A 55568-nucleotide genomic window follows, 5' to 3' on the forward strand; every position below is an offset into this window, starting at 1 on the left:
TCATCAAGGAGGTTCCCATCATATCCTTAACTTTCAGTGGAAAAAGAAAAGTTGCAGTGAATCACTTGCAGATGTTTGCCATTTATTCCCATAGTCATACAAAAAAAGTGACGCTATCTCGGCCCCCTGTTTGTTGACTCTGTTGGTAAATGTAATTATAGTGTTTATGCCTTTCTGCTCATCTGTTTAAGTGGGGGGGTGTTGAAGACTTGTTGAACAAGGTCATTTTTTCATTATCAGCAGAAAAATACAATGCAGATTTCTGATATCTGGTAAATTAGTCTTTGTTCATTTTCTGTGTTGAGATAAACTAACTTACTAAGGCACCTTACAAACACTCTTGATGGCAGGGCTTGGATGAAATATTCCAGAGGTGAAGTGCTGTCACACAGGAGGATCATCTGTCTGTAAAACTGTAGGTAAGTCAGACTCCAAAGGATTGTGGGTTATTATTTACGGTTGCACTCAATCTACCAACTTGAGTTTGGTACAAACCTCAGCTTCATTTCTGCTGCAGTACGATTTTACAAGGTGGACAATGTTGTTCCATTCCTCTGAGGTTTCCTTAAGATTGAGAGACTGTTAGCGTGTTTGCTTGTTGTGGTCTGATTACATCTGAGACTCCAAGCACAACTTCCTGCAAAACACCACACGATCAATTTACCTTTTTTTATTTTTTTGTGGATTCATTTAGTCTTTTTTAGTGTTTTTCAGTAAAACGTGTTGCCATCAGTATTCTATGCCTGATTTTCAATGCCACATTCATCCAATAAACAATGTGTTTTTGTAAATCCAACTGATAACTAATATTGGCCTTAACATCCATGAATGGTACTGGGTTATGAAAGGATAAAATGGGTGATCGTATAAATGCACATTTATGTATTCTTAAAATTGTTTTAAGTTACAGTATCTTATTTAGGAACACGATTTGATTTACCTGAAACCAAAGGTGAGGTTTAGGAGATGGACAGAAATTTCATTGCTTCAACAACCTCTCCCAAAATTTATAAAAGGGCTCCTTTGATTCTTCCTGCAAGGGTTTCACAGTTATTCCACAGACTGCGTAACCTTTTCTTGAAGTTTTATCCTGTGAATCAACATGTGGTCGCTCCACTTCCTGTGTTCACATTTATGTTTTTCTTTGTCTTTCTAGCAGTAATTTCTAAACACTTGTACCTTTTTTGTTGTATTTTAATAATCATTTCAACAGTGTGACTGTTTGATGTTGTGGCTTAAAATGATGATATATTCTATTTTGGACCTCATTATGCCACATCAACAAACCTTCCATGAGTCATTCATCAATTAAAGTTTTCTTTCCCTAATCTATTTCTATCTATTTCTAATTAGGATATGAGCAATACATGAGCTGTTGATATGTTGCTAAGTCGTTAGCAGATTTGATCTTGACATAAAACTTTGATCTGTCTCTTGGTCATGCACTTTTTGCCAAAAAAAAAAAAAAAAGCAGAGACTCCATAAGCTTAGTGTCCATGTTCTCTGTTCATGCCCAAGTCTCAATGCTACATCTACTACATCATGCCAAACGGACATCATTGTCCTGAGGCAAACAGCCAATGAAAACCCACAGGGGAGAGTCAATCACGGGTCATTGCAGCTACCACAGCCAATCAGCACATGCAAAAAGCCCTGTAACCATGGAGATTAGTCTGGGTTCAAACATGTGTTCATGTGGCAGATGCCCCCTCTGTTAGTTCCATATGTACTTATGAACGTAGCTGTACAACACTATTTAAAAAAAAAAGAGTCTTAGGCAACACAACACTATCCTGACTTCTGTGATACAAACTTTTAGTCTTGGTACTAATAGAACAATCATTCCTCTCCTCTGAGTTTGATTTCGCTCTATGAACATTTGTTTTAATTCAGACCAGTCTATGGCTGCAGCTGTTAGTGGTGTTTTCTGAGAGGATGGATGAGGAGATGTGTGGGTGGAAGTGAAGGGTGAGGGGAGAGCAGGCAAGGACAGCAAGCAAAAGCTCTGCTGAGTAGGAGAAGCACAATGGGTTGTGAGTCAGACAAAGCAGAAGCGAAGGGAAAAAAAGGGAGGTATGATGTGAAAAGGGCTTGTTTTTTTTTATTATTATAAAATGCCAAAAGACTGACCGTGTTTAGGAATGCTGAGTGCAGCACTGCAGCTTTAATACTCACATGTGGCCCAAACCATAGCAGGTAACTGATGATGAACAGGAAGCAGGAGGCAGAGGTGTTACGAACATAAGGGGGAAACAAGAGACTGTTACAAAACAGGTGAATGTACCTTTCTATTTGTGAGGTATGTCAAAGCTGTTGTGGTGTGACGCACAGTTTACCAAAATAGATCAATCAAAAAAACAGTAAAGTCCCACTTTGATCTATGGTAAAAGTGTTCCCAGTGGTCTTTTGATTATGATGATGCCGTTTTTAGCCAAAATCAAAAACGTGTCATTTTCTAGCACATAGTTTCAGAGCAGCAGGGATTTTTTTTTTAATTCACCTCTGAATTGTGGGAGGGGACTGTTAGAGTATGGTAAGCCTTTGCTTACACTCTCTCCCACTAGCTTATAACCCCGCACAACCCCAAACTAACGATAGAGGTGCAACGAAAATGGTGAGCAATGTTGGATTTATCCAGCAGTACAGTTTTCCACCAAATGCCAGCTCAGATAAGGAAAATGAAGACACACATGGAGGAGCAGGCAGCTTGTAGCAGCTACATCACAGCTACAACCTTTTCCAATGGCATTTTTTCATCTACTGCCGTAACTCAACAATTTCGACACAGAAAAACTCAGAAATGCTATTTTAAGCTTAATTTTCTTTATATATGTCCACCATCGTCTGAAAAAAAAACAAAAGAACATGTTAAAAACAGCAAAAACACGATTTTCATTGGAGTTGGTCTTTAAAAAGTTCTCATTTGAAAGAATTGTTGTCTTGAGAAATATCTGACCTCTGACCTCTAACCATACACACTATTACATTCTTTTGAGACTGAATAACAAAACAACAAGCAGCACAACAGACACTAGAGTGGTGCTGTCCATTTACATCGCCCCTGCTTGACTGACCACCTTTAGACCTGACCTTATATTTACACAGTATATGTGAGTCAAAAAAAGAATAATTTTACCAGAGACAGGTGCTTTTCAAACATTTTGTAAATGCAAAAACAAAAATATGTTTGCTCATTGAGAAGAATTTCTTTTTTATTACTTTATTACTCTTTTTGTGATCCTTTTCATCTGATGGGAGTTTCGGTTTCAAGCACTTTGCCCTGCAAACTGTTGCACAAATGCTGTTTTCAGACCATGATTGAGGTTAAGCAGCTTTACATACAAAAGAACAAGGGCAAAGCATTAGTATGTGGTGCCTGACATCACATGATATTCTTGTACTTTTTTGTAATGTAGAGTAGATTTCAGACGTAATGACGCAATTCTTTCTTTTGTTGAATTGTTTTAGATTTTTGACAATAAAGAAATGAATAATTCATATTTTATGATAATATTCTCTTTGGAAGAGGTTTTGGGCTTGTCAGAACTGTTGTGATGCATTAGAAATATTCTGTCCATAGAAAGGACAAAAAGTTGGTGACCTTCTGTGACCAGATGATGGTTTTGCTGACATAACGCCTTGTACAGTTGCATCTTTTTTATACATAAAAACAGTTCCAATAGGAGACATTGCTAAAGGCAATCAGATGGAAAGAATTTCCAGTCCGAAGTGTAATTCTTTCCCTTGATTTGTCCATAAAACATAAATACACTTTTTTACTTTCAACTTTATTTTTTCAAATGTATTTAAAAGTCCATAAATTAAATGCCCTCATTTTCTATAGAATCTAAAAAGCAGATTATATACCACGGCATTTTGTCAATAAACAAAAGAGAACAACAGTGTAGCTCAGGTTGGCGGATGTTATTTACAGAGTAGCAAAATGGCAGTCAGCAATTCTGAGAGTTATCCCACTTAAAAAGATGAAATGTCTGTAATGGTGGTGTTGTGCTACAACGCTGTGTTCCAGGACTGTTTTATAGAGACAGAGAAGCTTGTAAAACCTTCTACCATGGTGTACATTTACCATTGAAGAAGGTTACAATTTATCTATCTTTAGTAAAATAAGATTTTCTTTTTAAACGGAAAATGCAGAAAAACAAACACGTATTTAAACTGGCAGAGGACTTTGATTGAATAAAAATAATGAATAAATATTTTCAAGTGTCCATGAAGGGTTGAGTTTAAAATCTTATTTCTTAAAAACCAAAACAGATTAACAGCGAAATAACCATAAAAAAACCATTCAATTATTACTACTCAAGAATGAGTTAAAAGGTCTTTTTGGCAAATCATGATGACTTTACCTCCAACTGTCCTGATCAAAGCTGTGGTACAAGTTAAAGTTTGTTTGATAAACTATATTCGTGTTTTTGAAGCTGTATGAAATACTTGTATTTAGAAACAGCAAGGAATACTGGTTACTCAGGATTTTTGGAATAAACAAAAAGTGTTCTGGTAGTTATTCAATCGAAACAGGCCTGGACATGAGATAAAATCTAAGTGCATCAGGTTCATGTTTATATTCATAAAACAATTCACATGAAAAAAAATGACAATTGTGCCTCTTAGTGGCAAAACTGGGGAAGTACAAAATATGATTTTTCCCCAAACTTTTTTGCCTGACATGGAACTTTGACTTTTTTCATATGAACAAAAAAATCATATTGATTTGCTTCTTTGCGGCTATGAGAATGTTTCCGTGTGGCACACAGAAGTGCACATTGATATAATGCTACTTTTATTATAAAGTCTGTATGCAACACATTTCTTCCACAGTTTTGACTCTAACGTTGCCTTTCAGTTTGTCTGTCTCTATATTTGGGCCTGTCTAGGATGTACCCTAAACTGCTCCCTAGAGAGCCTGACATATGATATCCATTTACCTATTTTGTAGTTTCATCCTTAACCGCACGGTGGCGCCAAACAACAAATAATAATTGAGAATGTGAACATCGTTTATTAGTTCTATGGATAAAGTGCTATAAATATTAAATAAATACTATAAATGCAAGAGAAACTTTAAAGAAAAGTCCCAGAAGAAAAAAATGGATTAAAACGTAATAATTAAAATTACACACATTACTACATACAAACAAACGCACAACTTAACTTGACCAAAGATGGAAAAAAATATATGTTTTAAAGTTTCTATTTTTAAGAGACATTTTTAAATCCACTTGCACCAATAATACAATAAACTAGTGAAATTTATGTGTTTTTGTTTAAAAGCTCCCATCGTGTTTTAATCTTTTCTTTTTTTTCATATTTTGCGCCTCATATCATGGTTCATGCCTAAAGGTAGCAGCAATTTCCCGAGTTAAGTCTGTAGATAAGTAGTTGCTATTCTCCTCCTCCTCGTCCTCTTCCTCCTCCTCCTCCTCTGGTCATAGAAACTCCACTGCGCGCTCCGCTGCGCACAGACGCGTAAAGTCAGCTGGAGTTCCCACGAGTCTCCAGTTGAACAGAAACTCAATTAACTTCAGATCGAGTTTTTAGTATATATTTGGATTAATCCCTTGTCTGGAAGAATTTATTCTGTGACCATTCTGGTACTGGAGGCGCAGATCTACAGTTTGAGGGTGAGTTGGACTTTACACTGCTGGAAACTAGTAGTTTCGTTCAAGAGCTGATCCAGTTCGCAGGTGCACGCCTCTCGCCTCTCTATGAGCTGCTTGTGTTAGAGATTAGCATTTTTAGACGTTTCAGCGTTTGGGCATCATAGAAAAGCAAAAAAAAAGTGCATATGTCTGTGGTGGTATCTCAGCTCACACTATCTGGAGAGTTTCATGTTTAATTGGGGCACTTCGCCACGATGAGCAAACACAAAAGGATTGTGGTCTGTCCTCTCTGCTTTGCTCTGTGCAGCTGATCTTGGTGTGTTTTGTGAAGCTTCACTATCTGAACGGAAACCACTGTTAATGAGTAAACCCTGTGAAAGTAGAACTGCCAGATACTGATCAACATTCTTCACTTTGTTTAGGCCGCGGGGTTCAGATCTACTGTCTTTAGGTGTTTCCTGATAGAGTGAAAAAAAAGCCACAAATGCAACAACCATGGATATTGGCAACGATGTCGATTTGTCCAACAACAACATCATGCCTCTGTGGAAACCGTACAGCACTAAACCTCCCCAGAACTTGAACCAAACCAGGCAGCGACCCATCAGTTACCACCAAAACGGCGGGATGACGTCTGACATCCACTTGGAGAACGTTGAATGTTCCTTCACTCCCAACCAGCCAGCTGAGAGTTTGAATAAAGTCACTCTAACCCATGTTCTCCACAAACCCTCCAAGAAAAACAGAATCGTCAGGAGCATAAGCAGTGTACGCCGTGGTAGAAAATGTGGAACCATGTCCAAATTGAGGACTGAGGACAACAGAAGAACCTCTGTTGGAGACTATGGTATGGAGAAAACTAAAAATGGACAAGCTGTGTGGTCTGAAAAGCGCCCTCAGGAAAAGCAGAGGAGTCCAATCGGTGATACCACCGACTCAGAAAAAGTCTCTTCTCTCGGCTCACCCTCAACAGCTGCATTTCCTCAGACACCTGAAAACCACCCTGATTTGTTCTCCGTTTCGTCCAGCTCTTCTGGGCTGTCGCAGCTCCCCCTCACGCCCTCCCACAGCTCCACCTCCAGCATCCCCTCGCTCCTGTCCCTGAACTCATCAGATCCTCCAACCTCACGCTCCCCGTCGCCAGCTGACAGAGCCCAGACACCAATCAGACAACCGCCAGCGTCCCCCTCACCCTCACGCAGCACAAAGCATACCTCTTCATCTTCTTCAGTCTCCTCGTCACCTTCCCCCTCAGCCTGTCCCGCTTCCCCTGTTGTCCTCAGCACCTACAGTCCTGCTGCTTTGAAGATGGGCACACAGCAGCTCATTCCCAAAGGTTTAGCCTCTGATATTCGGCACAGTAAGTCGTCCGGGACACAAAGTCAGGGTTTAGCAGGGCTGCTCAGCGTGGACCACTCCAAAAGATCAGTGAAAGCTCTCAGCATGGTGGAAACAGGGGCCTACTTTTCTACAGGCCACACAGAACGTGGAGATGACGAGAATGAGGGTCCAGGAACTTTAAAGAGAGGCTTGAGGAGCACTTCATACAGGAAGGCAGTCGTGAGTAGCATGGACATGGAAGAGTCATTGCTGATGAAGCCCTTCCAAATGCTGACATTGGAAAGTCCAGAGTTGAAGCAGAGCCCAACAAGTCCTGACCCTAGTGGTGCTGATTCGGTAAAGACTTTGAGTCCTGGGACTCCAAAATCTTTCACTCCCAGAACTTTGAAGCCCTCGAGTCCTGAGATGGAAAATCGGAAAGGCCGTGGCATAATCCAAGTGAGTGTTTTTCGTCTGAAATGCAATGAAATGATGTCTTGATGAGTGAACTCTGTAGTTACTCAGAAACTATACAGCATATATATTAAGGGGAGACACTGTGATTCTTTAGGAAACTGTTTTTAAAAAAACAATTTCAGTTAAAATTTTGTACTTTTTTTCTTCAATTGGAATTTCACCCTAAAAGTGCTGCTTAGACCGGCCTTTAGCAGAGAGGGTCAATTCTGAACTGTAAATCCTTGCTTTGGACTGACTGCTGTGGCTCTAGCACAACAACACCAGACGTTACGACAGAGTCTTACAATGAAACAGTTATTGTGATTGTTTGAAGACGTGATGTCATTTGATTCTGAGTACACATATAGGCTTGTAAATGCACAGAAGCCTCTGGAAGTAGGTCAGAGAAGGGGGTCATAGTCAGGCGACTGATGGGTCTGTTTCAGTTTTTTCTGCTTGCTTTGTCTCAGAATAACCTTTTAGGTTTTTCATTTTATTTTTAGAGTCCAGCTAGGAAGGCAGTCTTAGTCTCTCAGCCGACTTTTGACAGCGAAGGTGAGACACACTTATGGTTCTTGTCCCTCATCATCTTTCTCTACAGTACGCCCTTCTGTCTTTTGCAGAATGTATCATAAATAACCTGGCTTCTGTTTGATGGTTATTCTAGAAGAAGAGCTGTATCAGAACTACAAGGAGAAAGCTTTACATAACGACTCGGACGAGGATGCCGATGCCAGGGAAATCAAACCTGACGATTGCATCGTGGTGCAATACAGACCTTTACGTACCACCTGGAGCCAGCTCACCGTGGTTAGACTCACACAAAGTCACAAAAAGTTGTGTCATCTCAAATTGCCTTGCTTCCCTCCCTTTTACAAACACACAGTCTCTGCCAAAAGTAGTTGTGGAATTCTGGTACTCCAAAGAATGCTGTCATAACCAGTTTCACCACCCTCCATACCCTTCCTCCCTTTCCTCCTGCTTTCCTTTGCCCCTCTCTCATAATCAAGGCAGGGTCGTTCTTGCACCACTCGGGCGGGATGGGAGGCAGTCCGTCAGAGAGCCACAGGATGTCTTGGAAGTAATGCCAGTGTGTTGGCAAAGTGTGCATCATACTGCAAATATGCATAACATGTTGCCTGCAGAGAGCTTATGAGTGACAGTGGGATCTTTTGGAAGTAGATGAGCAAACTTTTTATTATTTTTTTTTATACTGAAGGATTCCTGTCTGTGTATTTACTTGTGCAAGTTGGGGACAAATATGGCTTATGTCATCCAAATGCAATTAGTTTAGCTTCCAAAGTTGCTGGGCGTATGCGCATGAACTGGAATCATAACAGGGATTACAACTAAAAAGCATTCTAATTTGATCTTATTGTCTGACTAAGAGTCTTTGTTTTGGTCAACCATGTCATTTATTTGTCAGCAATAAGGCAGAAAGATAGAAGGGAGAGAGGAGGCAAAGGAGGACAATTTAGTGCTCAAACCTGCCCTTTTCATTAATCCAATCTGAGACTTTTCCCCATCAAACCAAACTCATAAAGAAAGAAGAGACGTTTCTCCTGGAGAAACATAGCTTTTCACCATAACTTCACATAAACTTTGTGAAGCGTGTTGACCATGTTCCTGAATTTCAAGATTCCAAAATTCCTTTGAACTCACCTTCAAGCAAAACCTGCCATAGACACTTACATAATTTAAACAATGCACTATCAGTCAAATGACTCTTTTCAAAGTGAGTTCAAGAGCCTCCCTGTAATCTGCAGTGCTTTGTTGCTACGAGGAGTTCCCTCTGTCTGTATTTGTCAGGCTTTCAGCTCAAATCTCACTAATCCCATGGTGAGCTTCAACTTCAGCAGCTCCTTACTCAACCTGTCGTTTACTGTTTTGCTGTTGTTATGTGAGGAGACAGTGATCTAACTCATATGCTGCACACCCGTGGGACAACTCTGCAAGGCCCATGAACTTAAAAAAAAAAAAAAAAGGCACAAATCTTGTTTAATTTGAAATGTTTCAAGGGTTGTTTTCTGTTTAGGTGAAGAAAAGTGGTCTGTCTGAAAAGCTGAGCCAAGAGGAACGGAAAAGACAAGAGGTAAGATATGTCTCTCTTCTCCAACCCCACAGTCTAACTTTGAGTTTTCTAAGATTCTGTCTATGTACTTCCTTTATAATCTACCCTGGTTTTCAAGAAAAATATTTTAAAACCACAATAGGGACATTTTTGACTGTTTGTTATACTTTTGAAGAGAAAGATCCACATCGCAGATAGATTTGCAAGTCATCTGAAAACAGAAATGGTTCTTCAGTCTCTAGATTGGTTTTCCTTAGCATACCAGACATGACTAAAGCCTCCTGGTATGTAAGGCGGGTTGACGGTGGAGTTCTCTTCTCTGAGCGACCTGCTGAATCAGAAATCTCTTGCAATATGAGTCCCATTGTTTATTCATCCATCCATCTTCAAAACCCAATGAATCCCTTCTGGGGTCTCTGGGTCGCTGCAGCCATCACAGTTACTGTTTGGAAAAGGTGGGGTACACCCTGAACATGTTGCCGATTTGTTGCAGGGCCACACAACCACACACATACAAATCAAACTTTATTTATAAAATAGCGCTTCTCATGCACTTTGTGCAGCTCGAAGCGCTTTAACACTAAAAACAGTAAACACACAACATTACAATAAAAACCCCAACCCACCCTTCACCCTTCCCACTCCCCTCCATTAAACCACATGACCCATGGCTCCCACGTACAATGAAATATGACTATGTAACTGTAAAAGAATAAATAAATAAATAAACAAACAAACAAGTATGGCTTGGCTCTGCTGTGAGGAAACAGTATCTGGGAATCCTTTCATACCAGGAGCCAGCCTGGCCACCGGAACATCGCCACAGTGCCCACCCAGACCGGGACAACACCGGGGTCCCCCTCACAGCCAAAAGCTGTAAAATTAGACCCCAGCCGCCCCAGCAAGGGCAACAACTGCAGCAACAACCGCTGACCAAGCCGGCAATCCCTGGAGGAAAAGATCCCCTCAAGAAACACTGGGGCTAAAATCATAAGATGCTAAAATTAAAAACATAAAAAAGAAAGAAAAAAAAACATAAAATTGAAAATAAGATGCGTAAAATTAAAATAAATACATAAAATAGCCTATACTAAAACTAATAGAATAAATTAGCAGTTAGAATCAACTAAAAGCTAAATTAAAAAGGTGGGTCTTGAGCCTCTTCTTAAAAACCTCTACTGTCTCTGCGGCCCTGAGGCTCTCCGGAAGGCCGTTCCACAGGCGAGGACCATAATGGCAGAACGAAGCCTCACCATAAGTTTTGGTCCTCACTTTAGGAACAACTAAGAGGCCAGCACCGGAGGACCTCAAGGTCCGCGAGGGCTCATATTTTAAAAGAATATCATTTAAATAAGAAGGCCATAAAAAACATTTATAAACCATTAAAAGAATCTTAAAATCAATCCTGAAACGCACAGGGATCCAATGCAGCGATTATAAAAACCGGTGTAATGTGTTCTCGCCCTCTGGTCCTCGTCAGAACTCGTGCCGCTGAGTTCTGTAGAAGTTGTAAGTTTGAAAGAGACTTTTTGGGTAAACCAGAGAGCAGGGCATTACAATAATCTAAACGACTGAAAATAAAAGCATGCATTAGTACCTCTGTGCTGGCAAGAGAGAGGAACGGGCGGACTCTGGCAATGTTTTTGAGATGATAAAATCCTGTCTTAACGACATTTTTAATGTGTGGGATAAAATTTAGCTCAGAGTCAAAAAGTACGCCCAGGTTTCTCACACATTGAGAAGGTTACACCCAAGGCCAGATATAGACTGCCCCCCAAGATGCGATGGCTTGCAAAAATTCCAATTAACTAAAAAAAAATCTTCTTCTTCCTCCTTTGGCTTTTCCCATCAGGGGTTGCCACAGCGAACAAGTCGCATGGTAAACTTGGCAATGTTTTACGCCGGATGCCCTTCCTGACACAACCTTCTCAAACCGGGCTTGGGACCGGCACAGAAGTAGAGAAGGGAACAGGGAGCAGCCCGGAGTCGAACCCTGGTTTCACGGACGGAAGGCGCCACAAACCAGCACAAGCTAAACCGGCTCCCCTAACTAAAAAAAACAAAAAACAAAAAAAAAATGAAAATGGCAAAAAAGAAATCCCCAGAAACAAGAAATGAACAAAAAAAAACACACACACACACACAAAAAGTACAGAATAAATGCAAAAGAAATAAAATACAAAAAAAAGTTAAGAAAGATAAAAAGCACAAAAAAAAAATAGGTAAATGCAGCCTCAACAGGGCACACACCAATGTCCCACTTGTCCCTGTCCCAAGCCAGATAAATACAGAGACAAGTATCAGGAAGATCATTCCACATAAAACCTATTAAATGTATCAAAGGAGAAGATATGGGGCTGGCTAAATGTGGGGCTGCACCTAACTTTTCCTTCATGTAAGCTTTAACTTCTTTGTTGTTTTCTCCATCAGGCCATTTTTGAGCTCATCTCGTCGGAGCACTCTTACTTCCACAGCCTGGAGATCCTGATCCGTCTGTTCAAGGACTCAGCAGAGCTCAGGGAGACCATGTCCAAGATGCAGCACCACCACCTCTTCTCCAACATCTCAGACGTCTGCGAGGCGAGCAAAGAGTAGGTTTGAGGGGGGGTACTTTTTTCACTCCAACTCTTGACGTTTCTAGCGAGGGTGGCCTTGAACTTTCAGTGATCCCAGACTGATGAAAACACTTGTCCATCAGAAGCCTTTACAGCCGAGACTATACGGAAATCTGTGCTGCGTCAACAATGAAATAATCCGTCCTTCACACTATATCTGCAAATGATTGACAGGAGGGTTTGTAGTCCAGCTACTCTTTATTGAGTTTAGCATCACCTCTATGTTTATTTTAATACATGGGGCCTGCAAGCCTCAATATTTCAGTGTGTTTGAATATTATATGTGGTCTTAGCAACAATATTTTGCTTTATGCTCACCTCATTTTATTTTCCACTTTATTTCTGTATTTAAACGTTAAAAGAAACACATTGAAATGTTCGCAACAACAGAGAAACATTTTTAAAATGAAATTATACGATGACGGCCTCTCTTTTAGACTGCTGGAGGACTTGTGTATTGAGTTAATCTTTCTGTTTGTATTCTTGCAGAGCCTTCCATGCCTTTTATGGTTCATTTGTTTGTGACATTTCCGCTCATGCATTCCTTCAGCAGATTAGGAGTATTTATTTGTTTTGTGCTTAAAGTCATTATCACATAAGACAGACAATGAGGTTTGAGAATTCCAAAAATATTCCATGCGGGGTTCGGACGCGCTGCAGCCTGTCTCGCTCCTCTTTGCCATGGGTAGGACCACAAGCACTGCTACCAAACTTAAACCCCCAACTCCTACAAACACACAGGAGCAGCAGATCGTCAGACTCAATACTGGTTAAACAAGATCTCCTTTACTTGGAACCGGCATGCTTCGACTCACGCATCAAAACGACCTCATTCCTTGTCAGCCTCTGCGAGTTTTTCAAATGCAGTTGTGTTGGTACTTGTGTTGCAGTTTACGGTCTGAGTGTGTGACTTATTTCATAAAATTTTGACTAATCAAAAGTTGCACTAAAAGTGTAAACACATTTTAAAGCCATTTTAAAATGTCAAATACTACCTTGATGACACAAAAAAAATAAATAAAGACATGTAGTAGTTTTTTTGTCACATGGTCATCAGTGGCATTGTTCCTTTGTGTGTGTGGGATAGGTAGGAAGGCTCCAGCTTTTGCTTTTGCTATTGCAGATGAGCCCAAATCCCATAAAAAAAGGGACACCCTGTGTCTGTGCAGCAGTTTCCTGTTTGTCACTTTGGGTTGCGCTTACAAAAACAGGTTTTACCTTAAAGTCTGACAAGTGGAGGGTCGTTAAATTGACCATCTGGTTTGGTCAGGAAGAGAAAAAGCCTCTGTGTCATGGTTGACGGTAGGCTGTCTATTTAAAGTGCCAAAGCGTTCCTCTTTGGATCCTGAAGTGGGTTTCGAGGTGAGGTGTTTGTGGCTCTCCTCTGTCCTGTATATATATTTTTTTCCTTTTCTGGGAGCTGACTCATGATTTGACGATTGCTGCAGCCTTCCAAACCCCATCCGTGGTGACCGTATTTCTTTTCATCACCTTTTGTTTAGGTTTTTTAAGGAACTGGAGGAAAGACACGAAAAGAACATCGTCATCAGTGACATCAGTGACATTGTTTGCAAGCATGCTCAGTCCAACTTTGACCCTTTTATCACCTACTGCTCCAATGAGGTCTACCAGCAGAGAACTCTGCAGAAGTTGCTGTGAGTGACCGAGGAAATTCACAATGCTCTTCCCATGTTGACCTCATAGCTTTTTTTTGGCTAAAAACTCTTTTCCCATTAATCTCCTCTCGTTTCTGCTTCCTCAGATCCACAAATCCAACTTTTAAGGAGGTATTGACCAAGATAGAGGCCCACCCAGACTGCAGAAACCTCCCGATGATCTCTTTCCTCATCCTGCCCATGCAGCGGATCACCCGCCTGCCTCTGCTCATGGATGTGAGTGAACTTAGACACGCTCTGCAAACAAGCTGTGGAATTAGAGGACTTTGACAGTCATGCAACTGTTTTGTTTTGTTTTTTGCCTGCACCGCCCTGACGGATCTAACGTTTTGGGTGCGTTCTAACCTCCAGCATGTTTGCGTGACCTCACTCCATTCCACTGTAATCCCTGAAGGATTTGGCACTTTCCTTCTCTTGATGCTTCCTCACTTTCATGCTTCCTTTGCCACTTTATAATCGTTGACAGCGTGCTTCCCTTACTTTCTTTCCTTTTGCTTGCCCTGACTGCCCCGCCACATGTTGGTGTCTCCCATAGGGCACTTGTGTTCAAACTTGTTCTCTCAACGGTTTTTGGATCTTGAGAAAGTTTTGTGTGAGTTCCTTTATTCCCACAGTTGTAATATGTTATTATTCCTCTGATAAGAGTGCGGTTTGTGGTTCATGAATGGAATAAGTGGGTTTACAGCAAATGTTTCTATATATCTTTGTGTTCCAGACTATTTGTCAGAAAACACCCAAAACCTCCAGGCAGTATGAGGACTGCAAGACAGCTTTACAAGAAATCAGCAAGGTGAGTGGCTGACATAAACTTTTTAGGCATAATATTCTTGTTTGCTACAGAACTGGATAAGAAATTGTGGGACACATTTGTGAATGTTTGTTGATGTGACACAACCTCCTCTTCTTCCTTTGGCATTTGTGTCAGCTTTCACGCTGCTTTCCCTTTTTTCTTCCACTCCTTGAACAGAAGGCTTAACAGGTGTTCCCTTCGTCTGTTTGGCCAAACTGGCCCACGTTAAAGGTCACTCGTATTGCTATGCCCATTCAGAGGGTCTCTTTCTCTGTCCCTGAAGCAGAAAAGGACTTTTTGTTTTTGCACAGTTGGTTGATTTAAAACAGTTGCTTTGTTTTAAATCTTTGCTATTTGTTGAAGACCCACTCCAATCTTCTATTGAGAAATTCGAATGAATCTTTTGATTCTGTCCTTTGATTATGATAATGTTGTTTTTAGCCACAAAAAAAAAAACCTTGTTGTTTTCTAGGACATAGTTTCTGCAGAGCAGCAATAGTTCGTTAGAATTGCTTCTGATCTCTGGGCGGGACTGTTGGCTCAGAGTAACTCCACCCCCCTCTTCCACTGGCCCATCATGCATATTTTCTACATCACAAATAGGCTCTTTTTCAAACAACGGTTTTGATCTGCTTCTAATTCACAATGATTTGTTAAAGGGATTACTCAGAAATGCAATTTTGCGCTTAGTTTTCTTTATATGTGTCCATCATCATGAGAAAAATACCACAAGAACATCACAACATTATTTTCCTCGGAGTGGGTGTTTATGTCTGCGTGGCTCATTAAAGCAAAATAAAGTGAAGAAGAAAAACTCCAAATTATGAAAAAAAAACTTTTCGAAAACTATCTGCCTTGTCTGGAGCAACATTAAAAATGTACATTTTAGGATTGTGCTGCAATTGTTGTTAAATGCATTCTAGAATTTTACATTTTGGAGGGATGCATTAGGAATTTTTTGCACCTAAATGCATTTTGAAATTATTTCAATCTGTAAAGTTCATCTTTCTTTTCAAATTAAACTTGGGAAGTTGACCCATTAATAGAAATGTAGGTGCCATGAATTTAGTGTGGTCTTTCTTATGGTGAATGAATGTATATTTGTTTTGATTATAGGCCATTGAGTAGGTAATCAGCTGGTGGGTCACATGGTTGTGGGCGGTGACCTTAATTGACTTTATCTCACCTGTGGTGCTTTACCTGTGTAAGATGGAAGGGGGGGTGAGCTGGGTTGCCGTATTTTTTGTTGACCGCTTTATACGCTCTCTACGCTTTGAATATATTTATCATGTTACCTTTAATTACCCGTTTTTGTCCTGATTAAAAGTTCAGGAAACTAACTTCATTATATGCATGGTCCATTTTTTTGAGCTCGAGCGCGTCATTCAATAACCCAGACCCAGTATCAGCCTCTCAGCGACTGTTTGGTTTTGAAGTCGCTACAGAAATGTCTTATTTGAATTTGAATTTGTGAACAGCAGAGCGGTCCTGAGTGCTGTATTGTGAAGCATGCCTGTGTGTGTGAGCAGGTGGTGCGAAAGTGTAACGAAGGAGCCCGGACGATGGAGCGAACGGAAATGTTGTGCACCATCAACTCTCAGCTGGAGTTTAAGATCAAGGTACGGAGTGACGTGGAAGGAAATTTATTGATGAAATCCATTTGTAACGACAGTTTAAAAACAGGAAGGAGGAAGAAGAGCCTAAGAATTCCCTAAATTTAGGATAAACTAGATTAATATTCGTGCTCATGCAGGAACAAATCTGATTATTTAGGATAAATGATGTGTAAATCAGATTGTCTGATAAAAGATGTGAGCATATGCTTTTTACATGATTATTTTAATAATCCGATTTCTTAAGAAATCGGATGCTGTACAGATTTTTGGTAACAGCATCCTTCTTCTCTTCTGTTCATCCTGCAGCCATTCCCTTTGATCTCAAGCTCCAGATGGATGGTAAAGAGAGGGGAGGTGACTTCATTGGTGGAGGGCGTCTTCCTAAAGCGAACAACACGGCAGCACCTTTATCTCCTCCTCTTCAATGATGTTCTCATCATCACCCGGAAGAAGAGGTGAGTGGATGGGCTGGAACCGTATGTTCTGATACTGGGTCTGTGAACTTTCTCCATCACTAACTTCTGTTGGTTTTAAATGCCCTAGGACCCTGAGTGCAGGAGGCTTCACAGCTATAATCCTATTGTTTTTAGAAAGGAATGTTATTCTTGCAAAGGGAGTTAGTAAGGCTCTACTTTAGTTTCTATTTTCAAGAAACTGCTTTTTTTTCTTCTTTTTTATTGGTAGTGCACAGATTTTCCTAGATGTTTTACAACTGAGCTTTAAATACCTGGCATCAGAAATCTGCCATCAAATCTTTTCATGGTCCACATGTCTGCCTCCCCCTTTGTCTGCTGCTTCTGCATTACAAAAGCAAAGGCAGGGGTCCAGCCGTTTTTCTTTAAATGACGTGGTCAGAATTTGCGTGTGGGGGCACTAGCGTGCCAGAAAAATCTTTTTCTCTTGCATACCCTTATGTGTCTGGAACTTATTGGACCCGCCATTCGCCGAATAATAGTTTGCAAAAATCCTGAGGTGGGGGGGAACATTTTCTGGAAATCTCATCTGGGATCTCAGACGACAGGCTCCAGCAGTGCGCAGGTCTGTGTTTGAGGAAGAATTTCTGAAAAAGGAGGGATCTTCTGTTTGGAGCTGCATGTCAGGATGAATGTGAGAAACTGTTGGAATATCGGATTGTGCTGTGGAGCCGTGCTGTGGCACGCCACTCTCCTCTGCACTCCATCTGCAGTAATGAAAAGTCAAACATCAGAGGTTCATGAGGGAAACAGCAGGGCTTAAAGAGTCTGGAGGCCAACAATATAATGGCTCTTTACTTTGTCATTTCAAGCTTTACTTGCTGCTATCTTTATCATGGCTGACGCAGGTGTTGGAAATTCTTCAATTTATTAAATTTTTTTATAAAGTGCATAAATCTGTAGCAGCATTTCATTCACAAACAAGAGCTTTGTGACTAAGCTAAGCTTCTTCTTTTTGTTACAAAACACATTTTGGGGTTAAATAAAATCCAAAAGTATATTCTAGTTAGCATTAAATAAAAACTAGCTTCATGTAATCAGAGAAAAACGATTTGATGTACTGCCTGAAAAAAAACAAGTAAACATTTAGTTAGGTGCAGGAAAAGCTTGAACATTAACCCTTAAGGTGTTCAAGCGACACAAGTGAAGTTTTTTTTTTTTATTTGACTTGAGGTAAAAATAAATAAAAAGTTTGAACACTGCAACAATAAGTAGCCTAAGAATAGGGAAAAATATACTAATCTTGGAGGGAAAGAAATCATTCAAAAGTAGTAAAATAATCTGTTCATGCAGCAAGTCATTTTTACTTAATACATCTCCTAAGAAATAAGGAATTTGAAATAAGCATTCACTCAAATGAGAAAAATAAGGGAAAAAAAGTTAACTGTCAGATGGAATTACTTCAAATTGTATGTTATACAACCCAAAAAGAGTATTTTTTGCTAAAATACAAAAGGGTTTGCATTTTTGAGTTTTTATGTATCCAGTTGTAGTTAATTTTGATTACATTGACAAAAAAACTAGTCGAAAAAGTGGAAATGACTTGGTCTTTAAAACAACTTTGTTCAATGTTAAAAACAATTAGAGATTTCTTTTGGTCTTAAATCAAGTTTTTCTATTGTCAAGAGTATGGAGCAAGAGGATTTTTACTCGTATTAATGATCATTTCCATATCTTTAGATCCTAGCTCTTAATAAGACAAAAAACTTAAGCAAAGAAAAGCTAAAACAATGTAAAACATAGTAAAATATCACAAATGTCTAAAAGCAAGGCTTTAAATCTTTACAAGAATCAAGCATGCTTTTATTTATTTTATGTTTTAATTAAATAATCAAGGATTTGTAAAAAACTTTACAGACCCTTATTAGACTATGAATTATGCATGTAGATTTTATTTATTAGGCTACACTTGGGGAAAAAAATCTGAATTTAGATGAAAGCCACGTTTGCTCTCCTTCTAATGTATTTTAGTTTGAAATACCTGTTACTCAACTTTATTTATGTCTATATCAGTTCAATTTTGTGGTAAATTAGATATGAAGAGTGTTAGCACATGTGCTTTTGATCATGTGTTCAGTCTGGAAGCCCATTCCATGTCAGACTTCTGTCACGCTCCACGCTAGGGAACACTTACATAACATTCCAGCTGGTTCCTTTCTGCTCCTCACTTCCCTCCTTTTCCAGTTTGAACGCTCAGCATCATGTGTTGTTTCCATTTCCATCTTTTTTGTTTTCTGCATCATTTTTTTCCTTTTTAGTTTTGGTTTTCTTTTGCATGTTTGCTCCTTCCATCATGTCAACAGCGAGCGAGGGAAATCGGTCCCACGTGCACGTGCGCATGTCTGCCTGCGTGCTTGAGCTGGACTCCTATCTAAACATCTTTTCCAGGGATTAGTCAGCTCCGCATGTTTTCTGCAGATCTAGGTGAACATGAGAAAGTCGAGCAGCTGGCACAGCTGTGATAACATGTAGCAGATTCTTGGGTCCTTCTTTTTTCTTTTCCATCCTTCACACCTTACCGTCAAGACAGGATCCCAGACAAAAGCCACACCATCAGTAGTCTGATTTTTGGCAGCTTCTGGGAAACTGTTTAATTGCACATGTATGAAACTCAGCATACAAATATGCAGCTGCCTCACCCTCTCCAATCTGGGATCCACACTTGTGTAAAAAGCATTTCTGACATTTCCTCTGTACTGCTATCACCAGCCATTCGTGCCCGAAACATTGCCAACAGGTATCGATCCTAATCTGAGATTATGTCATGTCAGTGTCTGAACTTCTTTTGTTATTTAATGCTTGATCTTGTTGCATAAGGGTTGATGTGCTTGAAATACGTTCCGTACCACCTGGATATGGCAACCTTTCCAAAATCAAATCTGTGTTTTTAGGGAAAAAGAAAAACATTTTAGACCAAAGAGAGGAAGAAACTGTCCATTCTAAGACAATGTTGACCCGAAACTAAAATCTCAAAAGGTCCTAGTCTACCAAAGAAAAAGTATTTTTCTCTAATTTTTTCAGTCATTTTACTATAAAAAAAAAGAAATCCTAACAGGAACTTGTTTCCTGTTGCCACTCACATGATTGGATACAGTTTTGTTTCATAAATTCTTTTCTTTCTAAAACCAATTACATGCTGATCAGTTCCCCCAGACATCTGTATTGAAGTACGGTTGTTGTTTTTGATTCTCAGCTATTTTTGATCTTAAATTATCTTCTTTGTGTTTTCCAAACCGTAAAAAAATAAATAAAAAATGTTATCAGATTTAATGTTTGAAGTACCACAATAATTTGATTTTGACAAACTCTAAATGTTACTGACGAACGTAAGACACAATAGTCGTTTCTGGCTTAAAGTCAGAAAAAAATAAATGTTGGTGTTTATGGAAAACTCAAAGCCCCAACTAAATTTCTCTTCTATTTTTCTGTTTTGACAGCTGCTAATTTGACCTTTAGTTTGATATACAGTATATAAAAAAAACTTGATGTAAGAGATTTATTTTTATTTGTACCAAAGCAATCTTTAATAAAAAAAAAACAATATAAATGTATTTTTACTTGGCCATGTATTATTTTTTGGGTTATGGTTGAAATCAGTGCCTTTCTCTAATGCTTTCCATCAAATCCACAGTTAGTGTTTAGTAGATGATTAAAGAATATTTTTGTAAAATAAATTGATCATGTTTTAATGCAACTACTCTTGTTGGTTTTGATTTTTGCCAGTTTGCCTGACATGAGATTTAATAGTTAAAAAAGAAAACACACAATCAAAATTATTTCAAATTAGAAACTAGTTAAACGAACGGATATTTAGTCTGAGCTATATCAGGAAATTTGCTGACTCCGCCCTAGAGCTTAGGTAGTTCAACTGTCAAACTTATTCCACTTCAGCAAAGTTTCAATATTGTGCATTTGTATGTGGACTTGAACTTTTCTCTACGGTACTTATCTGCTCTCCAGTAGTTTTCCAGGTTACAGTGTGCTGGTGAATGATGGAAACTTTGTCTGACTCATCAGTCTTTGTCAATCAAAGTCAACCTGTTACCTTTCAGGATAAACTCCAGCCCCCTTTCTGCATGTCTTTATTTAGATATTTAGTGTTGGACACCTAGATTTAACAAATATGATCTGACTTTATGTAGCATTTATAAATACATTTTTCTGTCTTTCTCTGCCAGCGAGGACAGTTACACCGTGGTAGACTATGCTCTGAGGGATGAGATCTCCGTTAGCCTTTATCAGCCTGATGACCTCAAAACCATGCTGAGCCCACGGCCGTCCTCCAATCATCTCTTCCATCTTCACTTCGAACACAACCACTCTGGCGAAAAGATGCACAGGATCCTCGGGACTGAGTCTCTGTGAGTCACACTCTTCCTCTAACCTGCCGTTTTAACTTCTATTTCTGTGACTCATTTACTTGAAGTTGCATCAAGCAGTGTTGACAAGCCAGTTATGCTGTGACCTGACTTTTGCTATGACAGGGCCCATGATGTCATCTACCTGCAAATACAAAAACACTTTCAGTTTCTCCTCTGTTGTACACTAAATGCATGAATACATAAACACATTTTAATATACTTACATCTATTTTTAGATTCTTGTGCATCTTTTTTCTTTTGTTTTTATTTTTGTAAATACTGGCCAGCACCGGGCCCTGACATCATACATGCCTACTGGCAAAAGAAACTCTATGAACGCCTGGCAGCACAAACAAATCCGCTGCTAAGAGGTGGGACTCACCCCGACTGGCTAACGATCCTGATCCAGAAGGATCCCTCAAAGGGTGCAGTACCATCAGAGTCCTACCAATGGCTAGAAAGGGCTGGCCTACAGGACAGCACTGAAGCACTCATCCTAGCAGCTCAGGAACAAGCCCTGAGCACCAGAGCAATAAAGGCTCAGATCTACCACACCAGACAAGACCCAAGGTGTAGGCTGTGCAAAGAGGCACCTGAAACAATCCAGCACATAACTGCAGGATGTAAGATGCTGGCAGGGAAAGCATACATGGACCGCCACAATCAAGTGGCTGGAATAATATACAGGAACATGTGTGCAGAATATGAACTGGAAACCCCAAGGTCAAAATGGGAAACACCTTCGAAGGTGGTAGAGAATGAGAGAGCAAAGATCCTGTGGGATTTCCAGATCCAGACTGATAGGATGGTAATGGTGAACCAACTAGACAATTTAGTGGTGGATAAAGAACAGAGGAAAGCCGTTGTGGTGGATGTGGCAGTGCCAAGCAATGGGAACATCATGAAGAAGGAACATGAGAAACTGGAGAAATACCAGGGACTCAGAGAAAAACTGGAGAAAGCCTGGAAGGTGAAGGTGACAGTGGTGCCTGTGGTAATTAGAGCAAATGGTCGCCATTTTTGTCTTTTCTCTAATATGCTAATTGTAAAGAGGGGATCATAAGGCACATCTGTGGCAAATTTTGTGCTTTATATAAAAAAGTGAAATATCAACCTTACCAGCTCAGCTATATCTGAAATTGAATGTGCACTTATAAGAGAAGTTGTAGAAATAAATTTGGTCAAGGGTACAGGGGTGAGAATTTATAAGGCTTTTACTTCTTCTCACTCCATTTCAGATATTTCTGAAAATGTCTTTCTAAAACTGCAACATCCTACATTTCTTCAAATAGAAGTTCATGCAGTGTGAGCTTCCAGTCAGGCGTAAACCAGTCTGAGTTCCATAATATTGAAAAAATCTTGGCGTTTGTTCCTGTGGAAAAAATGTCTGCTGTTTCTACTCCACTGGCCTTTCTTCACCTGCCTCAGCACAGCTTTCCAATGACAAATCAAAAACAGAGCCAGTCCTCTTTATCCGTTGAAGCTGCTCCTTATTTAGTAGACCTGTGCTCACCCGGTCACAGGGATATTTTCTTACATCGGTTCTGAAATTGAAGCTCGATTGTTGTTTATGTGACATTGAAGGTGAAAGCTTTTTTTCCCACCCTTATAGTCCTGCTTTAAAACAAAGATCAATGATTTTCTGATTTTGCAGCCCAGAACTTACAAACTAAATCAACTTATAAAGTCAAAACTTTCAAATATTGCTGAAATGTTCACGCCCAGAAATGCAAAAGTGCCCTGACACTTGGGTAAACGTGTAATTATCTGGTTTTTGCCTCAAGTCCTTGTATTCTAAAAACAGCAACATTACTTTTTTTTCTTTCGTCAGACTGAAGGAAAGTCATTTCAAATTAAAAGAAAAAACATTTTTAAGATTTTAGAGCTAATGAATTACTGAAAAATTTGTTTAAAAATGTAGTGAATAAAAAAGCTGCAAATGAAAAAGAGATCCATACGTAAAAAAAACTGTGGATAAAATTTGAATCTATAGGCAAGCAGGTGAAGAAAAACTAGTGTAGCTTCAACTCACTTCAAGTTGATTTCATTCATATTCATTTAAATGACTGATTTCTAGTTTTTGCGTAACAAGCGTAGCAAAAGTTGCAGTTCCTTGTAAGACCACAGGAGGCAGGATTAAGAAATAACTCTCATTTAAAGTTCAACTTTATACCAAAATAAACGTATTTGTTGTGTGATTTTAAAGATGCTTTTCAAGTTTATAACTTTTTATTCATGAAAACTTTAGGGAAGGTTTTAATATTTTATAAAAGTGGAGCTTAAGTTTGTGAATTTTTAGGGGCGTGTCTATTATGATTGGCAGGTGGGTGAACCTATGGGCGTCTTAACAAACCAATCAGCCATGTTTGGCATGTATATGATGTGGCCGAAGCAAATTCTAGTCAGTGTGCTGGTTCCACTTCCACTTCCTTTTATTTTGCCATTAGAAACCCTGTGGAGGACATCAGAGAAAATAAGTGAAATATCTCATATAAACCAGAGATGTATTATGGGTATTTGGTTTTCTGAGATTAATTTGTGCTAACAATATTTGGCTTTTTCCAAATCCCTATTTAGATAATATATGGCTATACCTAATACAGTGGAGGTGTAAGTGCCTGAACACTGCTGAATATGCACTTTTTTAGCAAACAAACGTTAGTGGAGCCAATGTAGTTCACCCCATAAGTATAATTTCAATATAAACAGTCCGACTCAGCAACATGAATTCACATATTCATACATCAAAACATTTTTTTTCCTTACTTCTGTTGATAAGTATTATAATCTAAAGTGTTTTGTACTGGTTGTTATTTTAATATTAAGGTTCAAACTGGCATCCAACCTTTTACTTTTGTCAATGCACCTGCAAGGATCAGGTGCATTGACATCAGGTGGTGCTCCTGCTGTCTGCAGTCTTAGAGGTGGTGTTGTTGAATTTCTCTTTAACCATGGTGTTGTTGATGGAGGTCCGATGGATTGAGGGCTGGTAACTCAGTAACCTGTTGCATTCCAGCCTCTCCACTACTGAGCCAATGATGAGAAAGAGGGGCGGGGGCTGTGGCGTCCTCCTCCTGAAGTGGGTAAAAAATGCCGTTAGTCAGGCATTTTGGTGCAAACCCTGCTTTAAGCAGCCACACGTACACATTTGTGTGACTGCCGAATAATTTGTGTTTCTGGCTGAAGTTCTGGTTACACGCTGTGAACTTCCTGTCCAGCTTGTAGTGTTTGTTTGGAAACAGAGTGCTTCTCCTTTGATTGTGTTTGGGACCCTCAGATTTGTGAGTTTTGCGTGTGCGTTTGTGTAATGCAGCTCGCCACTTACTGACTGAGCTAAGGGTGACGGGGAAAACTGGCAACTTTCCAGTGGTTACTAAGCCTTGTTTAAGTAGTTGCCTAGCAACAGTTCATTGCTTAGTGAGATGTTTCCCACGACTATACCCTCCTTCTCCATCATCACAACCCCCCCCCCCCCCTTCCATCCTTCATGATGGCCCCCTGGCACATCCTTTAGAAAGCAGCCAGCGTCTGCTCTTTGTTTTTGGATGACTAGAAAATAACTTTTTGTTCCTCCTTCCATTCATCCCAGTTTAGAGACATAACTAAACGTGACAAAACACGGTGTTTGTTTGGTTCGCATCGTCTTAGCGAGTTCAGTCAAGCAAAAGTAGACAAAAGCCCCGTTCAGACACTTCTGTTTAAAAAAGGAATACAAGGAAATAAAACAACTGATAGTTTTTAAAACTTTCAACATTTTTATCTTTGCATTTTATATTTATAAATGTCTCCTAAATCCAATTTTTCTTTAAATTGATCTTCCAGCTCTGTTTTGGCACAAGTGGAAAGCGTCCTACAGAAACTGATGATGAGATAAATGTATCATCGTTTAATCTTCCTGTCAGTTATTTAATTCCAGGTTTTGCTCCTCTGTGACTGTGCAGGCTGAGCAAATTTCAAGTCATGTGATCTACAGGAAGTGCATCACCAGCTGTTCTTTTCCTCAGCGTTACATAATGGCTGGCAAAATGCTGTAGAACAGGCTAATCCTTAAATTGTTTGTTTGTCAGTCCAGAACTGAAAGAAAACAAATCTAAATGGATAAAAAAGACACATTTTGGATGACAGTAAAAGAAAATAAGTAGAGGTGAAGAAATTGAGCTGAAATGATAGAATTTGACAGCACAAGTTTAAGGTGGAGGCTCAGGGAGGCTGTGGAAAAAGTACCAAATGAGTGATAAGAAGGTGCAGGATGTACACCTGTTGACAAACGAAGGCAGACTTTGGGGGTTTCAGACTGGAAAACTCCTTTGTACCGGATCAAGTCTGCTTAATTGCTCTGGATCGAGTCCCGAACCTTGTGTTGTGTCTGTATTCAGACTGCTGCTTCTTTGGTCTGGTGGAGTCGTGCTGCATGGCTTTTACTGACAAGAAGATGGCCAAGAAGGTATGATAATAAGGGTTTATGACATGGATCTAGTTGTCCAGATCCATGGAACATCATAATGGAGCGAAGCAGGGAGCTCGTGGCTTGCCGTAGTAGCTTCTGCGTCACTACTGCAAGCTTTTTCAAACAACATTATTTCGTCTCCTCCTGATTCACAAAAATTTGCATAAAGAAATACTTTCAAATGCAATTTTAAGCTTAATTTTCTTCATATACATGGAAAAATTTAACAAGAACATGTTAAAAACAAAAATTTCATTGGAGTGCATCTCTAAGAGCACTTAAACGATGTTTATAGAAAAAAGACCGCAGAGTGGTTGGAAAATCTGCTGCAAAGAACACAGATTAGACTGAAGAGTCTACTCTCCTGCAAACCACAACAAAAGGGGGGAGACCTCAAATAAAACCTATACTTAAACATAAAAACAGCCTGGAGAGAGTTGAAGAGGACAAAACAGTACAGCAGTTGAAGATTCGCTGAGACTGTGAAGGCCTGTGTCCACTGAGCTGTCCTGTCAATGAGTTATCGTGTTTTTACTGTCAGGGGTCAGAAAGCGTGGATGACACAACTGCTGAGTTTTTCCGTAATAAAGTTAGGGCTAGAATTTGCAACCTTTTGACTCTGAAACCAAGATCTATGCCCTAAAAAACGTAGCTTTCCCTGACTGTAGCTCCTGCCGGCTCCTCGTGTGAGATTCCACACATTCTGACTGAAGGCGGGTCTGTTTTTGTGGAAATGATATCGTTCACATGGGCTTAGTTCTGCTTCTGTCCACGCAGCTGCTTCTGTTTTTCACCTCCTCACATCGCCGGCTTACCTGTTGCTCGTTCTGGTGGTCAGGGTCATGCTTTAGGTTGACCTTTGACCTCAACAATGATGCAGCCTGTCAGGAATCCATGCAAACATCTGGACTAGAGATGGCACAGTAGTTTCTTTATAGCAGGCTCTCCATGGAGTTGTGATTTTCCTTCTTTTTTTTGTTTTTCTTTAGTGTTTGGCCATCCAGATGACCTTGCTTATGTGTCCAGTGTCCAGACTGTGAGAATAGAGCCTCCCTCTATTAGATGAACAGAGCAGCTACAGAAATCTTCAGCCAAACAGAACGGCTGGTCAGATATGCAGCTATAAACACAAAGCAGAAAAAGTTACACAACATCCTCAAATAGATGAGGGAGTCTGCTTCTGTTCTCTTGTGTTTTGCAATAAAGTCACAGATGGGAGTTGCTGCTCCTGCCTGGGAATCTCCATAACGGATCTGTCATTTGGAGCAGGGATGTAAGTGAGGCAGGAATGGCGTCTGCAAAGCATCCTGCAGCAAAAATCCAAGCACAGGAAAGAAAATGAGAAGAAAGGAGGAGATGAAACAGAAGTGGGAGAGAAACCAGTGGCCTGCTGGTCTTTCGGTTGTCAGAGGAAGGAAGGAAGGTTAGGAGGCCGCTCTTTTTTTGCGCGAGTCAAAGGTTTCACCCACCAGCAGCAGGACTCTCCTGTTTCCGAATGAAATCTGAGCCTTCCATGATGGATTTGTGACTCTTTTGTTCTTTGGGATCAATGTTACAAAGCAGAGGAAGTTTTCTTTCTGCTTTACGGAGAAAAGGCTGATCCTGCAAAGGCCGTCTTTCATAGAAGAGCACCTGCTTTGAGTGCGCATGCCTAAATGCGCTCAAATATGTCTCGCACAAACGTTAACTACTGCATCTTGTGCTTGATATGTGGACTCTAGGCATCTGCAGCTAGTAATGATGGTGCATTTTGTGGAAACACATGCATCTCTGTTCCTGCCCGGCTGTCTGAAGCTGCAACCAGAGGCTGCTTACAGAAAAGCTCTCATAAATCCTGTTTGCCTACATATACTTGTGCAATTAAAAACTTTACCTGTGGAGGAAGGCAACATGATATCAGTATTATACGTCTACATGATTTTCTTTTAGAGCTACATATCTTAGATAAAAAAACAAAACAAAAAAAACTCAAGGACAAAGATTGGAAGCACAAGGACAAAGTGTGATGCAGCTAGAAGAAAAGATTTTGCTTGACAAGTGTGGAGACAAACAGGAGGTTGCTATCTGGATAACCCTTGTGCTATCCTAGGCACTTTAACATTGAGAGTTGGGTCATCTAGACCCACTAGACAGTGCTCTGAACCTTTTTTCTTCAATGATTTGTGATCTTCACTGGTGTCCATGGATTACATGAAATCTTTCCACCTTTGTCATGGTAGGGAGAACACGTCAATGCAAGGGTGGGGTCATCTAAGACAGCACGAGGGTTAAAAGGGCGGAGCATTTTGTGATTGCTTCAGAAGGAAGGACATTCTTATGCAGATATGAGTCATTCCTCTAATGAAAATAATAAAGAGGACATTTGTTTTACTTTGTAGACGGTTGTGAATCAGGACATGATAGTTTTTCACAGCTAAAAGTGTACGAGAACATTTAAAATGGGAATGCAGTAATGAGGTCTGACTCATGGTTCTCATCTCTGGAGGTCCAGTTAAGACCTTTTATGATGAGGATCCAAACAAACAGCTCTCTTGATTGGTGCTGAGTCACAGAGGGCCTCCAGAATCGCCCTCCCCTGGTTTATTTCCTGTACCCCTTTGATTCCGCCCTCTGTTGTTCTTTCTAAATCCACAAGGAACAGGTGAGATGAGATGCAGTTTCACTAAATCTGTTCTGTGCGTCTCCGCCCACCGCATTTGCTGTGCACACAAGGGAAGGCGAAAGCAAATCTGTCCTTTACGAAGAATTGGGCTTTGTGCTTGTTTTTCTGAGTTCCCTGAAATCTGGAAACACACCTCTTCGCCTCTCTGAATGATGACAGGGAGGAGGGGGTAGAACCACAAACTCGCTCGACGACTATATTTTCCATTTGCTTTGACAGTTTATGAAGCTGTTGACAAAAACTAAAGTATAAAAAAGATAAAAGTGGTTTAAAAAATGTTTGCATAATGATTGGGATTCTGTTGTTGGTTGTGGAGTTCTCACGGGTCATTTTATCTGCTTTAAGGAATGAGCGTGCCCGATGGATCAGTGCTCTGGGCCAGAACCCCAACAACAAGGATCAAGACAGAAGCAGTAAGTTTGAGCCTCTCTGGGTTTATCATATAGTGCCATCTTGTGGTTACTCAGTGAAACAGCTTTTTAAAAAGACAGTTTATGCAACTTTTTGTCTGGTTTCTGCTGTTTTTCATCTCAGATGCCATCCAGGTGGAGGTGATCAGGACTTACACAGCCAGACAGCCAGATGAGCTTTCACTGCAAGTGGCAGATGTGGTACTGGTGTCACAGACTGTAGATGGTACGTAAGCTTGTAAAAGTCAAAAAACAATGTTTTTTATTTATTTATTTTTTTATAGCGTGAAAACTAAAAGACTAAAAAATGCTCTTGATTTTACACTTTTGTATAGAAAATTAACTAATTTCACATCCGATGTTTTAAAAAAAAATGGCAATGGTTAAAAAATGAGAAACTAGTGAATCTAGTTTGTTGCTGATTAAGTCAATCCATTGGGTGTCTTTGAAAGGCAGGGACAGAAGTAAAGAAAGGCTCTCCAATCTGTAAAAGTGAGCATAAAATGATCTTGATATACTTTAAAAACGATGTTCCTCAATGTTCAATTTAATAGCATAATCTAAAGATTTAGAGGAACTAAACTGAAGAAATGTCCGTTTATAAGGAACAAGGGCAAACACTTATTTGATGCCAGGGGTCTCAGCACGATTCTCGACGTAGAATACTTTTAGAAACTACTGTGGGTAAACACAGCGCCATCTGCTGATGCCAACTGAAGCCCTGTCCAAGCCATGTCTGAATATGGTCCAGAAGCAGTCGTGTCCTGTGGGCCAAGACTCATTTGAAATGTTTCAAAGCGGGAAACAGTTCAATGGTCACACAAGTCTAAATTTGACATTCACGATGGTGATTATAGAAACTATGATGCCTGGAGTTAGAAAGAGGCCTTCTTAGCATTCAGTCTGCATCCAGCAGCTCTAATGTTGAGGGGCTGAATGAGTGTTTGGGCAGCCTTTGTGTTTTAAAATGAACTATGAAGGCAAACAAGTGTATAAAGGTCTTGGAGCAACATATTCTTTTCCAGAGAATGTTTTTAATTAGGAAAAGGCCTAATGGCACAATCCTTATGCATCCGCATGGCTTTGTTCTAGAAGTCCAAGTAAGGAACAGACATATGACTGTTGTAGATTTCTTTTTTTTCTGTAGATTTTTCCTATTTGAAGCATAACAAACTGAAAAGTACAGCATAAACCACCAAAAACTCTCCTGCTCCTAGTACATGGCTAAACTTCAACACCAAACTTCATAGCATATAACCTCCATAGCCAGTCATCTTCAAACTGGTGCTGAATCAGTGTAAAAGTACACCTATCTCAAATGTAACAGATGTTAAAATGAACTTAAATTTATATTGGACACTAAAGGCCCACTCCAATCATCTTTTGATTTATTTAAGTGATTCCAGTGGTCTTTTAATTACGATTATGCAGTTTTTAGCCAAAATCAAAAAAATCTTTTTTTTTTTTTTTCAGGACCTAGTTTCTGCAGAGCCGCAGTAGGTCATCAGAAATTCACCTTGGAGAGTTTTGGGTGGGACAGTTGGCAAGGAGCAACCCCACCCCTCAGCCCCTTCCCATTGCTGAGAGCTCAGAGCAGGGAGCTTGTGGCCCGTCCAGCGTATTTTTCAAATAGTAGTTTTTTATGTCTGATTCACCACAATTTGAATTAGAATCTAGAAATGCAATTTTAAGTTTAATTTATTTTTTTAAGAGTGGGCCTTTAAATCGTCTAAATAATTATTTTACATATGTGTTCTTTTGTGAATTAATCAGGTGTGATGCATTTTTCTTTTCATTTTGTTTCAAAAAACAAACGAGCAAAGAGTTTAAAGGTTTCAAAAATTCTTGTATTTTCCCCCAGATCCTCACCTGAACTCCATCTTTATTATTCTTCTCACCCTTCTTACCTTTGGTCACATACTTTGCCGCTCCTCCTGTTCTTTTCCCTTAATAGGCCAAACGTTCGTTTGAAGTTTCACATCTCTAAAGTGTGAAGGCCAGGGGTCATTTCAGTTTGGGTGGCTATAGCAACCAGCTTTGATGTTAAAGAGCAGTAACAAAAAAAAAAGCCTAAAACTCTGTAGAATGAAAAATGAGTTGTTTTTTTCATGAAACTCTTGTTCTTTCCTCAGGCTGGTATGAAGGTGAGCGTCTGCGTGATGGGGAGCGGGGATGGTTTCTGGCAGAGTGCGCCGTTCAAATCACGTGCCAGGTCACCATCGAACGCAACATGCAGCGGATGAATCGCCTGCAGGGGCTGGAAACGGATGTGTGATGGGATAACAAGGGGACGGCGTAAACTGCGTAACTGTGACGCCCCGACACGTCCATGACCCCGATCCTGAACCGCCGATTTCCGACAAGTCAGTTCAGCGGCTAAGCTGAGCTACGAGACAACTCTAATTTAACAGAATGACAAAGAGGAAGCCGTCACCCTGCTTAGCGCGCTCTTAACACCAGTTCTTCCAACCGTTCAGAGGACAGAAGGTTTTCTGAATCACTCATCAGTCTGTGCTGGTTTGATCTTTCGGGTCCATTAATTTGCCAGCCAGTCGGGAAACTTCACACTTATAGCCAAAGCTGCTGCTTTCAGCACCCTGCCATTAAAACAGTGTGAAATTGTAACAATTTTTTTAAACAAATGTGCGCTTAAACTAGTCCAGAACCATTGCAGGACATAAACCATGCCAATTAGAGCAGAAAAGAACATCAGCCATGTCCTAATGAGGCTCAGTTTGAGAGGAAGAGCTTTACTCCAACCAATATGTTAGACTTCCTGCTTCATATGAAATCAGAGGCATTGCAGCCGTCTGAGAGGAGCGATGGCTTTCGCCGTCCTTCGGGTTAAGCAGAGGGCCAAATGTCCGTCCTCTGCCTCGCTGTTTGTAATGGCACATCATGAATCACACTCCACATTTGTGTCACGGGTGCCATTATTCTCTCCATCACTTCAGTAAGGAGGATCGAGGAGAGAGAAAAAAAAAATACAACACTTGGCAGTGACCAGAGGTGGCTCTGTGCCTCTTTAGGATTTATATTTGCGATGCTCTAGAAATTAATGCCTGCGCTGATGGTGAGACCCGCGGAGACGGGCGACCCCGCCTGGCCCGCTTTTAATGTGATTGTCCGGAGTGAGTCATCTTTCAAGCGTTTCCCAGATATAAAGGAAATAAATGGCTTTGTCAGGGCATGGCGATAATGCCATCTATCAAACCCACTTCTCTGGAGCTGACCCAGATGATGAGCACAAGATTGGAAGAGGTGAGCAAAGCAGCCAGAGCCAGTGTGTGGACTCCGCATTTTTGCACTCAGGGAAAACCGTTTGATACCGCCCATCTAAGCGTGACATCGTCTTGTAAGAACTGTAAATCTTCCGTGTAGATATGTAAAACATGCATGTTTTTGTTAATACAGATTTATATCAGATCTTGTAAATAGAAAAACTGATGTTTGTTATTAAAAACCTCTGCCGTCTCAGATTCTAAAATTCTTGATTTCACTTGCTGGTAAACTTTGACCCATAGAAAATGGTGTTTCTGGGTCGGCCGTGGTGCAGAGGTATAGTGGTCGACCTGGGATTTGAAGTTCACCAGTTCGGTTCCTGCTATGGATGCCCATGTGTCCTTGGGCAAGACACTTACCCCACATTGCTGCTGATGGTTAAAGGTTGGTCCAAGTGGAGCAGCCATAAGTGTGTGAATGGGACTGTGACTGTAAAGCGCTTTGGGGTAGTTAGAGGGCAGTAAAGTGCTGTATAAGTATACGCCTTTAGGTGTTTTTTACGAAGATTTAAAAAAACAACTAAAAGGAAAACATGAAAGTATATTTTTAAGTCATTCAATAAGCCAACATAAAAAAAACTTTCCAAAACAAAAAAGACCACAGGTTTGTCTAAATACAGATTGGTCCGTGCAAAATAATAAACAAGCGAATTGAAGGACAAATGGAACTAGTTCAAGTGCAGACTACATGTAGATTTTTTTCCAGTCCTCTGTTTGACCTTCAGCAGAACTCTAGAACTAAAATTTAAATCAAAGACACCAGCTGCTTATTCGAAATGTCCCAGCCAAACTTGGAGTCTCAGGATGCTGGCAGTCTTTTCCAGGCCACCTTTAATCATCGTCGTCATCAGCATCATTGAAGTAAATGTGCTGTCCTTTGGGGGCGGACGCCCACGTCCTCCCACTGCTGCCCGCGGCCCTCTCCTGGGTGGTGATGAGGTCTATGATGGCGGTGATGACAGCGCAGTCTTTGGACTGACGGTTCTGCCAGTCCACAGGGGCTGGATTGCTGATTTTCTCCTGCAGCAGCGAGTCAAGTTCTCTCTTTAAACTCTGTGGAGCGCAGAAGGATGAGAAATTAGCGTTATTAAAAATAAAAAAGAACTTATTTGATGGGACTTAAGCAAATGTTTAACCTTGACAAGGTGAGCTATGCGAGCTGGGGACCTGAAGACGATCCACTTATCCACAGCGATGGTCTCCTGGTCCTCATCTTTCTGGATGGTGATGTCCCCCCCAAAGAAAAGCAGCGAGAACGGGGACACCTCTGTGCAGTCGTACAGGAAGATCTGCGGGGGACAGAGATGAGTCTAGCAGGCAACAACGGGAGTATTACGATAGATTAACACGTTCAGTGGCAGGGAGCGGCGTCATTATGACACACCGTATCTGACAGCTACTCTGGTGTGGGCTGAAAGTGTCCCATTAGTGAGGAGAGGCTGTGCTGCTTTGAAATGTGTTTCAGTGCCTCTAGTGTTAGCAGAAATGTCATCTTGCCCTGTTTGTGAATCTCACTAATGTGTTACTCTCCTTTCCATCGGTTCACTCGCTTCACTGACAGATGCTTGTGTAAAGGAGTTGGAGCAATCACAAACAACAAAAAGAAAAACTGCTTACTTAGAATGCTTTACTTTGACTTCCAAAAATTCTATTTTTTTTCAATTTTTGAGGTATTTCACTACAACTAACCTTTATTAAAACCCACTCCAATGTCGTGTTTGACGACAGACACATGTAAAGAAAATTGAGCTCAAAATTCCAATTCTGAGTATTTCTTTATTCAAATTGTTGTGAATCCGGAGCACACAGAAAAATGTTGTTTGAAAAAAAGATCATTTGTGACGCTGGGTGGGCCACAGGCTTCCCGGAAAGGGGCAGGGTTGCTCCGCCCCGACAGTCCTGCCCACACCTCAGAGGCACTAGAAACTAGGTCCTAGAAAACAGAGCATTTTTTTTTAATTTTGTCTAAAAACGCTCCCAAAAACAAAATAAAAGACCAGTGGGGACACTTTCAGAACAGATCAAAGAGTATCGGGGCAGGACTTTAAAGCATTACATCTAACCTTTATTAAAATGTGGGAAATCATTGAAAAAATATAGGTCATAACAGTCAAACAAACAAACTCTTCATTACAAATTTCTATAGTCATTCAATTATAGGAAATTCATTTTTTTTTCCATTTAACACAGTCGCTCACCTCTGTGCCACAAATTTTTAAACCCTGCTGGTCAAACTGAAACGAAAATAATTTAAATCTGTGAATTATAATGATTTATAAATCCAAAGTGGTTTAATTTTTTTTCTTAAAGTCTTGTAATTCTAAAACTTTTTAAATGATTCTACTTCACATAACCATGTTAGACCCGTCATCAGTTGCTGCAAAAAAAGAAAAAAAGTGTCTCTAACGGGATCAATAAAGTTTTTTTAATTGCTCCACCTTCCGTTTGAGCAGGAAGGAGGTTACCGTGAGGTAAAGGACATACGTCAAACAGAAGCTATTTCCGCTCAGTGCCGTCACAGAGATGCAGACAGATGTAGGAGGACTTGACCAGGAAAGAAAGAAATAAAAAAAATAAAAAATCAAGGTGATAGCTGAAACAACTGTATTTGTGCCGTGACTGTGTAATGTGAAGAACCCCCACGGGCAAGTGCGTCAGAGAAGATAGAAGAAAACGTCACTCCGCACAAAGATTCCCTTTTTTTTCCTTCCCTTTTTAAACCAACAGCCGAAGCCGTCAGCTTCCTTTTTTTGCTGAGAACAAATAACCTTGACTAGCCTGCACTTTGAATTTCTTACTTTTCTAGGCACAAGCGCTCGGCATTGTGCGCGAGAAAAGCAAAAGCTTTTAAACCCCACAACAGTTGTGATGAAATGCAGAAAGAAAAAAAACAGCCTTTTTTCGTCAGGACAAAAGCAGTAAAGTGAGAAGACGGGAGAGGCGGCAATCAGAAAAACATGAAAGCGGTTTTCTGCAGAATGGAGCCTCTTATACGGACGGAAAGAACAAAGGGAGAATGGAGGAGAGAGGATGAGGATGGAAAAAAAGAAAAAAAAAAGAGAGGATGGAGGCAGCGAGCGCTGCAGTCAGGGATCGGCACTGACCCGCCACCCCGCCGCCAACACCTTTTCACATTGTGTGTGGAGGCTTTGAAGCATGAGAGCCTTTGGAGGGAGTTGAAAGGCGGCGCTTTAATCAAATATTCATTAAGTGCAAAGCTGTTGTAACACCACCGCCAACCTGCATCCACAGGTGCCTCTATCCACGTGAAAAACACGCTCCAATGTGGAAATGCTCAAGATTCACACCGCGGAAACCAAAGTTCTTTCCTTACACTGCTTGTTTTCATCTTCAGGTGATAAATGAGCCATGTGTAGTTGAACTCCTTCTCTTCAGCGTTGACAGATTTGGGGTGGATGTTCACCTTCCCGTCAGCCTGGGTGTAAACCTTCACCCTGAGGAAGAAGAGATACCTTCTTAGATGCGTGGACTCTTGCTTAAAATTCTGTCTGCCGTGACAAAAACAACAAGATTTACGCCAAACCTACCACCGAAAAAAAGAAAGAAATCACAAAGAAGGAGCTTTTTATTCCACTCCACAGAATAAGCCTGTGAATGCAAAAAGCTTAGCGGAAAAAAAAAAAAACAAATGAAAGAAAGAAATTCTAAATTGTGGCATTGCTATCATAATGGAGGACGTATATTAAGAAAATTAAGCTTAAAGTTGCATTTCTTTATCCAAAGCATGAATAAGGAGCAGATAAAAAAATGCTGTTTAAAAAGAGCGTATTTGTGATTGAATATGCTGGGTGGGCGACGAGCTCTCTGCTCTGCTCCATTCTGATGCATCCACTTGCAGACAATTAGATCCATGAACGCCTTAGTTTTCCCCGTCTGAGCTGGAATCTGGACCAAACCTGTATGACTGGACAGCTCCAATACTGCTCACCATTTTTGTTGCACCAGTAAGGTTAGGTTGGCGTTGTGAGGGGCTGTAAGCTAGCTGGTGAGTGAAAAAACATAGCGGGGAAGAGAAGCGGGGCGGGGTTGCTCTACGCGTACAGTCCCGCCAACAACTCACAGGCAAATTTTTTAGGAACTTCTGCTGCTCTGCAGAAACTATGTCCAAAAATAGAATCTTCTCCCACTTTCGGCTTCTCCCATCAGGGGTCGCCACAGCGAACAAGTCGCATGGTAAATTTGGCAATGTTTTACGCCGGATGCCCTTCCTGACGCAACCTTCTCAAACCGGGCTTGGAACCGGCAAGGGTAGAGAAGGGAACAGGGAGCAGCCCGGAGTCGAACCCGGGTTTCACGGACGGAAGGCGCCGCAAACCAGCACGAGCTAAACTGGCTCCCATGTCCAAAAATAGAATATTTTTTTTAATTTTGCGGCTGGGTAGCTCGGTTGGTAAGGTAGAAGGCTGCCACGCAGGAATCCAGGGTTCAATTCCCGGAGGGGAATAAACAATGGTACTGGGAGCAGTTACCATATCACTGGTGAGCAATTAACATCACCCAGTGGGGGTGCTGGGTCAAATGCGGAGAAGAATTTCCCCATTGTGGGATAAAGTATCAATAAACGCCATAGTAAGCATAATGAAGAGATGATTGGAAAGGCTTTTGGCATGAATACTCTAGGACAGTATACTTAAATTAAATAGATTCTTCTATAGAAGTACAGTAATCGATCCACTTTTCCAAACAAGAGTTTTTTGTTCCAAACATTTAATTATCACAGGAAGTGTTTCAACACACTTAACATCTTTATTCGACTAATTCCATCCATTTAAAAACAGAATGAGAGGAACTTGGCTGCTTTTTGTCTTGTACATTACAACCTTGAGAAACATTCATGCAAAAAAAAAGAAAAATAAATAAAAAATCCTCCTTTAAAGGGCTCTAATTAGCCTCCTTCGCAGAGAGGTGGATAGAAGCTTAGAGGAGCCTGTGGCCGCTGATAGTTGGAGAAAGGTTTAAGGACTATACATAATTAAAAAGCTTTGAAAATTGCATCATCTGCTCTTTTCTAATGACGACTATAAACAAGCCACTGCTGAGACGAGCCAATTAAGCCTGCATGAAAGACCTTTAGAAAAGTCATTTCAAACCAAAAGAAAACTATAATCTGCCTTAAGAGTTGAAAAGAAACTTTGATCTATAATGGTCTCTCCAAATATCATCATAGTGAGGTATTACTAAGAAGAAAAACTTCACTATGACACCTAAATTAAAAGAAAATTGATCAATGTATTGTTGGCCAAATTGTTCTTAGAAAAAAAAAAACATTTAATGTCATTATTAAAGGCAGTATAGATCTTAGGGTGGCTCCGCTAAGGAAAGTGTTCAGCCACCTATTTGCATTCAAATTTGCTTTTAGAACCTAAAAGTTTTTTTTTAATTTTGCCAAAGAATGACATAATCATACTTAAAAGACCACTGGGAATGATTTAACAATAGATCAAAAGAAGACAGGATCGGGACTTTAAGGGGAACAGATGTGTTTTTCCCTGCTGTACACAGAAATGGCATTAGGTGTTTTATTTTGAAATTTGGGTGGATTTTCTTCAACTTTTATAGAAGATTTCTGTCTTGGTTCTTCTGGTGCATGATGGGATGTGCCTTGTGCTCAAGATCGCAACAAATGAAAGGAAAAGAAAGAAAGAAAGAAAAAAAACGTGTTAGCAAAAAGTTAGCTTGTTTTGGTATATTCTCTGAATCACATTTAACAACATACATCCAAAGCAAGGGTAGAGTGTTTAATTTCCCACAACAGTTAAGTGCCAGCACAATGGCTGCGTACTTGTTATGCCCTTCTTATTTATTGAGGTCAACAAGCTGGAGTTTTTCCCCGTTGTAATGCTGCATTTAAGTGCTTAGCATGAGAGGGGGAGCATTTCTGTTTAAAAAATTACTCAGAATAAATTTTGGCAGATTGGCTCAGAGCATCTCCAAAAATACCCCATTAGATGCTTTTATACTGTTAATGTAATTCACCTCAAATGCATCCTGTCATTCCACCAAAGAGAACTTAAGTGGGATCGCAGTCGACAAATAACATGAAGGCGTGTGGTTTTTCCCCAAAACCGTGTGAGATTCAACAGAAAAAGCACATTTGCCTCTGAAAGATTACTGATATGGTAAAAATACAAGTCAATGATTATGTGAAATGAACATAATTGCTTTTAATTTCTTCCATTTATTACAGTTGCTGTCCAGACCATAACCAGGCGACACTGACTAGTGTTGAGATTCATACATGCAAAGGAGACAAAACCGAGAAGTTTGGCGTGCACCTGGTCGAAAGCTCTCGGAGAGAAGCGTGGGCTAAAATGACAGGCCTGCTGTGAGAGGAAGCGCCTCTGTTGTGCGCCTCAGACTTGTGCACACAGGTCACAGCCGCTGCCTATGACAGCTGCCTTGGGGCAATTTCATGATGACTGCATTGATCCTGAGCTGCACAAGTGCCTCGCTTTTTGACAGTTTTCTTTTCCTAACCGCTCAGCTCCAGGTAACTGTCATAATATTCTCGCAGAACTCATTACTTGCTAGGTCTGATTAATGGCTGCACTGAGAGGCTTATTTGTTAGGAACACTCTAAAGCGTGCGTTTCCCCAGAACGCGCTGACTCACCCCGGCCTCTTCTTGCTGTGAGACGGTCTAATGGTGGCCACCTTCGGATACAGCCCGGCTACGATCACTGCTTTGATTAGCTTCTCGTTGTCTGAAGTTAACACATAAAAGATAAAAACAAAAAATCGACTGAGCACAGAATCACAGGATGAGATTCAAAAGAAAGAAACAGAAATGTTTCATCTTTTTTACCCGAGTTAATGTTGGATTCAGGATCTTTTGGGTCTTTGCTGCTGACAAAGCCTGTATGCTTGAGATGTTCAGCAAACTGGCTCTTCATGTTATGAATCATCTAATAAAAGAGAAGAAAATAATTCATCTATAATAAATACAAGCCAAAACTTAGCGTTTGGAAGTTTTGTTGAGTTTTTTTTCCACATTGGACTCGGAAACACGCGTTTAAGTGACCACTTCCAATGAAAAGTCTATGCAAATGAGAAAATAGGCTTGTTTTGGGCTGCTATGTTCAAAACTCTCGCTTTCACGTGTTGCTATGCATGTTTTTAAGTGTGTTTGTCGGTTCTACGTGTGCTAAACTGGGTCATACTTTGACCAATCAGAGACTCGGCTCCTTTTCAAAACACAGAAGTACAACCATCTGAAAAGTGATCATGAAGGAAAAATTAATAATTGCGGTTTGTGTCTGACCGGACCAAATCTTTTATATATCGGTTAAAGCTGTTAAAGAAAAAGCCTGGAGCAAGATTCCTGACATTTGCACTGCTTCGATATTTCGCAGGCCTATTCCAACTGTAAGTACATGTGCTAGTATGCCCGTTTAGCGCGATCTTGAATGCACATCACATGCAAGGTGTGCACGTAGCTTCACAACAATATTTGTTTGCAGTCAACCTGACTCACCTGGAGAGTGTTGGCTGACAGGAAGTTGTCCCAGCAGTACTCCCTCTCATACCTGCCACCACGCCGTTTAGCGTCTTCCCAGCCCTACCAGATGATTCATAATGCATGAAAACAAGATCCATTCATACAGAAAATGAAGGAAAAGAAAGGCAAACAGTTACCTGAAAGGCATAGACAATGGTGAGGTGGTCACTTTTAGAGTTCCTGGACAGGGTTCTTCTCCTCATGTCGGCCATCTTTTCTTTACCCTAAGAGAGACAAACACATTCAGGATGATTTGTACAGAGAGAAAAAAGGACAGAAGCAACACATTTCAGGCCTCTGTGTGCTGCTGCAGGAGAAGCTTTCATGTCTGTATAGTCAGCACTCTACCAGGGGTATGAAGAACGGGTCTTTGAAGCTGAGAGAAGCAGCGATGGTGAGAACAGGGTCCAGGCATCCCAGCAGAGCACCAAACAGGATCAGCTTCCCAATGTGAGGCTCCACCGGGAGACGGGCCAAGTGGAAACCCAATGGTGTCAGATTCTCTGTATGGTCCAGGGCATTCTGACACATTTTGATCACAATATCACAAGAAAAAATAAACTACTTTTTGTTCACATGCAATGTTTGTTTCCACATGTCTGTTTTTTTTTTCTCAAAGAAAATCTGATACCAAACAGAACAAATGAGCATTTCTAATTTTAGGTAAAAGTAAAGCCGCACATGCTTTATATGGGTGCTTAGCTCTGATTGACGCTTTAACCCCGCCGATGTCGACTGTGACACCTAAATAACACCACAATCTTTGACATACCGTAAATCTTTGATTATTTACGCAATCGCCATAAATCAACTGATTCTGATGTATATGCAAAGCATAAAGTAAAGTGTTGCATAACGGTGCAAAGCCGTTTTTCTCTGCAACAGAATCAGCTGATTTGCGCTGATTGTGCAGAGACTTTATCAAAGTGTTGAATACCAGCACGAGGCTGCTTTTCTCCGCTTCAGAACCTGGTGAAAATATGTTAACTGAGTAAACGGTTGAAGAGTTACGGAAGTCAAAAGAGTGTTAACCCTGGAGCTAAAGCTCTGATGTTAAAAGGTTAACAGCTAAATGGCAGAAATAACTACAGATCCATGTTTTTTTTGTTCCACCTTGGTGATGTTTTGCTTCATTTCCTTTTTTTACTATTTATCCTTTTAGTAGACCAAAAACTCATTGGTAAACCACAGTTTTATTCAATTCTTCATCTGGTTTAATCTATAATGTAATCAGAAATCTCCTCTTCACTCTTACCAGATCTCTGAGGTTCTTGATGGCGAGGTTGACAGCTTCCTCAGTAGGGCGGTCCAGGGCTTTCTCTAGGAATCGACCTATAGACCCGAGCTTTAATATCTACAAAGAAAGCAACATATTATTCTCAATTCAAAAAGAAGATGCTCATAATTTACAATACACTGCTTTTTGATTGTGCTGTTGTGTTATTTTTTCACCTTAGGGGCTTAACAGCAGAGAATGGAACAAAACCAATAAGAGCCAATTGTGTGCGTTCATTTCCACAACAAACTCAGACTTTTGTACTGCAGGGCTGAAAGACACTGATATGTGTGTGTTTGAGTCAGCCATTAGTGTTTCTCTTGCTTTGATGCATTTGGCAGCCTCTCGCCCACTAGCTCTAATAAAAAATGTGAGGCGCCAACTTAAAACCGTTTAAGTAAGGCGCTGGTAGATGCACATGCTGCACAGCCACTGGAACAATCACTGCACTACACTAGATCTGAATGAACTTTGGCTCCTTGTTCCATTAGCAGTGATTCAAATATTCCCAAGTGAAGTGCGTGGTTTTTAAAAGGAGCCGGCGAACGAGGAGAACCAGGCCAAAGAGTGAAGTGATTATATCGGTGCAGAAAAGGCAAAAAGTGTTGGAGAGTAACGCTCTCTTGACATGAGAGGCTCCATTTCGGTGCAGAGCACAAAAACACATAGACCTGATTGTGAGGAAACCCCCGCCCCCATCTTTTGACCCCTTTTACTACCTTTATCTGCAAGCAGAGCTCCTCCAATGGCGTCCTCATAATTTCAGGTAACTGATATGCATCCAGCAGGCTGGCCCTGAGCCCATTGTACAGGTGATAGCACTTTCCTGGACACACTCTGGGTTTGTGGAAAGAAGAGGAGAGTTCAGGGAGACGGACAGAAAAGATTACATGTTATAGCAGTCCAGCGACAAGGGCTTAATTTGAGAAATCAGTGGGATGAAACTGCATGGTGCAAGTAGCTCCTGCTAATTGGGCCTCGCTGCACTTTGATGTCAGAGCTATCTAACAGAACAGACGTCTGAAGCTGCAGACTGGGAAAAACCTGGGAGTGACTGTGCATCGCCTCTGTGTGTACAAAAGCAAACCAGCAAGGAGAGGGCCAATGAGGGCGGCCAACGCTGAACTCTAATGAAACAAAAACTATTAGTATCATGCCAGAGGCGCTGGCTCATTAAAAATAGATCAGAAAAAGCCGCCGTGTTTACACACACCTGCCTGCACGTCCTTTCCTTTGCTTGGCATTGGCTAGACTAACCCACTCAGCCGTCATTGTGCTGATGTTGTTGTTGGTGTCGAAGTTGGTTTCCTTAATCTTCCCGCCGTCGATCACGTACACAACGTCATCTATGGTGATGCTGGGAGGAGGAGAGCAGAGACAAAAGGAGACAAAAAAAGTGAAACACTTTTAAGTAACCAGACAACAACATTAAGCTTCAATTCTTCAAATATTAGCAGAGTTTTATTTCTCCATTTAAAGGAGTAATATTTACCTCATTTTGTGAAACAAACTACGGTACCTGTTAGTTTCCCTTCTAAACCAGTATGACAGCATTTGTTTTCAATCTGATGAACGTAAGCTAATGAACATTAAATTTGCCACGTTAAAACTCACACACAGCCTTCCCTTTGTGCTTTAAAGACCCACTCCAATCATTGAGCTAACTTCAAAGCGTTTAGTAATCTTTTAAATATGATTATGCTGTTTTAAAAAAAGTTTTTTTTTAAACTATGGTTTCAGGACATAGTTTCTGCAGATCAGCAGTAGTTCATCAGAAATTCCCCTTATGAGTTGTGGGCAGGACCACTGATGGGAAGCAACCCCACCCCCCCCTTCCCATCACCGATAAATGACAGCTCTCTTTTTAAAGTGCTCCCCCACTAGCTTACAGCTTACAACGTTAGTGGTGCATTAAAAAGAGCGTGCAATATTGAAGCTACTAGTGGATGAATCAGAATGGAGCAGAGCAGGGAGCAGCATAGTTTCTACAGTACAAAGTACGTAAATAAGTCATATTTTTAAATGGTATTTTGTCGTCTGCTCCTGGTTCACAATGATTTGAATAAAAAAACAGTCAAAAATGCCATTTTAAGCTTTTTTTTCTTTTTTTCCTCTATCCTCGGAAAATGGCCACGAGAACATGTAAAAACATCACTTTTGCTGGAGCGGGTCTCAAAGAATGCATCTTATAAAGTTAAAAAATGCAGGTAACAGCTAGTCAATACACACCTCGTCTCAGCTATGTTAGTAGCGATTACAATCTTTCGAACTCCAGGTGGAGGCCTTTTGAAAACCTGAAAGCGGGTAAAGATCATGATGAAACTTCATCTTTGATTTTGAAGAGATCACAGCAGAATCGTTTGGATGTTCACAGAGTCAGAGAATGTGGAAAAAAAAACAACAACAAGAACAGCGCACCGACCTGTGTTTGATTCACCGTGGGCATGAGGGAGTGCAGAGGGATGATAACAAACCGATCTGAAACAAGGACAAAAAAATGGAGAGATGGTTCCTTCAAACTGCACATAATATTTACAACAACAAAAAAGCTGCATTCATTTTTATTTATTAATTATTTTTATCTGTGTTTGAATAATCGTGTAACTAATTGCAGTAACCCCAGATCCTAACATCACTCAGTTAGACTCCAGCCTCCAGGTATGACGGGTGGATCACTTCAACCGGCCTTCTTCTTCACCTGAGGTGCCCATCATTCTGGAACACGTTCCATCCGGACTCATTAGACCATCTGATCTTTTTCCATTGCAGCACAGTTCAATCTATATTCCCCCAAGCAAGTTAAAGCCTTTATTTCTCCAATAGGCCTCACTGACAAGAGTACTATTATGGCTGCAGAACTCTTTATTCCCTTTGCTTAAGCTTTCACTCTTTACCATAGTCATGCATGACTTCTGCTGCTGCTGCTCCTGTAGTTATGAAATAATGTGCTGAACCGCTCCTAACCAAATGTTAGTTTAGTTAGCAGCTGTTTTCACTGTTTGATGTCAGCATTTTCAGCTGATTACCATCATCTCTTCCACAAATGTCTTCCAATAAAAAGTCAAAAACTAGAACATCCAGGAGACCAGGAGACTGTTATCTATTTACTTTGCTAAATCCAAGAGACAACCTTAAAATAAATCAATATAACCCCTAAGTATTGTGGGTGTTTGTGTGTTTTTATGTTTGTACCAGATCTAAACATGGTCTGAGCCATCAGCAGGTCGTTAAGACCGCTAATGTTGTCCCAGCCGGGTAGGAAAACCAAGATGGCTCCTTCCTACAAAAAAAAAAAACAACAAAAAAATTAGCTTGCAAACAACAGATCCAATTTTTTAAAAACAGACAGCGAAAAAACATACAGAAAGGAACTGCAAACAGTGACGACAAAACACATAACACCACCCACGGAACAAGGTGTTTGAGTCCTTGGGAGAGCAGAGTTCATTCAGAGACGATGCCCTCAGCTTCCAACCTCCACACAAGTGGCCTGACGTCAACGTGACAAAAACACATCTTCTCCACAGAGCAGACACTGCTTCATACGAACATTTGATTGACTCATAAGAGGAAGAAAAAAAAAGCTAATTAGGAACTCAAAAACAGCACAGATGCACCAACGCTTGTTGAGATAACAAGACTTCCACGTTGAGCTGTCAGTCACCGCAGTAGAATGAGCACGTTTACAGGCCCACAAAACTCACATAACAGGTGGTAATCACATATATACAAAAGAACTATGGAAGTGTGACTATTGGAGAGCCTTGGTCTGCACAGTACCCAATTTTTTTAATTCATTTTGGAGAACAAACTTCTTAGATGTAAACTATAAAACTTAATGAATAAGGTGGAATAGATGCAGAGCAGTGTCTTTTTGGGGAGAAATCTAAACATGTTAGTCCAATGGTGGATCATCTTGACAAAAATTGTTTAGCAACCACTCAGATAATGATCAGATATTTCAGTAGACTCAATATTATTCGATTGAAGAATAGCCTTGTTTTGTTGTTTTTTTTTTGTTTGAACCAAACTCCCATTTTCCCATCTGGTTGGGATAGCTTATTGATAAGACAAAACCTCTGAAGCTGGAGACACATTTTGCAAAACTCCTGCAAAGACCAGCTGCGATAAAAAGAAGAATTCTAAACTCCCAGAGCAAAAGCAGCTTCCATTGACTCCTAAAAAGCTTGGATTGATGCAGAAGTCTGAACATTTTACAGATGAGATAGAAGCCTTGAACAGACCAGATGGGAGACGAGGCATTGCTAATACAGATACTTTATCAAACAAGATTTAGATTTTGGAGTTAAACAAAAATAATCCTGATTTGCATATTGATTGAATTTTTTTTGAGTCTTGGTATCGTGTATGTTTAAGCATTTGTTGGAGATTAGAAATGCCATGTTAGTATTTTTACCCAACATCTGTTTTCTTTGTGCCAATCCACTTTAATCATTTCCTTTAACTTAAACTTTTTTCATTTCTTGGGAATTCTTTCTTTGCATGATGCATAAAATGAATGGAAATGAAATTAAGATGTCTGATGCAAATCATTTTTTGGACCAGACAATATTTGAATGTTTCTATTCCCAAATCACAGATTGGTATGTGAACTCTTTTTTTGTGTTCCTAACCTCTCTGCTTTATCTTCAGGTTTACTATTTTCTTCCTATGAAATCACTAAACTCTGAAACACTTATTTTGTAAGAATTTTGTGTGGCTAAAATATTAACACAGATACAGAGGCAACGAGGATTAAAGATCCACTCTGATGAAAATTGTGTTTTTAACATGTGGCATTTTTCTGATAATGGTGGACATTATATGGAAGTTAAGCTGAAAATTGCATCCCTGAATATTTCTTTATTGAAATCATTGTGAATCAGGAGCAGATGAAAAAATACCCGGCGGGTTCCACCCACAATAAGACTGTTGGCGGTTCTAATGAACTAATACCGCTCTGCAGAAACCCTAACCTAGAAAACGTTTCATGTTTTTGATTTGCCTAAAAATGGCATAATCATAATTAAAAGACCACTGGGAACACTTTTAAAATAGATCAAAAGATGATCGGAGTGGGCTTTTAAACAATAAAAAACAGCTCTTAAAGGATCTTAAAGTTTTACAAACTTTTATATTATTTCCAATTTTACACTTCTTCGCTTCATGACTAGATGTAAAAAAGGAGCCGAAGTTCTGACATTAAAAGTAGCTTTGGGGCTCCAAAGCTACTTTTAATGTCAGAACTTCAGAATGTCTCCTTGATAATTAAATCTAATTATCAAACACCCACATGTGTGTTAATGCATGCATGTCAGGAAGATGAGAAGATACAAGCACTGTGCCTGCAGCAATCCCTACATACTGTTTTGGCTTTACCAAAAAACCAAGCCGGGGTTGAATAGCTATCTATAGGACAAAAAAACCATCAACCCCTCCCCTCTTCATACAGACCTGCACTATCCTTGCAATGCAGCTTCTAGGTGTGTAATCACAGACCTTTTCAATATAATTAACCAATCAGCGCAGTTGAAAGCCTGGCAGCCGACCGTACCCTCGCTTCAGAACACAGTCATGGCGAATGAGCCGGCTCCCTCCCAGCCATTTGACAATGTCACGGCAAATCAGCTGGCTGAGTGGCTGAGTGTATCCATGACTGATGGAGATACGGCTTCATATAGGAGGAGATAATTACCCTGTCTGTCCTGGTTAGTTACTCGTCTGTCCTGGGTCTCTCTTTTATACTCTGCCCCCCCCCCCCGGTGTGTTTGTTCACAGAACAATTGCAACAAACTGCAACCAAAAATCAAAAACAACACTTGAGAATTAAAAGAAATAGTGGAATGGGGCAAATACTTCATTTCCTTCAGTCTTAGCTTCTGAGGTGAAACGTTGCCCCAACCATCATTATTCTTCTCTTAATATTGACTAAAGGTTTTGCTCACTGCTGCTGTTAATCATATTTATGTGAGCTCCATGCTGAAATAACACCAAATTTAAAACAAAGAAACTTGGTAAGAATTGGGAAAGTAGAAAAGAACAAACTTGAAGACCACTCGGTCCCCCATTAGCACAGATCTGCTGCCAGGATCCAATTTTAGGATTAAAAAGACCTCTCTTTAAAAGTTAGTTCTGTTTCTTTGCTGCAGTTGTTTCCTTTTGCCGGCTTGGACATCCATCCAATAACCTTCATGTAATATCAAACCATCTTCCACATGGACCACTGCTTCCTGCCTTTGATCAAACTGACGGTGTCAGGAAACATACATTGGAAAATCCTCAAGAAAAAAAGTTAGTGACTGGAAGACTGCTAATACCAGAAAAACAAGGTGCCTGGAAAGTAATCTTCTTCTACAAATTTACTTTCTTAAAAAAAAAAAAAAAAAAGGAAAAAAAAATTACATTCCTGGCAGCAGAGAAACCAGAGAAAAGATTGAACTCACCTCCTCACTGCGCACAATATGACAGATCAGTGCCAAGATCAGCTCCAGATCAATCTTGTCATCGCTGTCCAAAACCTCTAAGGTCTGGATGGTGCTGTCAGAGTATCTGTTCCACATTTAAAAAGCAAGAAATGTGATTCAAAAGCTTTAAAGATTAATAGGACTACAGATGTCAGAGAAGATGATCCTCTGTAGCAATAGTTTATCTGTGCAAGCTCCTTTTTTGTGAAACGAGCCAAAAGGATTTGATTGCTGTCAAATGTGAACGTCACAAACCAATCCTCAGTTCTCATAAATGCATTTGTCAACCTGGCAGCTGCTGTCTTACTGCTCCCACCAGCTCACCTTCCCTGCAGTGTGCGTGCATAACAGGGCCAGCTCTCCTTGTATTCGGCCTCTTTTGCCTCCTTCTCAGATCTGAGTTGGCGGCCTTGCCAAAAGCCCCTCTTCCAGGCTGGACGACGGTCCTGATTCTGGGGACGATACCTGGAAGAAAAGACCAAATAACTCTTGAAAAACCAGATACAGCTGCTTTTAAGTGTAAAAACAGCCTTGTTCTACCTAATCATCTCTACAACATCTTCCAGCAGGAACTCTTCCACTGGGAATGTCAGACCAGGGATGTGGATCATTGGGCAATTGTCTGAGGAAAGAATAACGTCAAAATAAGAACACTCTTTCTCGTTGAACACAGTTCAATGTTATATTTGGTAAATTCCTCACCGAAATATTTTGAAAACTTTTCCGCGTTAAGCGTGGCACTCATGAGGATGACTTTGAGGTCATCTCGCATTCGAAGTAAGTCCTTGACGATGATGAGCAAGACGTCCGACTGGAGGTTCCTCTCATGAATCTCATCCAAAACCAAATGACTGATGCTAGAAAGTGTCCTAAACAACAAATCAAGCTTTAGGTGAGCGACTTCAAGATATTGCTCCTGTAAGCAACTGCTTAAAGTGAACGAAAATATGGTCACTGATTATAACCAAAAGCACATTTTTAAACTTATGTTTGTCTGATTTGGACTTGGTGAGCTGTACTTCCTAAAGTCCAATTGCACATAATTACAACTAGGAAATATTTCATTTTTTTAAGCTTAGTATTATTTTCTTTTATTGATTTTACTTTTTAAAGATGAATAAATCTGCAGTCCTTCTCTAAATCTCTCTCTCTCTTTTTCTCATCGTTTGTAAAGACATGTCTCTAAATTTAACCCCTTCATGCCGCTAAGTTGCATTGTGGCGTATAATCAGTGAAAGTGTTTGTGGTGTGAAAGGGTTGTTTGTAACTATTACACTTTAACAGGGACATGGCTGAATTTTGAGATTTATGAGTTCTATTGGGAAATGGTACATGCCCGGCAGCATGTAAAATTGTATGGATTTGCTCTGCTGGACTTGCTCTGTGGGAGATGATAACGTGTTAAAAGGACAGAGCACAGTTTCAATCAAAAACACAGCAATCAACCAGCAGAAATTGTGAACTTGTAAGCCAGCTGCTGGGTCACTTACTTTCTGTATGTTTTTTTTTTTCTGTCAGACAGCTGAAGTCTTGAAATGACTTGCTGCACTAAATACCAATTTATAAAAAATAACACAGATGAAGAGTAATATGAGGGCAAAGAACAACGTTGTCCTATAGTCGGAGTATGTTTTCCCCCATAGACATGCGTCTTCATTTTTTCCGGCCTGAGAGAACAGAGCCATACTAATGATTGTTCCTTCACCAGCAAAGCTGGACGGGTCTCACTGGGGACGAAACAGAGCAACACAAAGGCAGGACAAACAGGATGGAGACACTCGCTCAGAAGAAGGGGCAGCCAGATGATGCGGTGAGGAAAGCCAGGGGTGGGGGATCAGACTCACGGATCCGAGCGCAGCCACTGAAGAATGATGCCTGTTGTACAGTACAGGATTGAACCTTGTCTCCGTGGTAACCGGCTGTGAAATGTGAAAGAGGAATAAAAAAAAAAGAGAAAAAAACGGAAATTACATTTTTCAAATCACACAAATAAAAGGATTAAAAAAATGCATTCCATTTCCAAAAATGGTCTATTTTCCAAGATTAAACAAAACCGTTTTATTGTTATACGTGTCTAAAGATGAATAAACGTAATTAAAATGCAGTAAAAAGGAATACAATAGCTTTTTTGTTTTGTTTTTTTACTTCATTCTTTGCATGAAAAGGCTTTCAAATGTAATTAAAACTGTTATGGTTTTGTTAAATGCAGATTCAATAAAGCTTTAATAAATACAGCAGTGTCTAAAGCATCCTGCCTACAGCCTCACTGAACCAAACAAATTAATAAAATGTCATAAACCTCTTGTGGTAGTAATATAAATATGAACAACAAAAACAATATATGCACACAGAAAGTGAAAGAATAAGAGCCAATTACTTATATGGAGCAAATGTTAATATATATATATATATATATATATATATATATATATATATATATATATATATATATATATATATATATATATATATATATATATATATATAAATATATTAAAAAAATGTAATACGTACATACATATATAGACATTATGTGTATATATAATTTATTAAGTAAGCAACTGAAAGTAAGAACACAAAATACTTGTAAAGACTGCTAGTCCAGGTTTTCAAACTTCATTGAAATGGATCAGCCATTATGTATTCAGCTTCATTAGAAATTGTCTTCTCAAAAAAGAAAGAGTTGAAAAAAGAAGTTTTAGAAAGAGTTTGCCATGTGGGAAAAGTTGGGGACATCATTAGTTTAACAAAGGAGGTTTTGCATAATGCCACGTCAGACTCCCATGGTTTCATCAGCGACTGTAACACTGAGCAAGGAAAGAGCGGCTGCAGATTTCATCACAGCTCAGAGTCCTTTTTGAGTTGCTTCGTCTAAGTTTATAGACATCTATAGTCTTCATTTTTCATCTTGTTCTACAGGCTACAATAGAAAAAATCAAAGTCTGGTGGAGATGCAGATTATAAAAGTACAAGAAAAGAAATGAAATCTTTGAAAACTGTTATTTAGTTTCGTCTAAGGATTCATTTTCTATCCTATTTCTTTGAGAGTTGCAATCAACTTCCTCTTAACGTCCTATATCAATTTTCCTTCTGCACGCCCCACTTGTCTATTTTCTCCTCTTGTACTGCAAGCGTTTCACACACTCACAAACTCCGTTCTGTATTGCACACCATTGCTTTCAGTTTATTGCACACGCTTCACTCTTAGCTATCTGCTTGCTTCTGCTCCAGTTTTTCTGCCTATATCAATATCCATCTGTTGTTTCGATCCCATTCAACTTCAAAAACATTAACATTTTTGTTCCATCTGCTGTGAGGCAGTTCCAGATAACAGAAAGTTAATCGTTTACTTTTAAATCATTCACAATTATTTCCACTTTTTTTACATTCAATTCTGTATTTACAGCCAGATTACATGTTGAAATGGTCCAAACTGTCCAAAATAAATGCTTTCTTCACAGAGCTGTCAATTAGATCACTGGGGTAAATCTGACCTGCAGTGTTGGTCAAACTCTATCTGATAAGTCTTTAAGCTTTCTCTTACAAAGGAATCACAACCGACGGAATCTAAATCAACTTATAGACACTAAAATCATTATGTTGTCTCCACAGAAGCATTAAAGCTTATGGAACTTTACATTTACAAGCATATACTTCTGGTTTTTTTAGGTTAGTTTAACAAATCTCGTCTAAATGGAGAAAATGTAACCATCAAACTGTGGAGGAAGTTACAGGAAAAGGATGAACAGTCTCACACTTAGGTGCAACCTTTTCTTCCAACATTTCTGTATTTGTTTTGGTTTGAAAACCACTAAACTTATTTCGGACAGCGGATGACACAAATAGTCTGGTTAAACCACATTCTGAAGCTCCACTTCATGCATCAGTTAAAAAAAAATAAGGGAGTCCGTTACCTCTGCAGGCGGATTTGGTAACCACAAGAATTCCCATTCCCCACGCTCTCTCCCCTCTCAGCAGCCACACGCTCAGCTACCTGTCAGCCAACAATCATCTATGTTGAAAGAAAACTACAACCCACTTCATGTATGAGCAGCACATTTCATCTGAAGCTCAGAGCCTACCGAGATGGCGCTGATGCGGCGAGGCTGCGTGCACACAACACGACACAAAGAGCCCACGCCCCTGTTGATGTAGTCATCCAGGATGAACTGGGTCACCTGAGTGGTTTTCCCACACCCGGTCTCCCCGCTCACCACCAGAACCCGGTTGGAGTTTATGAGTTCCACCAGATCCTGTGGACAGGAACGTAGAAGAAAGCAGGAGCCCGACAAAGAAAGCACGACGAGGAATAGAGGAGAGAAATAGTACAAGTCAAAATGATGATCAGGAGAACTAGCTTAAAGCCCAAAAAAAAAATGAAGGAAAGAACTTGCCTCTTTTTTGCTGTAAGACGGCAGTTTTTCTCTAAATTTCTAAAGACAAACAGGAGCATAGTGAATGAGTACGTACACGGTTTGCATTCAATTATGACAATAGATACAAAGATTGAGTCAAACAAAAATGATTTATGGACATCTACTGCTAAAATACAATGTTCTTTAAAAAAAGTGAATAAATGTAATGAAGTTATTATTTAATTCTGTAATTATTGCTGCCCATTTAAATATTACATAAGAAATAAGTCATAAAATATTTTTGATTTGTGTATTTTTTGTAGATAAATAAATACTCGAAAGCTTTCAAATGAACAAAGTTAACATTATTACCGTACTTATTTCCCTTTTGGAACATTTAATCATTTATAAATACTCTACAAAGGCTCAAGGTCTATTTTAGAAGATCTATTTGAATTTTACAAGTTTGTGTATAAGGTTTAGCAAAAATTGGCACTCACCAGCATTTCTTTGTACTTTGGTTCAAATGTTTTATTCCGAAAGTCACTTTTCAGGTAATCATCCAGTGATTGGTCTCTGACTACTTCCTGAAACAAGTACTCCAAATCTTTTTCTTGTTTTATTTTTTTCTCCTTCTCTTCCTTTTCTTCATCTCCATCCCAGTTGTCCGGTGGCTCGTCTTTTACCGTTTCCCTAGAGATGGAACTGGATAAAAATAAAGCGTGCAAACGCAGATTGGCCAGTGAGTGTTCTGGAGCAATGACAAATACTACAATCTCATTTTTAAGGGAAGTTGCATCTTTTGCTTTTTACCATTTTGTAAAGTCTTCCTCCTCTTCATCCTCACTTTTAACTTCAGCCTTGATCTTCTCCTCTTCAGGCAGATCCCCATCAAAATAACTGAGGGAGAAGGATGTTAGACGTTGGAGTAGAAAAAACATGACACCATTGATGCTTGGATCCTCTGCAGCCTTTAATTTTTTTTTTCCTTTAAAGAGGTACGATGTTTCAATTTGAAGATGAACATTTAAATAAAAAAAACTTTTTAAAGACATTTGGTATCGCAACTAAAGAATTGAGCATTTATTGCAAATCTAAAGTCAATTGAAAAATATGTTTTATCATCTTAAACCAAACTGTTTATTTTGGATGTCATTTTAGGATATCCTGTTGATTTAATTTACTCAATTTTTTATCTTTTCTTTAAACTTAATTAGTTAAACTTTAAAATTCACAGTGGTGGCAGGTGTTTTCAAGAGTATTTAAGCGAATAGAAAGATATAGTAGAAAACAGTATATAAGGTTATGTTGCAAAGAAGTATGGGTTAGAACCCTAAATTTCTGCTGATAATGGCCACTGTCTGACTCAAACCAGATCGTTCAAAAAAATCCAGAACAGTTGTGGGCAAACACTCCTATCTGAATTTATGCCTGCACCATTTTGCAGCAAAAACTAAGGCTTTATACTTATTGTATATCCCTGAAACATTGGAATCCATGTCTACTTACCAATGACTACTATCCCTTGCATCTGTCTGCCTGCTGTACGAGGTGGAGGCTCTTGCATCCCTACTGTCTCTTTTTGGGCCGAGCTGGTCGTTCTGTACAGAATTTAGCAGCCTAGTGATGTGCTGCTCTCTGGCCTCATCCATGTGGACCACAGCCCTCTGTAAAAAAAAAATGGAAACAAAAGTTATTAAATGACAAGTCGTCGTCTCTCTTTCGACTTTTCCCATCAGGGGTCGCCACAGCGAACGAGTCGCATGGAAAACTTGGCAATGTTTTACGCCGGATGCCCTTCCTGACGCAACCTTCTCAAAGCAACCGGGCTTGGGACCGGCACAGAAGTAGAGAAGGGAACAGGGACGGAAGGCGCCGCAAACCAGCACGAGCTAAACCGGCTCCCTTATGAAATGACAAGTAAATTAACATTTTAAGCTTTTTAGTAGGGAAAAGTTACAACAAAAGTAAGATTAAATCTGTATGTTGTGCAGGTAATGTCTTAAAGTCCCACTCCAATCATCATTGAAACTACTTTTAAAGCATTTCCAGTGGTACTTTAATTATAATGATGCCATTTTTAGCCAAATAAACCTCCAAAAACGAACAGCCTCATTTTCTAGGACATAGTTTCTGCAGCACGGCAGTAGTTTGTTAGAAATTCACCTCTAGGTCTCAGGACTGCCTCTTCCCATCATCCCTCCGTTTACAGGCTGTCATGCTGCCTTAAAGCCCCTAACGGCACCAGTCTAACATTCAGTCCAGCAAAAATGGCGAGCAACATTGGAACTACCCAGCCGTACAGTTTAGAGCCAAATGTCAGCTCAGACGAGGAAAACAAAGAGGTACATAGATGTATTTGTCTGCAAGTGGATGCATCGGAGTGCAGCAGCTGTAGTAGTTTCTACGTCACAACTACAAGCTTTTTCCAACAGCCTCTTTGTGACTGTTCCTGAGAAAAGACATACTCAGAAATTCCATTAAACTTCATTTTCGTTAAAAATGTCCTCCATAGTGAGAGAAATGCTACAAGAACGCGACAAAAACACGATTTTTCATTACAATTTAACAAAGAGAATATTTTCTTCCTTCTTGTTTTTTTAAAACACAATCACAATGAGACAAAAAAATATATGGCCTGCTGAATTAAGTAAAAATAAAACAAAGAATATAACAAAAGTAGACTAGTAGATAGTAGTTCACTAAATATGATGAATAAAGAAACTGGGGGGAAATGAGGTTGGAGGTTAGGACAGGTGGGGGGAAATCATCACAAAAACCTACCGATCTTCGATCGGCTTGTTTCCTCCTCACTGCTCCATACCGCGCGTACCACAGACCAATCTCTCGCCCCTTCAGATGCGGAGGAGGACGGTCTCTTGGTCCACTTGCTCCTCCTTGGTCCTCCTGGTCAAAGGAGCTCGAGCCTCCTCTGTCCCACCTCTCTCTGCTGTTGTCTCTGTGCCCGCGACCTCCTCCTCTTCTGCCCCTTCTACCACCTCCACCTGCAAACCGAGAACTCATCCTATTCGCGACAACTAACGTTGCTATCGTTTTCTAAAAACTTAAATACACACGAGACACTTCCATGTATGGAAAGATTAGCTTTTCTATTAGCCTAATTGACCGAAATGGTGCGGAGTCTGCTCCGAAAGGTAAATTCAAACGCGAGCGAGCTGTCGCATAGACGTTTAGTGTTGCAGCAATATCGACCTAATCGTGCATTTGCGATTAGCACATAAAAACGAACATAAACAACGTAAACGTATATTTCCAACCGGTGTGTCGCACAATAAAGTCGTATAGCTCTCTCACGTGCAGAGTGATGACGTAATGCGCTGTGATTGGTTTTCCCTGTCTCTGCGATTTAGATGGCTTTCACACATCACATGTAGAGAAGTCAGAACTGGGCTGTAATTTCAAAAGAAATACCATTTTAAATTTCTATAAAAGTTAAGCAGAGGTTACTTTTAGTGAATTAAAAAAAACAACAATTTAAATAGGTCCATGCACAATGGAAGGAAGACGGGAGACAATCAGATAATGTGAAGACTTATATTTGCAAAGGTGTGTGCATATTTCAAAGACAAAGGTTATCAAAACCATTTTAGCACCAACATATTTCAATATTAAATACTAAACAACTGGTGAATGGAAAAAAGGGTTAATTAGAAAAACACTTAATTCAATTTAATTCAGTTTTATTTATTTAGCCCAATATTACAACAATAGTTGTCTCAATGGGCTTCATACCGCTAATTGTATAATAAACATAAAATCAGTCATAAAATACATGACCCGATTGCTAAACTAAATTAAACTAAACTCTCATTTTCAGTAAGGAAAAACTCCTAAAAAAATGGCTTACAGGGGAAAAATAAGAAGAAACCTCAGGGATGTCCACATATAGGAGGGGTCTTCTCCCAAGACAGACAGGAGATGTACCTGAACTCTTGGAAAATAATTAGCTTATCTTACCCTACAACTACATGTATAAATAGTGTACCATATTGATATATCTTACATTTAGTGTTTAGATATTGTTTTTCTTTTCATGAATATGCAACTAACAATGCGCAATCCTCCGTATTCATATGGATACTAATGGGACGAACCATAAAAAGAAACTAACACAAATTAAAAAATTCCTAAAAAT

General features: G+C 40.0%; 2 protein-coding genes across 2 annotated transcripts; one reads left to right on the forward strand and one right to left on the reverse strand.

Annotated features, from left to right (window-relative positions):
- Positions 1 to 5452: 5452 nt before the first annotated feature.
- LOC101154796 (rho guanine nucleotide exchange factor 26) lies at positions 5453 to 31995 on the forward strand. Its single transcript, XM_004075619.5, has 15 exons — positions 5453 to 5642; positions 6044 to 7400; positions 7901 to 7952; positions 8065 to 8207; positions 9433 to 9489; positions 11899 to 12059; positions 13586 to 13738; positions 13846 to 13975; positions 14475 to 14549; positions 16079 to 16168; positions 16472 to 16620; positions 20817 to 20999; positions 28454 to 28521; positions 28643 to 28744; positions 30651 to 31995. The coding sequence occupies exons 2-15, from the start codon at positions 6117 to 6119 to the stop codon at positions 30791 to 30793; spliced, it is 2790 nt and encodes a 929-aa protein (XP_004075667.1). The 5' UTR covers positions 5453 to 5642; positions 6044 to 6116; the 3' UTR covers positions 30794 to 31995.
- A 325-nt stretch (positions 31996 to 32320) lies between these two features.
- dhx36 (DEAH (Asp-Glu-Ala-His) box polypeptide 36) lies at positions 32321 to 54731 on the reverse strand. Its single transcript, XM_004075618.4, has 26 exons — positions 54197 to 54731; positions 52922 to 53079; positions 52226 to 52312; positions 51913 to 52117; positions 51452 to 51490; positions 51140 to 51310; positions 50972 to 51051; positions 48902 to 48976; positions 47760 to 47926; positions 47598 to 47679; positions 47382 to 47522; positions 47037 to 47142; positions 43786 to 43873; positions 43016 to 43071; positions 42823 to 42887; positions 41807 to 41950; positions 41313 to 41430; positions 40573 to 40671; positions 39666 to 39839; positions 39455 to 39541; positions 39294 to 39377; positions 38625 to 38724; positions 38433 to 38523; positions 35134 to 35254; positions 32936 to 33088; positions 32321 to 32852 (listed from the first exon to the last, which is right to left on the reverse strand). The coding sequence occupies exons 1-26, from the start codon at positions 54434 to 54436 to the stop codon at positions 32631 to 32633; spliced, it is 3153 nt and encodes a 1050-aa protein (XP_004075666.1). The 5' UTR covers positions 54437 to 54731; the 3' UTR covers positions 32321 to 32630.
- Between the last annotated feature and the right edge of the window lie 837 nt (positions 54732 to 55568).

This window comes from Oryzias latipes, chromosome 13 (genome assembly GCF_053564925.1).
Source record: "Oryzias latipes strain Hd-rR chromosome 13, Olatipes_Hd-rR_3.1".
In the NCBI taxonomy this organism is placed as follows: Eukaryota; Metazoa; Chordata; class Actinopteri; order Beloniformes; family Adrianichthyidae; genus Oryzias; species Oryzias latipes.

Bases quoted from the DNA above. Each gene is read 5' to 3' on its own strand.
- LOC101154796 (XM_004075619.5), top strand. From the start codon at position 6,117: ATGGATATTGGCAACGATGTCGATTTGTCCAACAACAACATCATGCCT. The intron at 7,953-8,064 runs GTGAGACACACT...TGGTTATTCTAG, and splicing joins GCCGACTTTTGACAGCGAAG to AAGAAGAGCTGTATCAGAAC. The intron at 28,522-28,642 runs GTAAGTTTGAGC...TTTTCATCTCAG, and splicing joins CAAGGATCAAGACAGAAGCA to ATGCCATCCAGGTGGAGGTG.
- dhx36 (XM_004075618.4), bottom strand. From the start codon at position 54,436: ATGAGTTCTCGGTTTGCAGGTGGAGGTGGTAGAAGGGGCAGAAGAGGA. The intron at 51,491-51,912 runs GTGAGTGCCAAT...GTTTGTCTTTAG, and splicing joins CAAAGTACAAAGAAATGCTG to AAATTTAGAGAAAAACTGCC. The intron at 41,951-42,822 runs GTGTGTATTGAC...TCCTCCTCCCAG, and splicing joins ACTAACATAGCTGAGACGAG to CATCACCATAGATGACGTTG.